The sequence below is a fragment of the Rutidosis leptorrhynchoides genome, chromosome 5 (assembly GCF_046630445.1).
Source record: "Rutidosis leptorrhynchoides isolate AG116_Rl617_1_P2 chromosome 5, CSIRO_AGI_Rlap_v1, whole genome shotgun sequence".
Taxonomy (NCBI): Eukaryota; Viridiplantae; Streptophyta; class Magnoliopsida; order Asterales; family Asteraceae; genus Rutidosis; species Rutidosis leptorrhynchoides.
Window position 1 is genome coordinate 224,389,692 of NC_092337.1, and position 72,089 is coordinate 224,461,780.

Genomic DNA, 72,089 nt, shown 5'->3' on the forward strand with positions numbered 1-72,089 from the left:
ACCAAGTGGGGCCCACCCCACTAAAGAATTCGGCCGAATTAGGGAGGGGGAGCACTCCCTTGCTTTTCCATTTTTCTTATTTTATTTTTATTTCACAAATTAGAAGCCTAAACCTAAAATCCAATTTTTGCTCTCACCCTCTCCTCTCCTCCCTCTTTGTGCCGTCACCATCACCACCATAAACCACCATCTTCATCAAAAAGCTAACTTGGATCAAGAGATCATCTACATAAACGTGTTCCTCTCTTCGTTCTCTACGCGATTACATACTTTGATTCTCGATTAGGGTATAAACCCTAACCCTAGAAGTTTCCATATTTATTTATATTTCTGTATTTTGATGTTATATGATTAGTATGATGTGTATAAGTTAGTGTATTGTTGTTTGAATGCGTAGAATTACTCGTTTGTTCATGTTTTCGGTTTGTAAATTTTGGACAGCAGTTTGATTCGTATATTCTGACAATATAACTGATATGAATGTTAAAATAAAGTACATAAATGAGTTCCTCTCATCAAGACATTAATTTTAGACTCCGGATTCATGTCGTTTCGATTCCCGGAGCCCTAGATATACTTAATTTGGTTTTTGTTAAAGATTGAAAGGTGTTCTTGGCATGAACAAGGTTGGGTCCGACTTTGTGACCATCCTTGGTGTCTTTAGGGTGCCTCATTTGGTTAGGACTGATGGTGAGACGAATATTCATGCTCGGGTCACCTAAATCCGAGCCACGGTTCACCCGTTTTGCCCGAATTACTGTTTTGAGTAAAATGTTTTTCCCAATTGATGTCATGGCTGATATCCACGACCTAGGGACTGTTCTTGGAGTGTTCTTGAGTTCATAAATGTGTCGGGTGGTTTGAGTAGGTGAAGTTACATATGTGGCTTGCCCGAAACCGACACCCGGGGCTCAAGATACGACCCGGCGAACTTGTAAACTTAAAACTTATGGTTAATAATTAAACTTATGATAAAATTTATGGAATTCATTATTAATTAATTACTTATGATAAAAGAGGTAATTATTATTATTTAAAACATATGATATAAATATTTATTATATCATTTAATTATTAATTATAATTTAATTAACATTTTAATTAAACTTATGATTAGTAATACTTTTATTATTAAAGGGAAAATACTTATGATAAGTATTAAATTTGTTTTTGAGAAATTATTAAAAGACTTATAATAAATATTAAATAATTATTTAATTATTATAAGACTTAATTATTATTTAATTATGACTTAATTATTAAATACTTATGATTTAATAATTTTAATTAGAAACTTATGATATGATTCATAATTCATTATTAATTAATAATACTTATGATATGATTTAAAAATTATTAATTAATAATATTTATATTATGATTAATATTTAATTAATTAATTAAATACTTATGTTATACTAATTATAACATTTCAACTTATATTAACTTTAATAATTCATTTTATTTAATTAAACTTATGTTAAGACATTATTATACACTTTTGACTTTAAATAACATTATAACCTATGTTATTATTATAACTTACACTTTTAAAATTAATGTTGACTATGTTTGACCAAGGTTGACTTTTGAGTTGACTTTCGGTTGACTTTGACTTTCAGTTGACTTCTGTTGACTTTCTAAATAAGGAAACTTTCCTAACTTCAAAACTTTCTAAAAATAGAACTTTCTAAATTTGGAAACTTTCCAAAAATAGAAACTTTCCAAAAATAGAAACTTTCCAAAAATAGAAACTTTCCAAAAATAGAAACTTTCCTAAAATAGAAAACTTTCCAAAAATGGAAACCTGCTAAAAATAGAAACTTTCTAAAAATAGAAAGTGTGTGTCCTTATGCTGTTCCAATCAAACCGATGCTTGCTGAGTAATGTTCTATGCCTACTTGCAACATGTACAATAGCTATCATACTAAGACTTGGCCTGAGTTAGTTATTTATTTCGACCTGCTTTATTTATAGGTCGGCGTTGTGATCTTTCTTGATCACTTTACTTTACTTGCTGTTCGCGTGTTTGTGAGATTTCTTCAGTTGCTATTTAAGGTGAGTTATAGTCCCATTTTCTATTTTAAATCTTTTGGGATGAGAATACATGCAATTTATTTTATATTTTGGACACATGTGGAAGTTGGTTTAAATTATTCATTGTGAGTTGAACAAAAATATTCCCTAGTCTGGTAACTGTAATCACTGGTTTCTACTGGTGAACGCGAATCCTATGGATAGATCTATCGGGTTTGACAACCCCATTTCGAGCTAGTCGCGCTAGCAATTTATAATCGGAATGTTTAGTACTTCGTATTTAGTTGAAGATACACTTGTTCGGTGTATATTATTTATTGTGTTTGGCAAGGGTAAATAAAGGGTTAAGTGGTTACCAGGTGGCTCACGGAAAATGGAATGATGTTTTATTATATGTTTTCTAGCATATAATTTGGTGGTTTAAAAGGAGTTTTATGTTTTCAAACATAAATTTTTATTGTTTAAATTAAATATTGTTTGCAATATTAAACCTATAATTCACTCAACATTTTTGTTGACAGTTACTCGCATGTTTTATTCTCAGGTTTATGATTGACTGCTTCCGCTGTGCTTAGAGAGTCTGCATTTTTATGATGGCAGCTTTTGTTAAACATTAACTTGCATTCTATTTTGTTACATTAAATAGTGGTTGTTTGTTGACTTTGTTTTGGTCAACTTTTGGTTAAAGTATTATTGTATAGTTTTTCTAAACTTATACATTTTAGTAGATTTCCTTTATAGGAAATCATTTTTAAATAAAGAATGCAAGGTTGTTTTATTAAATTCATATAGAGTTTCGATCAAGCTGTGGGACCAAGTGACGGAGCCGTTAAGTGCTTTGACGGAGTCGTCACAGATATAAATTTCGAAGTACTAAAGCATCCGGTACTTTGGATGGGGTTTGTTAGGCCCAATAGATCTATCTTTAGGATTCGCGTCAATTAGGGTGTTTGTTCCCTAATTCTTAGATTACCAGACTTAATAAAAAGGGGCATATTCGATTTCGATAATTCAACCATAGAATGTAGTTTCACGTACTTGTGCCTATTTTATAAATCATTTATAAAACCTGCATGTATTCTCATCCCAAAAATATTAGATTTTAAAAGTGGGACTATAACTCACTTTCACAGATTTTTTTACTTCGTCGAAAAGTAAGACTTGGCCACTGGTCGATTCACGAACCTATAACAATATATACATATATATAAAAGTATGTTCAAAATATATTTACAACACTTTTAATATATTTTGATGTTTTAAGTTTATTAAGTCAGCTGTACTCGTTAGTAACCTACAACTAGTTGTCCACAGTTAGATGTACAGAAATAAATCGATAAATATTATCTTGAATCAATCCACGACCCAGTGTATACGTATCTCAGTATTGATCATAACTCAAACTATATATATTTTGGAATCAACCTCAACCCTGTATAGCTAACTCCAACATTCACATATAGAGTGTCTATGGTTGTTCCGAAATATATATAGATGTGTCGACATGATAGGTCAAAACATTGTATATGTGTCTATGGTATCTCAAGATTACATAATATACAATACAAGTTGATTAAGTTATGGTTGGAATAGATTTGTTACCAATTTGCACGTAGCTAAAATGAGAAAAATTATCCAATCTTGTTTTACCCATAACTTCTTCATTTTAAATCCATTTTGAGTGAATCAAATTGCTATGGTTTCATATTGAACTCTATTTTATGAATATAAACAGAAAAAGTATAGGTTTATAGTCAAAAAATAAGTTACAAGTCATTTTTGTAAAGGTAGTCATTTCAGTCGAAAGAACGACGTCTAGATGACCATTTTAGAAAACATACTTCCACTTTGAGTTTAACCATAATTTTTGGATATAGTTTCATGTTCATAATAAAAATATTTTTCTCAGAATAACAACTTTTAAATCAAACTTTATCATAGTTTTTAATTAACTAACCCAAAACAGCCCGCGGTGTTACTACGACGGCGTAAATCCGGTTTTACGGTCTTTTTCGTGTTTCCAGGTTTTAAATCATTAAGTTAGCATATCATATAGATATAGAACACGTGTTTAGTTGATTTTAAACACCAAGTTAGAAGGATTAACTTTTATTTGCGAACAAGTTTAGAATTAACTAAACTATGTTCTAGTGATTACAAGTTTAAACCTTCTAATAAGATAGCTTTATATGTATGAATCGAATGATGTTATGAACATCATTACTACCTCAAGTTCCTTGGATAAACCTACTGGAAATGAGAAAAATGGATCTAGCTTCAAAGGATCCTTGGATGGCTTGAAAGTTCTTGAAGCAGAATCATGACACGAAAACAATTTCAAGTAAGATTTCCACTCGAAATAAGATTGTTATAGTTATAGAAATTGAATTAAAGTTTGAATATGATTATTACCTTGTATTAGAAATATAACCTACTGTAAGTAACAAAGGTTTCTTGATCTTGGATGATTACTTGGAATGGATTTAGAAGACTTGGAAGTAAACTTACAATCTTGGAAGTATTCTTGATTTTATGAAACTAGAACTTTTGGAATTTATGAAGAACACTTAGAACTTGAAGATAGAACTTGAGAGAGATCAATTAGATGAAGAAAATTAAAGAATGAAAGTGTTTTTAGGTGTTTTTGGTCGTTGGTGTATGGATTAGATATAAAGGATATGTAATTTTGTTTTCATGTAAATAAGTCATGAATGATTACTCATATTTTTGTAATTTTATGAGATATTTCATGCTAGTTGCCAAATGATGGTTCTCATATGTGTTAGGTGACTCACATGGGCTGCTAAGAGCTTATCATTGGAGTGTATATACCAATAGTACATACATCTAAAAGCTGTGTATTGTACGAGTACGAATACGGGTGCATACGAGTAGAATTGTTGATGAAACTGAACGAGGATGTAATTGTAAGCATTTTTGTTAAGTAGAAGTATTTTTATAAGTGTCTTGAAGTCTTTCAAAAGTGTATGAATACATATTAAAACACTACATGTATATACATTTTAACTGAGTCGTTAAGTCATCGTTAGTCGTTACATGTAAATGTTGTTTTGAAACCTTTAGGTTAACGATCTTGTTGAATGTTGTTAACCCATTGTTTATTATAACAAATGAGATGTTAAATTGTTATATTATCATGATATTATGATATATAATATATCTTAGTATGATATATATACAGTTAAATGTCGTTATAACGATAATCGTTACATATATGTCTCGTTTCGAAATCATTAAGTTAGTAGTCTTATTTTTACATATGTATTTCATTGTTAATACACTTAATAATATATTTACTTATCATTTAACATAATTAACCAAGTGTATCAATATCTTTATATGATTCATATGTACCTAGTAAGACATTGTTATAACGATAATCGTTATATATATCGTTTTCGAGTTTCTTAAATTAATAGTCTCATTTTTATGTATATAACTCATTGTTAAAATACCTAATGAGATACATACTTATAATAAAATCATGTTAACTATATATATAACCATATACATGTCATCGTATAGTTTTTACAAGTTTTAACGTTCGTGAATCACCGGTCAACTTGGGTGGTCAATTGTCTATATGAAACCTATTTCAATTAATCAAGTCTTAACAAGTTTGATTGCTTAACATGTTGGAAACACTCAATCATGTAAATAACAATTTCATTTAATATATATATAAACATGGAAAAGTTCGGGTCACTACAGTACCTACCCGTTAAATAAATTTCGTCCCGAAATTTTAAGCAGTTGGAGGTGTTGACGTATCTTCTGGAAATAAAAGCGGGTATTTCGTCTTCATTTGATCTTCACACTCTCAGGTGAACTCGGGTCCTCTACGAGCATTCCATCGAATCTTAACAATCGGTATCTTGTTTTGTTTAAGTCTCTTAACCTCACGATCCATTATTTCGACGGGTTCTTCGATGAATTGGAGTTTTTCGTTGATTTGGATTTCATCTAACGGAATAGTGAGATCTTCTTTAGCAAAACATTTCTTCAAATTCGAGACGTGGAAAGTGTTATGCACAGCCGCGAGTTGTTGAGGTAACTCAAGTCGGTAAGCTACTGGTCTGACTCGATCAATAATCTTGAATGGTCCAATATACCTTGGATTTAATTTCCCTCGTTTACCAAATCGAACAACGCCTTTCCAAGGTGCAACTTTAAGCATGACCATCTCTCCAATTTCAAATTCTATATCTTTTCTTTTAATGTCAGCGTAGCTCTTTTGTCGACTTTGGGCGATTTTCAACCGTTGTTGAATTTGGATGATCTTCTCGGTAGTTTCTTGTATAATCTCCGGACCCGTAATCTGTCTATCCCCCACTTCACTCCAACAAATCGGAGACCTACACTTTCTACCATAAAGTGCTTCAAATGGCGCCATCTCAATGCTTGAATGGTAGCTGTTGTTGTAGGAAAATTCTGCTAACGGTAGATGTCGATCCCAACTGTTTCCGAAATCAATAACACATGCTCGTAGCATGTCTTCAAGTGTTTGTATCTTCCTTTCGCTCTGCCCATCAGTTTGTGGATGATAGGCAGTACTCATGTCTAGACGAGTTCCTAATGCTTGCTGTAATGTCTGCCAGAATCTTGAAATAAATCTGCCATCCCTATCAGAGATAATAGAGACTGGTATTCCATGTCTGGAGACGACTTCCTTCAAATACAGTCGTGCTAACTTCTCCATCTTGTCATCTTCTCTTATTGGCAGGAAGTGTGCTGATTTGGTGAGACGATCAACTATTACCTAAATAGTATCAAAATCACTTGCAGTCTTTGGCAATTTAGTGATGAAATCCATGGTAATGTTTTCCAATTTCCATTCTGGGATTAAGGGTTGTTGAAGTAGACCTGATGGTTTCTGATGCTCAGCTTTGACCTTAGAACACGTCAAACATTCTCCTACGTATTTAGCAACATCGGCTTTCATACCCGGCCACCAAAAATGTTTCTTGAGATCCTTGTACATCTTCCCCGTTCCAGGATGTATTGAGTATCTGGTTTTATGAGCTTCTCTAAGTACCATTTCTCTCATATCTCCAAATTTTGGTACCCAAATCCTTTCAGTCCTATACCGGGTTCCGTCTTCCCGAATATTAAGATGCTGCTCCGATCCTTTGGGTATTTTATCCTTTAAATTTCCTTCTTTTAAAACTCCTTGTTGCGCCTCCTTTATTTGAGTAGTAAGGTTATTATGAATCATTATATTCATAGATTTTACTCGAATGGGTTCTCTGTCCTTCCTGCTCAAGGCATCGGCTACCACATTTGCCTTCCCCGGGTGGTAACAAATCTCAAAGTCGTAATCATTAAACAATTCAATCCACCTACGATGCCTCATATTCAGTTGTTTCTGATTAAATATGTGTTGAAGACTTTTGTGGTCGGTATATATAATACTTTTGACCCCATATAAGTAGTGCCTCCAAGTCTTTAAGGCAAAAACAACCGCGCCTAATTCCAAATCATGCATCGTATAATTTTGCTCGTGAATCTTCAATTGTCTAGACGCATAAGCAATCACCTTCGTCCGTTGCATTAATACACAACCGAGACGTTTCTTTGATGCGTCACAATAAATCACAAAATCATCATTCCCTTCAGGCAATGATAATATAGGTGCCGTAATTAGCTTTTTCTTCAATAATTGAAACGCCTTCTCTTGTTCATCCTTCCATTCAAATTTCTTCCCTTTATGCGTTAATGCAGTCAAGGGTTTTGCTATTTTGGAGAAATCTTGGATGAATCTTCTGTAGTAACCAGCCAATCCTAAAAATTGACGTATATGCTTCGGAGTTTTTGGGGTTTCCCACTTTTCAACGGTTTCAATCTTTGCCGGGTCCACCTGGATACCTTCTTTGTTCACTATGTGACCGAGGAATTGAACTTCTTCCAACCAAAATGCACACTTTGAAAACTTAGCGTACAGTTTTTCTTTCCTCAATACTTCTAGCACTTTTCTCAAATGTTCTCCGTGCTCTTGATCATTCTTTGAGTAAATAAGTATGTCATCGATGAAAACAATGACAAACTTGTCAAGATATGGCCCACACACTCGGTTCATAAGGTCCATGAACACAGCTGGTGCGTTAGTCAATCCAAACGGCATAACCATAAACTCGTAATGACCATAACGCGTCCTAAAAGCAGTTTTTGGAATATCATCCTCCTTTACTCGCATTTGATGATATCCAGAACGTAAATCGATCTTCGAATAAACTGACGAGCCTTGTAGTTGATCAAATAAGTCGTCAATTCTCGGCAGTGGATTACGATTTTTGATGGTAAGTTTATTCAACTCTCTGTACTCAATACACAACCTAAATGTACCATCCTTCTTCTTGACAAACAAAACAGGAGCTCCCCATGGTGATGTGCTTGGTCGAATTAAACCACGTTCTAATAGTTCTTGCAGTTGGCTTTGCAGTTCTTTCTTCTCGCTGGGTGCGAGTCTATAAGGATCACGAGCTATTGGTGCAGCTCCTGGTACAAGGTCTATTTGAAATTCAACAGATCGATGTGGAGGTAGTCCCGGTAATTCTTTCAGAAATACATCGGGAAATTCTTTTGCGACGGGAACATCATTGATGCTCTTTTCTTCAGTTTGTACTTTCTCGACGTGTGCTAGAACAGCATAGCAACCTTTTCTTATTAGTTTTTGTGCCTTCAAATTACTAATAAGATGTAGCTTCATGTTGCCCTTTTCTCTGTACACCATTAAGGGTTCTCTTTCTTCTCGTACAATGCGAATTGCATTTTTATAACATACGATCTCTGCTTTCACCTTCTTCAGCCAGTCCATGCCAACTATTACATCAAAACTCCCTAACTCTACTGGTATCAAATCAATCTTAAATATTTTGCTACCCAGTTTAATTTCTCGATTCCGACATATATTATCTGCTGAAATTAATTTACCATTTGCTAATTCGAGTAAAAATCTACTATCCAAAGGCGTCAATGGACAACTTAATTTAGCACAAAAATCTCTACTCATATATCTTCTATCCGTACCCGAATCAAATAAAACGTAAGCAGATTTATTGTCAATAAGAAACGTACCCGTAATAAGCTCCGGGTCTTCCTGTGCCTCTGCCGCATTAATATTGAAAACTCTTCCACGGCCTTGTCCATTTGTGTTCTCCTGGTTCGGGCAACTTCTAATAATGTGGCCCGATTTTCCACATTTATAACAAACTACATTGGCATAACTTGCTCCGACACTACTTGCTCCGCCATTACTCGTTCCGACACCATTTGTTCCTTTCGTTCTGTTAACCCCTGGTCCGTAGACCTCACACTTTGCCGCGCTATGACCATTTCTTTTACACTTGTTGCAAAATTTGATGCAGAACCCCGAGTGATACTTTTCACACCTTTGGCATAGCTGCTTCTGATTGTTGTTGTTGTTGCGGTTGTTATTGTTGTTGGGATGATTGTTGTAGTAGTTGTTGTTGTTGTTGTTGTTGTTGTTGTTGTTGTTGTTGTTGTTGTTGTTGTTGTTGTTGTTGTTGTTGTTGTTGTTGTTGTTGTTGTTGTTGGGCCGTTTGTTGTAGTTGCGATTGATGTTGCGATTGTTGGGATAATTGTTGCGATTATTATTGTAATTGCTGTTGTTGTTGTATTGGTGATTCTTATCACCATTTTCCTCCCACTTTCTTTTGACTTGCTTCACATTGGCCTCTTCAGCCGTCTGTTCTTTAATTCTTTCCTCAATCTGGTTCACTAGTTTGTGAGCCATTCTACATGCCTGTTGTATGGAGGCGGGCTCGTGTGAACTTATATCTTCTTGGATTCTTTCCGGTAATCCTTTCACAAACGCGTCGATCTTCTCTTCCTCATCTTCGAACGCTCCCGGACACAATAGGCACAATTCTGTGACTCGTCTTTCATACGTGGTAATATCAAATCCTTGGGTTTGTAACCCTCTAAGTTCTGTCTTGAGCTTATTGACCTCGGTTCTGGGACGGTACTTCTCATTCATCAAGTGCTTGAATGCTGACCACGGTAGTGCTACGCATCATCTTGTCCCACTTGCTCTAGATAGGTATTCCACCATGTTAACGCAGGACCTGTGAAGGTATGCGTAGCGTACTTCACTTTGTCCTCTTCAGTACACTTCTTATGGCAAACACCGATTCGACCTTCTCGGTCCACCGTTTCAATCCGATCGGTCCTTCGGTTCCATCAAATTCCAAAGGTTTGCAGGCAGTGAATTCTTTGTAGGTGCATCCTACACGATTTCCTGTACTGCTAGATCCAAGGTTATTGTTGGTATGTAGCGCAGCCTGTACTGCGGCTATGTTTGAAGCTAGAAAAGTACGGAATTCCTCTTCATTAATATCCACGGTGTGTCGAGTAGTCGGTGCCATTTCCTTCAAAATACTCAAATGGAATAAGTTAATCATACAGAATATTAAGAGTAGTTAATAGTATTTCGTAGCATAATATGAACTCATTTATAAAAGCTTTTTCTTCATATTAGCGTTTTATAAGTTTAAATTCGGGTAGTACCTACCCGTTAAGTTCATACTTAGTAGCTAATATACAATTCAACTACTACAATTTTATATGAAAAACTGATTATAATAATATTTCACGTTCAAACTTTTATACAATATTTTACAAACTTACAATACCGCTTATTTTACATAAAGCATGAAATATAGCACACAATAACTTTGATACAAGATAGTTGTGAAGATAATTCTAGCTAGTGCACAAGTCATTCAGCAAAGGCAATAAAGACACATAATTCATACGTCCAGAAACAAGTCATGCATTCTGGTTTTACTAGGACTACTTCCCATCCTTGGTCTTGTGGAACATAACCGTTATGGCCGTTGATAAGACAGCGTGTTGTAACGTCGTCAAAGGGACGAGGGTTACGTAATGTCCAACAGTCCCGTAACAATCTAAAAACCTCATTTCTTACCCCAATTACCGACTCCGTCACTTGTGGGAACGTTTTGTTTAATAGTTGTAGGCCGATGTTCTTGTTCTCACTTTGGTGAGAAGCGAACATTACTAATCCGTAAGCATAACATGCTTCTTTATGTTGCATGTTAGCCGCTTTTTCTAAATCACGAAGTCCAATATTCGGATATATTGAGTCAAAATAATTTCTTAACCCATTTCGTAAAATAGCATTTGGGTTCCCCGCAATATATGCGTCAAAGTAAACACATCGTAACTTATGGATTTCCCAATGTGATATCCCCCATCTTTTGAACGAAAGCCTTTTATAAACCAAGGCATTATTGGAACGTTCTTCGAATGTCTTACAAACTGATCTCGCCTTAAATAGTTGTGCCGAGGAATTTGGACCAACTCTAGACAAGATTTCATCAATCATGTCTCCGGGTAGGTCTCTTAAAATATTGGGTTGTCTATCCATTTTGTGTTTTTATACTGTAAAATAGACAAGAGTTAGATTTATAAAAAAAATACTTATTAATACAAGCAATTTTTACATATATCATAAAGCATAAGCACACTATATTACATATATTATACCACATGAATGCAACTATCTTATTCCGACTCGCTCGTTTCTTCTTCTTCTTCGGTTTTGGTTCGTTTTGCCAAGTTTCTAGGGATATACGATGTTCCCCTAATACTAGCTTAAGAAATACGGGTGTTGACGATACATATAAAGTTCATCGGGTTTGGAATCAAATTTCTCTATTTTTATGCCCTTTCTCTTATTGTTCTCTTTTGCCTTATTAAATTGTGTTGGGGTAATTTCTATAACATCATCGGAATCCTTGTCGGGATCCGATTCATTGGAGAATTGGTAATCCTTGGCGGAAACATCATTGACCATAATTAACTTTGGTCGGTTGGTTGAGGATTTTCTTCTACTTAACCATTTTATTATTTCCCCCACTGGTTCTATTTCTTCTTCCAGTTCCGATTCTTCTTCCGGTTCCGACTCTCCTTCCGGTTCCTCTTCGGGAACTTGTGAATCAGTCCACGAATCATTCCAATTTACATTTGACTCTTCATTATTATTAGGTGAGTCAATGGGACTTGTTCTAGAGGTAGACATCTATCACATAATATCAAACACGTTAAGAGATTAATATATCACATAATATTCACGTGTTAAAAAATATAGTTTCCAACCAAATTTGTTAAGCAATCATTTTTCAAGTAAACATGGTCGAAGTCCAGACTCACTAATGCATCCTAACAAACTCGATAAGACACACTAATGCAAAATTCTTGTTCTCTAAGACCAACGCTCGGATACCAACTGAAATGTCCCGTTCTTATTGATTAAAAACGTTCCATATTAATTGATTTCGTTGCGAGGTTTTGACCTCTATATGAGACGTTTTTCATATGGTGAACATCTGGTAATCCACATTAACAAGATGCATATATAAGAATATCCCCATCATTCCGGGACACCCTTCGGATATGATATAAATTTCGAAGTACTAAAGCATCCGGTACTTTGGATGAGGATTGTTAGGCCCAATAGATCTATCTTTAGGATTCGCGTCAATTAGGGTGTCTGTTCCCTAATTCTTAGATTACCAGACTTAATAAAAAGGGGCATATTCGATTTCGATAATTCAACCATAGAATGTAGTTTCACGTACTTGTGTCTATTTTGTAAATCATTTATAAAACCTGCATGTATTTTCATCCCAAAAATATTAGATTTTAAAAGTGGGACTATAACTCACTTTCACAGATTTTTTACTTCGTCGAGAAGTAAGACTTGGCCACTAGTCGATTCACGAACCTATAACAATATGTACATATATATCAAAGTATGTTCAAAATATATTTACAACACTTTTAATATATTTTGATGTTTTAAGTTTATTAAGTCAGCTGTCCTCGTTAGTAACCTACAACTAGTTGTCCACAGTTAGATGTACAGAAATAAATCGATAAATATTATCTTGAATCAATCCACGACCCAGTGTATACGTATCTCAGTATTGATCACAACTCAAACTATATATATTTTGGAATCAACCTCAACCCTGTATAGCTAACTCCAACATTCACATATATAGTGTCTATGGTTATTCCGAAATATATATAGATGTGTCGACATGATAGGTCGAAACATTGTATACGTGTCTATGGTATCTCAAGATTACATAATATACAATACAAGTTGATTAAGTTATGGTTGGAATAGATTTGTTACCAATTTTCACGTAGCTAAAATGAGAAAAATTATCCAATCTTGTTTTACCCATAACTTCTTCATTTTAAATCCGTTTTGAGTGAATAAAATTGCTATGGTTTCATATTGAACTCTATTTTATGAATCTAAACAGAAAAAGTATAGGTTTATAGACAAAAAAATAAGTTACAAGTCGTTTTTGTAAAGGTAGTCATTTCAGTCGAAAGAACGACGTCTAGATGACCATTTTAGAAAACATACTTCCACTTTGAGTTTAACCATAATTTTTGTATATAGTTTCATGTTCATAATAAAAATCATTTTCTCAGAATAACAACTTTTAAATCAAAGTTTTTAATTAACTAACCCAAAACAGCCCGCTGTGTTACTACGACGGCGTAAATCCGGTTTTACGGTGTTTTTCGTGTTTCCAGGTTTTAAATCATTAAGTTAGCATATCATATAGATATAGAACATGTGTTTAGTTTATTTTAAACGTCAAGTTAGAAGGATTAACTTTTATTTGCGAACAAGTTTAGAATTAACTAAACTATGTTCTAGTGATTACAAGTTTAAACCTTCTAATAAGATTGCTTTATATGTATGAATCGAATGATGTTATGAACATCATTACTACCTCAAGTTCCTTGGATAAACCTACTGGAAATGAGAAAAATGGATCTAGCTTCAAAGGATCCTTGGATGGCTTGAAAGTTCTTGAAGCAGAATCATGACACGAAAACAATTTCAAGTAAGATTTCCACTCGAAATAAGATTGTTATAGTTATAGAAATTGAATTAAAGTTTGAATATGATTATTACCTTGTATTAGAAAGATAACCTACTGTAAGTAACAAAGGTTTCTTGATCTTGGATGATTACTTGGAATGGATTTAGAAAACTTGGAAGTAAACTTGCAATCTTGGAAGTATTCTTGATTTTATGAAACTAGAACTTTTGGAATTTATGAAGAACACTTAGAACTTGAAGATAGAACTTGAGAGAGATCAATTAGATGAAGAAAATTGAAGAATGAAAGTGTTTTTAGGTGTTTTTGGTCGTTGGTGTATGGATTAGATATAAAGGATATGTAATTTTGTTTTCATGTAAATAAGTCATGAATGATTACTCATATTTTTGTAATTTTATGAGATATTTCATGCTAGTTGCCAAATGATGGTTCTCACATGTGTTAGGTGACTCACATGGGCTGCTAAGAGCTGATCATTAGAGTGTATATACCAATAATACATACATCTAAAAGCTGTGTATTGTACGAGTACGAATACGGGTGCATACGAGTAGAATTATTGATGAAACTGAACGAGGATGTAATTGTAAGAATTTTTGTTAAGTAGAAGTATTTTTATAAGTGTCTTGAAGTCTTTCAAAAGTGTATGAATACATATTAAAACACTACATGTATATACATTTTAACTGAGTCGTTAAGTTAACGTTAGTCGTTACATGTAAATGTTGTTTTGAAACCTTTAGGTTAACGATCTTGTTGAATGTTGTTAACCCATTGTTTATTATAACAAATGAGATGTTAAATTGTTATATTATCATGATATTATGATATATAATATATCTTAGTATGATATATATACAGTTAAATGTCGTTACAACGATAATCGTTACATATATGTCTCGTTTCGAAATCATTAAGTTAGTAGTCTTATTTTTACATATGTATTTCATTGTTAATACACTTAATAATATATTTACTTATCATTTAACATAATTAACAAAGTGAATCAATATCTTAATATGATTCATATGTACCTAGTAAGACGTTGTTATAACGATAATCGTTATATATATCGTTTTCGAGTTTCTTAAATTAATAGTCTCATTTTTATGTATATAACTCATTGTTAAAATACCTAATGAGATACATACTTATAATAAAATCATGTTAACTATATATATAACCATATACATGTCATCGTATAGTTTTTACAAGTTTTTACAAGTTTTAACGTTCGTGAATCACCGGTCAACTTGGGTGGTCAATTGTCTATATGAAACCTATTTCAATTGATCAAGTCTTAACAAGTTTGATTGCTTAACATGTTGGAAACACTTAATCATGTAAATAACAATTTCATTTAATATATATATAAACATGGAAAAGTTCGGGTCACTACACCTAGTTGCCTTCTTCAATGGTGGAATTGTGGTGATTAGAGTGACGGTTGGCTTGAGGTTGAAGATGGTGTTCATGGTGGTCTGTAGTGACGGTTTTACAGAAACAACAAGGAATAGTTGTGGAAGTTTCATAATGATCAAGGTGGTGATTTTATGGAGGTTCATGGTTCACGATGAAAGGTGGTGAGGGTTCTCGATCATAAACATAAACGAAATAGTAAGTGGGTTTAGGGTGGTGTTGCGTTTGAGAGGAAAAATAAGAAGTTTGTTGATTTGAAGAGATGCATGTATCTCCATATATAGACATATAATATAGGATGGTGGTGATAATGAAAAGCAAAACAATAAAATTTAAATTATAATTTTGAAAGGAACGTGTGGAAAGAAATCAATTTAAAATAGTGTTAGTTTCTTTATTTTATGTAATACGTACATATATAGATAAAGATAGATAACCAGATAGATGGATTGATGAAAGAAATATGCATATTACATATATATGCATACAAACACAGTACACAATATTAATAATTAACAACTATGTTAAATAGTAATTCGAATAATGAAGCAGCCATCATATTAGAATTATGTGCCGACACTTTTCACGGACTATTATATCGTGTCCCGTTGTTCACTCAGTGGCGAATAAAAAGTCTTCAGAAAAATCCCAAACTTTCACAGTAATTATCTTTATTTATATCGGTCATTATGGTATAAAATTTGATCATTAATTATTAAATAAAAATTACATCAACTGTCCCTCTTAATTCTGGGTAAAATATAAAAAGTGTTGAAATTAAATAACTAGATCCTAACTACATTTTTAGTAAGCCTAGAATTTATAGAACTCATTTTCGGATCACCGTTTATTTTAAAATCATATAAGTTCGTTTTTAACTTGATTAGTATCCATCAAGATGATAAACGAGTGCTACAAGCGTTTATTAAATAAATTCTAAATTATATATACTTTTGTTTATATTTAAATATATATAGATATATATACTTATACTAAATATTTATTATTTACGCATTTTGTATATATTACAATATACATATAATAATAATTATGTACATAATTCATATATGTTTATATAGATTAATTTTTAATAGCAATCTTATTTTCTTGCATAACATTTTACATATTTGATTTTAAAGTTTCAATTATATTTAATTATTATATATACATACATTTATATTTATTAATTCTTATATATACATATTTAGTTACAAACAATTGTTCGTGAATCGTCGAGCACAGTCAAAGGATAACTGGTTTCATGAACATAGTTCCAAAATTTTCGAGACTCACTATTACAGACTTTGCTTATCGTGTCGGAATTATATAAAGATTAGGTCTAAATTTGATCGGAAATTTCCGAGTCGTCACAGTACCTACCCGTTAAAGAAATTTCGTCCCGAAATTTGAGTAAGGTGGTCATGGCTAACAATAAAAATGTTTTCATGACGAATATGAGTTGATAAATAGAGTTTTATTACTATTGAGTAATAAGGATAAAATAATTCGATTATTCGAAGAGTACGAATGAAGCTATCACCAAAGAGTGAAATTAGTAATCAAAGATTCGTGTTAACTTTTGACGTGGTAACAGTTGAATTTCGGAATTTAAGGGATTTAAAGAAAATCTTCGAAATCTAATAGATTTGATTCTTCGGCGAGTAAGGAAATTAAGATCTCTATAATTAAGTACGGTGATCTGCATCGATTACTCTGTCTGATATTTCTACTATAAATTAAGCTCTTCCGTTCCATTATTCTCACCATTCCTATACTTTCTTTCTTAGTTCATACATCCAAAAGATTGTGGAAATGCTTAATCCAGTTCTAATCCTTGATATTTTTCTAATTATCATTTCTGTCATTCTTCGTTTCAATCTTCCATCAGAACAATCTGTTTACTTCTACTATTACCTTGGGATGATGCTATTCTTTATTATACCGTGTCTTTATATTGCTATTCGTATTAATATCCATGGTTTGTAACCTCCGTGTTGTTATTGGGCTTTATATTTTCTCTTATATTTTGAAGCTCTTTGCCTTTTTATTCTCCTCTCGACCTCTAGTAAAGCGAGTAATGGTCCAGAATTCGTAAGTATGGAGTTTCGAATGATCTTAATGTTCTAAACAGGAAAGAACGTATTAGCACGATTTGATTTGTCAAATTACCAAAATCACTAAGAATAGAACTATCAAGAATATACTTTCTTGATATGTTCAGAAGTTAAGCAGAATGAAAGAGTTATCTAACATGGCACAGGATGACGTTATGATCTGTGAATCATCATGTTCCATTAGAAACTCAGCATGATGTACTTTAATATAATCACGTTAATCAAGTGTCACTATATTATACTAACTCATGCATCAATTTCCAACATCACTTCAAAATTCATTCATAATTTATACTTAGATGTTACAGAATATTGAAAACTAAAACAGTTTTCAATATGATGTAATACAGATAGCACGAAGAGATAAATAATTTCGGACGAAAATATTTATGATAACATCCTCAGAAATATCGAAGTTATTATGATGATATTTTAGAATTTCTAAGTTTGATGGTTGATGAAGAAAGATTTTTCCGCTAGATTTTAACATGGGTACGGAGCAAGATATTCTCTAAAAATTTCGACGGATCCAGAATTACCTGGATTCTTTGAATATAGAGTTTGGTCCTGGTAATTGTCCTTGGTCTCCTTCGTGGTTAGCTCAATCCATTTTCTAGTTCCAACTTTTCTGAGCTTTTCCAACATACTAAGCTTTATCATCAAACTTCCGATGATTAAGGTCGTTTACGGTTGTCTATGGTTTCTGCTGCTTCATTAAGCTTTTTCAACATTCAGAGTATTGATTTGTGACTGAGTGCTTTTCAGAATTTCAGAATGGAAGATCATAGTTCTAAGAGATAAATGTTATATGGATACATGTAACTGTTGATGTAGAAATGCTACGAGATTCGAAATGCTGATTGCTGATTCTCGGTAATTGGTATGGAAATTATTGTTACAGGGTATAGATGAATACAAAATGGGGTTTCAATGAATATAATGATTTTTCGGAAAGTCCAAATTCATTGAAGTTGCTGGTAATTTTACTGCTAATGTGGTGAAATATAAACGGTTCTCCGGTAACGATGACGACAGGCAAACTTATATATCGAGGTTATAATAAGACTAATTCGAATGGAAAGTCGAAGTTGATTTGCTGGAGCTGTGATAAAATTTTCTAATTTGAAAAGGAATTGCAAAATTATTTTCGTTAATAACAACACCAAAGGAGCTAGCACAGATATGTGTTAAACGTTTACTCAGGTTCCGAGTGTTTTCAGGTGCATAACTATATGCATCAATCTTTTCTTCCGTAGATGAAGTGCGTTTGGTTCATCCTCTAGATTGAGGTGTTTTCAAGAATCATAAAAAGTTTGAATGCAGATTGTAACCGTCAAGTTACAAATTAGGTTTAAGATGAGATCAAGTGGCAAACTTAAAGAAATGTTTAGTTTCATATGTTATAATCAATATTTTAATTCATTTTAATTGTCCAATGTCGGTAGTCCACAGTTGATAGTCCACAATTAACAGTCTAATAATTCATATATAGCTTAATATATAATATCCGAATTAATTAATACGTATCGTGACCCGTATACGCCTCAGACTCGATCACAACTCAAACTATATATATTATTATAGAATCAACCTCAACCCTGTATAGCTAACTCCCGCATTACTGCATATAGAGTGTCTATGGTTATTCCAAATAATATATATAGATGGGTCGATATGATATGTCAAAACCTTGTATACATGTCCCGATATTTAAAGTGCGTAAAATAAATAATAAAAATTAAATGACGATAAATAAAGTGCGTAAAGTAAATAACATAATTTAAATGACGATAAATAAAATTGCAAGAATGTAAATTGCGATAAATAAATTGGAATAAAATAAAATGTAATACGGAATTAACAGTTAGCTAGGAACAGTTAGCTAGGATTTTGTTAGCGTGAATTGTTAACAAAATTTCTCATAGTTAATTTGTCTGTTTCTAACAAATTTTATTTTGTCAAATGTTTTCTTCATTATGCCACTTGTTGGATTCTGATAGGTCAAAATCCAAATATGAAATTGAATGAGAATGGTTATTCTGCGGTGAACGGATACATATATCTGTGGGTGTAAGTAGGATAGTAAATGACTGTTGAATCAGATTCGAAGAATGTACACTGTAACTTATTAATGTGAAATCTAAGTATTCCTCGGGTATTACCTACCCGTTAAAATATTTTCACCATTAACAGTTTGTACGAAAGACTTTTTAATTACACTCTTTATGAAAATATATATATATATATATATATATATATATATATATATATATATATATATATATATATATATATATATATATATATATTTTCCTCAGATATAATCATGGATTTAATGAGTTAATGTGATATTAAACTCATTTGATTTACCGTTAGAATTTACCGTTAGAACAAGAATATATAATCTCTAAAACATTAGAGATTACATAATCACCATGTCGAACGAAGATAAATGATGTAGAATGATTCGTAGAACGATAATTTATACTCGAGATACAGAATGAGATGTGGAGGCATGAATTGTTAATGGTACTGGTGCTGTTACTAATGGTACTGTTGGTGTCGGTGATGTTGCTGAAGCTGGTACATTTTGTACCATATTCTCCAAATTGATTACTCGTGCGTGAAGTTCGTTGACTTCTTGTATTACTCCGGGATGATTGTCGGTCGGAACGAGCAGATGAATAAGGTTTCGAATTTTGAGGTATTATATAATCATGGCGAGATATTCGGGAAATGATGGTGAAAATGGTGTTTCGGACAGGTTCGCCGGTAAGTGCGTCAGGTTCTTCGCCAATAGGTGAATTCGGTTAGTGGAAGGGATCGCCTTCTTCGCGTCTCCATTGATTAAGTCGACTATGAACCCATTAGATGAATTGGTTGATTCATTCTGGTGACGCTGCTTTTGGAGCTTAGGTGAACATCCATGTCGGAATAGCTATCGGAATAACTATCGAAATAGCTATCGAAATCTGAAGGATTCGAACTGGTTGAGGGATTCATCTCGTATGATCAGACGAAGGATTTTCAATAAGAAATAGATTATAGGATGTAGATTAGTACCCTGCAATACATAATTTACATATGCATATATAATACTAAAATCCCATAAGTTACGGAGGAATCTACGGAAGTTGTCAGGAAAAGTCTACAGTAACAGATATGCTAAGATATGAATTTATCTATACACTGTCTATGCAATAGAGACAATAAGAAGTGTCTAGACTTAAGGATGATAAGCGAATAATTTTCGACACTAACGATAAGCAAAACTTTTGACATGCAACTACGGTTGAAGTCCAGACTCACTAATGCCTCCTAACGACTATCAGTTAGACACACTAATGCAAGACCTGGTTCTCTAAGACCACCGCTCTGATACCAACTAAAAGGACCCGTCCTAATCCATCCGGATGAATACATTACATTTGGTTACATCGCGAGGTACTTGACCACTATATGATATATTTTACAAACATTGCATTCGTTTTAAAAAGACAAACTTTCATTACATCAAAAGTTGACTGCATGCATACCATGTCCTAATATATCAAACTATAAATGACTTGATAATAATCTTGATGAACTCAATGAATCGAATGCAACGTCTTTTGAAAATATGTCATGAATGACTCCAAGTAATATCTCTAAAATGAGCAAATGCATAGCGGAAGATTTCTTTCATACCTGAGAATAAACATGCTTTCAAGTGTCAACCAAAAAGGTTGGTGAATTCATAGGTTTATCATAAAACAATAAAATTCATCATTTTGATAGACCACAAGATTTAAATCCTGCATGGTACAAATGGGCCCGAATCCTATACCCACCTGTAATGTACATGCGATATCTTTTAAATACAGTACACCTTTCTCGTGTCCGAAATCATTTTAACAAATCTTTGTAACCGTACACATATCTCGTGTATAAAATATCATACACATAATCTGTGTATAAAATCATTCTCTCGATATATAACATTCACTTCAATTGGTGGCAAGTATCATGTCCACATAATTCAATGGTGGCAATTATCATGTCCACATAATTCAATAATATTCCGCAGAACTTCTGTCTGCGTAATAATTCATTCGAGGAATGTTTTGTTTGTGTCTATCTCGTCAAACATTTATAAAAGCATTTCATGTATTCGCAGTTCAAAATATATTTCAAAAGCATTTAATAAAGCAGATATAAAAATAGCGCATGTATTCTCAGTCCCAAAAATGTAAAGAGTAAAAGGGAATCAAATGAACTCACCATACTATATTTTGTAGTAAAAATACATATGACGACATTGAACAAGTATAGGGTTGGTCTCGGATTCACGAACCTATATCAATTATATGTATTAACACGTATGATCATAAGCGAACAAATTTGTTTACTATTAGTGATATAATGGTTACATTAATAGTTTATATGTTTTATTAATAACCTAGTTAATTTCATTTATTAATATTTATTATAAAAGTGTTAATATAGTTATGTTATATGTAGTAAATATATTTTTCTTATATATATGTAATATTTATGTAGTACATTAATAATAATAATCTTAGTAGTGATAATGAAAATAATAATTTTGATAATAATAGCCATTTTTCTTGTAGCAATAACAATACTGTAATACTAATAATATTAATGATAATAATAATGATAATAACGTAATTTAAAATTATATAAAAATCATGTTAATGAAACTAATAATGATGATAATAATACTAATAATAATAATAACTATGATAATAATAACTAATATACAATAACAATAATAATAATAATAAAAAGTATAATAAGAATGGCTACGTCATGAAATAAGCCTTAAAAATAATAATGACCATGCCCGAGCTCGAACCCGCAACCTCTCGCTTAAACATAATACCCTTGACCATGCTTCTGTCTTTACATTTTTGGTTTATTACTACCCCAGATCCTTATAAACTACATCCCCTGTTTACTTCTTCCTTTCCAAAAAAAAAATATATATATATATATACGCTCCAGCCTGGTCTCGAACTCAAGACCCCTTGCTTAAACCCAACACCCTTAACCGATGGACTGCCTGATACTTTTCTATTTTAAATCGGATATTATTTATATATATAACTCGTCTAATCTCCATACTTCTACCTCATCAGCTTCTAATTAGCAAACCCAATTATATAAGATCCAATAAAAATGGCCCAATAGTAAAAGGATAGCCCGATAAGGAAAAACTTCTTAAGCCCACTAATTTGATTGTTTGAACTTTGTAGGATTCGATTGTGTAAATGAAACCATAACCGATGGTTTGTCCTTCGATTAGCGATAAGAAACAGAAAAATGCGAGTAGCAGCAAGAAACGAACAACAAACAAAGGGTCTTCTTGCAGGTCATCACTAATTTGTTTTCATAAATCCAAAAAGAGGTTTTCGGTTCTTAACGCAACAGTATCATCAACATTAATATTGATTTTAAATCAGCACAGGAATCCGAAATAAATGATATGCGAGTATGGATTTGCTCAAGATAAGAAATATAAAGAATAAGCGTAGCAAGCCTTGGTTCTATTAGTTAGTTAGCAAAAAAAATATAGATAATGAATATTGGGTTTCCGATGGCCCCATGACAGCTCAAAAAAAATGGAAAGGTTCGGTTATATGATACGTTCGATAATTAAATAATATGGACACAAATAAGTGGGTATATTAGGTGGTTTGAAAAGGGTAGTAGGTGTCGGCCAAAAAGTGAAAGGAGTAGTTCAATTCATTAACTTTAACATTTATCAAATTCGCCATTTTATATGACATCACTATCATTATCGTTGAACAATGACAGGATAAAACACGCAGCCGTGGTAGTATTTAAATGAGTTTTTTTAAAGATAATAATCATGCAGTAGTAGACAACAGCGACGGTTTGATTTGTACAGGAACAGAAACAGCATTACAATAGCAATTAGTTTCAATAATCATCACCTTTTTCGTTGATTAACAAAAATAGAATAATGGGTTTTAATGGTGGTTGTGGTTTTTCGGATGCACTCAAGAAATGGAAACAAGAACATTATGTGGTTGTTGTTTGGCTCGATTGGAAATAGAAACAGTGAGCCTAGTTTCCTTCTTCAATGGTGGAATTGTGGTGATTAGAGTGACGGTTGGCTTGAGGTTGAAGATGGTGTTCATAGTGGTCTGTAGTGACGGTTTTACAGCAACAACAAGGAATAGTTGTGGAAGTTTCATAATGATCAAGGTGGTGATTTTATGGAGGGTCATGGTTCACGATGAAAGGTGGTGAGGGTTCTCGATCATAAACATAAATGAAATAGTAAGTGGGTTTAGGGTGGTGTTGCGTTTGAGAGGAAAAATAAGAAGTTTGAGTTCTCTGTATGTGATATGTATGATTTGTATATGCAGTGGGTTTGTTGATTTGAAGAGATGCATGTATCTCCATATATAGACATATAATATAGGATGGTGGTGATAATGAAAAGCAAAACAATAAAATTTAAATTATAATTTTGAAAGGAACGTGTGGAAAGAAATCAATTTAAAATAGTGTTAGTTTCTTTATTTTATGTAGTACGTACATATATAGATAAAGATAGATAACCAGATAGATGGATTGATGAAAGAAATATGCATATTACATATATATGCATACAAACACAGTACACAATATTAATAATTAACAACTATGTTAAATAGTAATTCGAATAGTGAAGCAGCCATCTTATTAGAATTATGTGGCGACACTTTTTGAAATGTCCCGTTCTTATTGATTAAAAACGTTCCATATTAATTGATTTCGTTGCGAGGTTTTGACCTCTATATGAGACGTTTTTCAAAGACTGCATTCATTTTAAAACAAACCATAACCATTATTTCATCGATAAAGGTTTAAAAAGCTTTACGTAGATTATCAAATAATGATAATCTAAAATATCCTGTTTACACACGACCATTACATAATGGTTTACAATACAAATATGTTACAACAAAATAAGTTTCTTGAATGCAGTTTTTACACAATATCATACAAGCATGGACTCCAAATCTCGTCCTTATTTAAGTATGCGACAGCGGAAGCTCTTAATAATCACCTGAGAATAAACATGCTTAAAACGTCAACAAAAATGTTGGTGAGTTATAGGTTTAACCTATATATATTAAATCATAATAATAGACCACAAGATTTCATATTTCAATACACATCCCATACATAGAGATAAAAATCATTCATATGGCGAACACCTGGTAACCGATATTAACAAGATGCATATATAAAAATATCCCCATCATTCTGGGACACCCTTCGGATATGATATAAATTTCGAAGTACTAAAGCATCCGGTACTTTGGATGGGGTTTGTTAGGCCCAATAGATCTATCTTTAGGATTCGCGTCAATTAGGGTGTCTGTTCCCTAATTCTTAGATTACCAGACTTAATAAAACGGGGCATATTCGATTTCGATAATTTAACCATAGAATGTAGTTTCACGTACTTGTGTCTATTTTGTAAATCATTTAAAAAACCTGCATGTATTCTCATCCCAAAAATATTAGATTTTAAAAGTGGGACTATAACTCACTTTCACAGATTTTTACTTCGTCGGGAAGTAAGACTTGGCCACTGGTTGATTCACGAACCTATAACAATATATACATATATATCAAAGTATGTTCAAAATATATTTACAACACTTTTAATATATTTTGATGTTTTAAGTTTATTAAGTCAGCTGTCCTCGTTAGTAACCTACAACTAGTTGTCCACAGTTAGATGTACAGAAATAAATCGATAAATATTGTCTTGAATCAATCCACGACCCAGTGTATACGTATCTCAGTATTGATCACAACTCAAACTATATATATTTTGGAATCAACCTCAACCCAGTATAGCTAACTCCAACATTCACATATAGAGTGTCTATGGTTGTTCCGAAATATATATAGATGTGTCGACATGATAGGTCGAAACATTGTATACGTGTCTATGGTATCTCAAGATTACATAATATACAATACAAGTTGATTAAGTTATGGTTGGAATAGATTTGTTACCAATTTTCACGTAGCTAAAATGAGAAAAATTATCCAATCTTGTTTTACCCATAACTTCTTCATTTTAAATCCGTTTTGAGTGAATCAAATTGCTATGGTTTCATATTGAACTCTATTTTATGAATCTAAACAGGAAAAGTATAGGTTTATAGTCGGAAAAATAAGTTACAAGTCATTTTTGTAAAGGTAGTCATTTCAGTCGAAAGAATGACGTCTAAATGACCATTTTAGAAAACATGCTTCCACTTTGAGTTTAACCATAATTTTTGGATATAGTTTCATGTTCATTATTAAAAATCATTTTCTCAGAATAACAACTTTTAAATCAAAGTTTATCATAGTTTTTAATTAACTAACCCAAAACAGCCCGCGGTGTTACTACGACGGCGTAAATCCGGTTTTACGGTGTTTTTCGTGTTTCCAGGTTTTAAATCATCACCTTTTCAAGCCGCAATTCAGTCTTTTGCGCCCTTCTCTCTTGGGCATTGGTAGCCTTAGTTGCTTTCTCATACTCATCTGACATCTCAGTAAAACGCTCCATGTTATCGACTGTTAGATAAATTGCATTATAGCAATTATGCAGTCGTTGCCTGGCCGCTGCGGGATAAGAAAGTTTGCGGTATTGCTCCCTTGTTTCTGCAGGAACAAATTTATAAAGCTTTTGGTACAGCTTAAACGCCCGATCTGCTGCGGCAGTTTCTTCCGTAGTGGCTTCTCTTTCTTCTTCCTCGTTGGACGCTTCTGCTTCAGATGGAAGAGATAAATCTTCATTCCCGGGTTCATTAAGAACATCTGTAGGGATTCTCCCTCTGATGTTATAAAGCGGTGTAGCTTCAGCGGATGACCCTGGAAGAATAGTTATAAACAGATCAGCAAATATAGCAAGTTCATGCCAATATAAACAATGCGTAATCAAATAAATACTGCGAAATAGCAATTGCTTACTTTCTTCTTGTTCAGAGTGAGTGCGCAGGCGTTTCCTGCGTGGAGTGGGAGTCGTATCCGCAACCTTGCGCTTACCGCGGTCCTCACCTCCAATAATAAAGCATGTATTGATGATCGGTTCATCAATAAGAATAATGTTGCCGTCGCCATTTTTTAGGCGACGGGCAGGGCTAATCCTGCTTATATCAGCGGACCTCATGACAAGGTCAATGAAATGTCCCGTTCTTATTGATTAAAAACGTTCCATATTAATTGATTTCGTTGCGAGGTTTTGACCTCTATATGAGACGTTTTTCAAAGACTGCATTCATTTTTAAAACAAACCATAACCTTTATTTCATAAATAAAGGTTTAAAAAGCTTTACGTAGATTATCAAATAATGATAATCTAAAATATCCTGTTTACACACGACCATTACATAATGGTTTACAATACAAATATGTTACATCGAAATAAGTTTCTTGAATGCAGTTTTTACACAATATCATACAAACATGGACTCCAAATCTTGTCCTTATTTTAGTATGCAACAGCGGAAGCTCTTAATGTTCACCTGAGAATAAACATGCTTTAAACATCTACAAAAATGTTGGTGAGTTATAGGTTTAACCTATATATATCAAATCGTAACAATAGACCACAAGATTTCATATTTCAATACACATCCCATACATAGAGATAAAAATCATTCATATGGTGAACACCTGGTAACCGACATTAACAAGATGCATATATAAGAATATCCCCATCATTCCGGGACACCCTTCGGATATGATATAAATTTCGAAGTACTAAAGCATCTGGTACTTTGGATGGGGTTTGTTAGGCCCAATAGATCTATCTTTAGGATTCGCGTCAATTAGGGTGTCTGTTCCCTAATTCTAAGATTACCAGACTTAATAAAAAGGGGCATATTGGATTTCGATAATTTAACCATAGAATGTAGTTTCACGTACTTGTGTCTATTTTGTAAATCATTTATAAAACCTACATGTATTCTCATCCCAAAAATATTAGATTTTAAAAGTGGGACTATAACTCACTTTCACAGATTTTTACTTCGTCGAGAAGTAAGACTTGGCCACTGTTGATTCACGAACCTATAACAATATATACATATATATTAAAGTATGTTCAAAATATATTTACAACACTTTTAATATATTTTGATGTTTTAAGTTTATTAAGTCAGCTGTCCTCGTTAGTAACCTACAACTAGTTGTCCACAGTTAGATGTACAGAAATAAATCGATAAATATTATCTTGAATCAATCCACGACCCAGTGTATACGTATCTCAGTATTGATCACAACTCAAACTATATATATTTTGGAATCAACCTCAACCCTGTATAGCTAACTCCAACATTCACATATAGAGTGTCTATGGTTGTTCCGAAATATATATAGATGTGTCGACATGATAGGTCAAAACATTGTATACGTGTCTATGGTATCTCAAGATTACATAATATACAATACAAGTTGATTAAGTTATGGTTGGAATAGATTTGTTACCAATTTTCACGTAGCTAAAATGAGAAAAATTATCCAATCTTGTTTTACCCATAACTTCTTCATTTTAAATCCGTTTTGAGTGAATCAAATTGCTATGGTTTCATATTGAACTCTATTTTATGAATCTAAACAGAAAAAGTATAGGTTTATAGTCGGAAAAATAAGTTACAAGTCGTTTTTGTAAAGGTAGTCATTTTAGTCGAAAGAACGACGTCTAGATGACCATTTTAGAAAACATACTTCCAATTTGAGTTTAACCATAATTTTTGGATGTAGTTTCATGTTCATAATAAAAATCATTTTCTCAGAATAACAACTTTTAAATCAAAGTTTATCATAGTTTTTAATTAACTAACCCAAAACAGCCCGCGTTGTTACTACGACGGCGTAAATCCGATTTTACGGTGTTTATCGTGTTTTCAAGTTTTAAATCATTAAGTTAGCATATCATATAGATATAGAACATGTGTTTAGTTAATTTTAAAAGTCAAGTTAGAAGGATTAACTTTTGTTTGCGAACAAGTTTTGAATTAACTAAACTATGTTCTAGTGATTACGAGTTTAAACCTTCGAATAAGATAGTTTTATATATATGAATCGAATGATGTTATGAACATCATTACTACCTCAAGTTTAGTAGGTAAACCTACTGGAAGTAACAAGAAATGATCTAGCAATTTGATTCACTCAAAACGGATTTAAAATGAAGAAGTTATGGGTAAAACAAGATTGGATAATTTTTCTCATTTTAGCTACTTGAAAATTGGTAACAAATCTATTCCAACCATAACTTAATCAACTTGTATTGTATATTATGTAATCTTGAGATACCATAGACATGTATACAATGTTTCGACCTATCATGTCGACACATCTATATATATTTCGGAACAACCATAGACACTCTATATGTGAATGTTGGAGTTAGCTATACAGGGTTGAGGTTGATTTCAAAATATATATAGTTTGAGTTGTGATCAATACTGAGATACGTATACACTGGGTCGTGGATTGATTCAAGATAATATTTATCAATTTATTTCTGTACATCTAACAGTGGACAACTAGTTGTAGGTTACTAACGAGGACAACTGACTTAATAAACTTAAAACATCAAAATATATTAAAAGTGTTGTAACTATATTTTGAACATACTTTGATATATATGTATATATTGTTATAGGTTCGTGAATCAACCAGTGGACAAGTCTTACTTCCCGACGAAGTAAAAATCTGTGAAAGAGAGTTATAGTCCCACTTTTAAAATCTAATATTTTTGGGATGAGAATACATGCAGGTTTTATAAATGATTTACAAAATAGACACAAGTACGTGAAACTACATTCTATGGTTGAATTATCGAAATTGAATATGCCCCTTTTTATTAAGTCTGGTAACCTAAGAATTAGGGAACAGACACCCTAATTGACGCGAATCCTAAAGATAGATCTATTGGGCCTAACAAACCCCATCCAAAGTACCGGATGCTTTAGTACTTCGAAATTTATATCATATCCGAAGGGTGTCCCGGAATGATGGGGATATTCTTATATATGCATCTTGTTAATGTCGGTTACCAGGTGTTCACCATATGAATGATTTTTATCTCTATGTATGGGATGTGTATTGAAATATGAAATCTTGTGGTCTATTGTTACGATTTGATATATATAGGTTAAACCTATAACTCACCAACATTTTTGTTGACGTTTAAAGCATGTTTATTCTCAGGTGAATATTAAGAGCTTCCGTTGTTGCATACTAAAATAAGGACAAGATTTGGAGTCCATGTTTGTATGATATTGTGTAAAAACTGCATTCAAGAAACTGATTTCGATGTAACATATTTGTATTGTAAACCATTATGTAATGGTCGTGTGTAAACAGGATATTTTAGATTATCATTATTTGATAATCTACGTAAAGCTTTTTAAACCTTTATTTATGAAATAAAGGTTATGGTTTGTTTTAAAAATGAATGCAGTCTTTGAAAAATGTCTCATATAGAGGTCAAAACCTCGCAACGAAATCAATTAATATGGAACGTTTTTAATCAATAAGAACGGGACATTTCAGTTGGTATCTGAGTGTTGGTCTTAGAGAACCAGAATTTTGCATTAGTGTGTCTTATCGAGTTTGTTAGGATGCATTAGTGAATCTGGACTTCGACCGTGTTTACTTGAAAAATGATTGCTTCACAAATTTTGTTGGAAACTATATATTTTTAACATGTGAATATTATGTGATATATTAATCTCTTAACGCGTTTGATATTATGTGATAGATGTCTACCTCTAGAACAAGTCCCATTGACTCACCTAATAATAATGAAGAGTCAAATGTAAATTGGAATGATTCGTGGACTGATTCACAAGTTCCCGAAGAGGAACCGGAAGAAGAGTCGGAACCAGAAGAAGAATCGGAACCGGAAGAAGAATCGGAACTGGATGAAGAAATAGAACCGGTGGGGGAAATAATAAAACTGTTAAGTAAAAGAAAATCCTTAACCAACCGACCAAGGCTAATTATGGTCAATGGTGTTTCCACCAAGGAAGCAAAATATTGGGAGGATTATCAATTCTCCGATGAATCGGATTCCGACGAGAATTCCGATGATGTTATAGAAATTACCCCAACTGAATTTAAAAAGGCAAAAGAAAATAATAAGGGAAAGGGCATAAAAATAGAGAAATCTAATTCCAACCCCGATGAACTTTATATGTATCGTCAACCCCCGAAGTCCTTAAGTTGTAACAATGACCCGAGAACTTCTAAACCACCAGGTTTTTCTAAACCAATGTGGAAAATAACGGCTCGTATTAGGGGAACATCATATATCCATAGAAACTTGGCAAAACGAACCAAAACCGAAGAAGAAGAAACAAGCGAGTCGGAATAAGATAGTTGTATTCGTGTAGTGTAATATATGTAATATAGTGTGCTTATGCTTTATGATATATGTAAAAATTGCTTGTATTAATAAGTATCTTTTTTATGAATCTAACTCTTGTCTATTTTACAGTATAAAAACATGGATAGACAACCCAATATTTTAAGAGACCTACCCGGAGACATGATTGATGAAATCTTGTCTAGAGTTGGTCAGAATTCTTTGGCACAACTATTTAAGGCGAGATCAGTTTGTAAGACATTCGAAGAACGTTCCAAGAATGCCTTGGTTTATAAAAGGCTTTCGTTCGAAAGATGGGGGATATCACATTGGGAAATCCATAAGTTACGATGTGTTTACTTTGACGCATATATTGCGGGGAACCCAAATGCTATTTTACGCAATGGGTTAAGAAATTATTTTGACTCAATATATCCGAATATTGGACTTCGTGATTTAGAAAAAGCGGCTAACATGCAACATAAAGAAGCATGTTATGCTTACGGATTAGTAATGTTCGCTTCTCACCAAAGTGAGAACAAGAACATCGGGCTACAACTATTAAACAAAACGTTCCCACAAGTGACGGAGTCGGGAATTGGGGTAAGAAATGAGGTTTTTAGATTGTTACGGGACTGTTGGACATTACGTAACTCTCATCCCTTTGACGACGTTACAACACGCTATCTTATCAAAGGCCATAACGGTTATGTTCCACAAGACCAAGGATGGGAAGTAGTCCTAGTAAAACCAGAATGCATGACTTGTTTCTGGACGTATGAATTACGTGTCTTTATTGCCTTTGCTGAACGACTTGTGTACTAGCTAGAATTATCTTCACAACTATCTTGTATCAAAGTTATTGTGTGCTATATTTCATGCTTTATGTAAAATAAACGGTATTGTAAGTTTGTAAAATACTGTAGAAAAGTTTGAACGCGAAATATTATTATAATCAGTTTTTCATATAGAATTGTAGTAGTTGAATTGTATATTAGCTACTAAGTATGAACTTAACGGGTAGGTACTACCCGAATTTAAACTTATAAAACGCTAATATGAAGAAAACGCTTTTATAAATGAGTTCATATTCTGCTACGAAATACTATTAACTACTCTTAATATTCTGTATGATTAACTTGTTCCATTTGACTATTTTGAAGGAAATGGCACCGACTACTCGACACACCGTGAATATGAATGAAGAGGAATTCCGTACTTTTCTAGCTTCAAACATAGCTGCAGTACAGGCTGCGCTACATACCAACAATAACCTTGGATCTAGCAGTACAGGAAATCGTGTAGGATGCACCTACAAAGAATTCACTGCCTGCAAACCTTTGGAATTTGATGGAACCGAAGGACCGATCGGATTGAAATGGTGGACCGAGAAGGTCGAATCGGTGTTTGCCATAAGTAAGTGTACTGAAGAGGACAAAGTGAAGTACGCTACGCATACCTTCACAGGTTCTGCGTTAACATGGTGGAATACCTATCTAGAGCAAGTGGGACAAGACGATGCGTACGCACTACCGTGGTCAGCATTCAAGCACTTGATGAACGAGAAGTACCGTCCCAGAACCGAGGTCAATAAGCTCAAGACAGAACTTAGAGGGTTACGAACCCAAGGATTTGATATTACCACGTACGAAAGACGATTCACAGAATTGTGCCTATTGTGTCCGGGAGCATTCGAAGATGAGGAAGAGAAGATCGACGCGTTTGTGAAAGGATTACCGGAAAGAATCCAAGAAGATATAAGTTCACACGAGCCCGCCTCCATACAACAGGCATGTAGAATGGCTCACAAACTAGTGAACCAGATTGAAGAAAGAATTAAAGAACAGACTGCTGAAGAGGCCAATGTGAAGCAAGTCAAAAGAAAGTGGGAGGAAAACGGTGATAAGAATCACCAATACAACAACAACAACAATTACAACAATAATCGCAACAATTATCCCAACAATCGCAACATCAATCGCAACTACAAAAAACGGTCCAACAACAACAACAACAACAACAACAGCAACTACAACAATCATCCCAACAACAATAATAACCGCAACAACAACAACAACAATCAGAAGCAGCTATGCCAAAGGTGTGAAAAGTATCACTCGGGGTTCTGCACCAAATTTTGCAACAAGTGTAAAAGAAATGGTCATAGCGCGGTGAAGTGTGAGGTCTACGGACCAGGGGTTAATAGAACAAAAGGAACAAATGGTGTCGGAATGAGTAATGGCGGAGCAAGTAGTGTCGGAGCAAGTTATGCCAATGTAGTTTGTTATAAATGTGGAAAACGGGGCCACATTATTAGAAATTGCCCGAACCAGGAGAACACGAATGGACAAGGCCGCGGAAGAGTTTTCAATATTAATGCGGCAGAGGCACAGGAAGACCCGGAGCTTGTTACGGGTACGTTTCTTATTGACAATAAATCTGCTTACGTTTTATTTGATTCGGGTGCGGATAGAAGCTATATGAGTAGAGATTTTTGTGCTAAATTAAGTTGTCCATTGACGCCTTTGGATAGTAAATTTTTACTCGAATTAGCAAATGGTAAATTAATTTCAGCAGATAATATATGTCAGAATCGAGAAATTAAACTGGTTAGCGAAACATTTAAGATTGACTTGATACCAGTAGAGTTAGGGAGTTTTGATGTGATAATCGGTATGGACTGGTTGAAAGAAGTGAAAGCAGAGATCGTTTGTTACAAAAATGCAATTCGCATTATACGAGAAAAAGGAAAACCCTTAATGGTGTACGGAGAAAAGGGCAACACGAAGCTACATCTTATTAGTAATTTGAAGGCACAAAAACTAATAAGAAATGGTTGCTATGCCGTTCTAGCACACGTCGAGAAAGTACAAACTGAAGAAAAGAGCATCAATGATGTTCCCGTCGCAAAAGAATTTCCCGATGTATTTCCGAAAGAATTACCGGGATTACCCCCACATCGATCCGTTGAATTTCAAATAGATCTTGTACCAGGAGCTGCACCAATAGCTCGTGCTCCTTACAGACTCGCACCCAGCGTGACAAAAGAACTGCAAACCCATTTACAAGAACTTTTAGAGCGTGGTTTCATTCGACCAAGCACATCACCTTGGGGAGCTCCTGTTTTGTTTGTCAAGAAGAAAGATGGTGCATTCAGGTTGTGTATCGACTACCGAGAGTTGAACAAACTTACCATCAAGAACCGCTACCCACTACCGAGAATCGACGACTTATTTGATCAACTACAAGGCTCGTCTGTTTATTCAAAGATTGACTTACGTTCCGGGTATCATCAAATGCGGGTGAAAGAAGATGATATTCCAAAGACTGCTTTCAGAACACGTTACGGTCATTACGAGTTTATGGTCATGCCATTTGGTTTAACTAATGCACCAGCTGTGTTCATGGACCTTATGAACCGAGTGTGTGGACCATACCTTGACAAGTTTGTCATTGTTTTCATTGATGACATACTTATTTACTCAAAGAATGACCAAGAACACGGTGAAAATTTGAGAAAGGCGTTAGAAGTATTCAGGAAGGAAGAATTGTACGCTAAGTTTTCAAAGTGTGCATTTTGGTTGGAAGAAGTTCAATTCCTCGGTCACATAGTGAACAAAGAAGGTATTAAGGTGGATCCGGCAAAGATAGAAACTGTTGAAAAGTGGGAAACCCCAAAAACTCCGAAACACATACGCCAGTTTTTAGGACTAGCTGGTTACTACAGAAGGTTCATCCAAGACTTTTCCAGAATAGCAAAACCCTTGACTTCATTAACGCATAAAGGGAATAAATTTGAATGGAATGATGAACAAGAGAAAGCGTTTCAGTTATTGAAGAAAAAGCTAACTACGGCACCTATATTGTCATTGCCTGAAGGGAATGATGATTTTGTGATTTATTGTGATGCATCAAAGCAAGGTCTCGGTTGTGTATTAATACAACGAACGAAGGTGATTGCTTATGCGTCTAGACAATTGAAGATTTACGAACAAAATTATACGACGCATGATTTGGAATTAGGCACGGTTGTTTTTGCATTAAAGACTTGGAGGCACTACTTATATGGGGTCAAAAGTATTATATATACCGACCACAAAAGTCTTCAACACATATTTAATCAGAAACAACTGAATATGAGGCAGCGTAGGTGGATTGAATTATTAAATGATTACGACTTTGAGATTCGTTACCACCCGGGGAAGGCAAATGTGGTAGCCGATGCCTTGAGCAGGAAGGACAGAGAACCCATTCGAGTAAAATCTATGAATATAATGATTCATAATAACCTTACTACTCAAATAAAGGAGGCACAACAAGGAGTTTTAAAAAAGGGAAATTTAAAGGATGAAATACCCAAAGGATCAGAGCAGCATCTTAATATTCGGGAAGACGGAACCCGGTATAGGGCTGAAAGGATTTGGGTACCAAAATTTGGAGATATGAGAGAAATGGTACTTAGAGAAGCTCATAAAACCAGATACTCAATACATCCTGGAACGGGGAAGATGTACAAGGATCTCAAGAAACATTTTTGGTGGCCGGGTATGAAAGCCGATGTTGCTAAATACGTAGGAGAATATTTGACGTGTTCTAAGGTCAAAGCAGAGCATCAGAAACCATCAGGTCTACTTCAACAACCCGAAATCCCAGAATGGAAATGGGAAAACATTACCATGGATTTCATCACTAAATTGCCAAGGACTGCAAGTGGTTTTGATACTATTTGGATAATAGTTGATCGTCTCACCAAATCAGCACACTTCCTGCCAATAAGAGAAGATGACAAGATGGAGAAGTTAGCACGACTGTATTTGAAGGAAGTCGTCTCCATACATGGAATACCAATCTCTATTATCTCTGATAGGGATGGCAGATTTATTTCAAGATTCTGGCAGACATTACAGCAAGCATTAGGAACTCGTCTAGACATGAGTACTGCCTATCATCCACAAACTGATGGGTAGAGCGAAAGGACGATACAAACGCTTGAAGACATGCTACGAGCATGTGTTATTGATTTTGGAAACAGTTGGGATCGACATCTACCGTTAGCAGAATTTTCCTACAACAACAGCTACCATTCAAGCATTGAGATGGCACCGTTTGAAGCACTTTATGGTAGAAAGTGCAGGTCTCCGATTTGTTGGAGTGAAGTGGGGGATAGACAGATTACGGGTCCGGAGATTATACAAGAAACTACCGAGAAGATCATCCAAATTCAACAACGGTTGAAAACCGCCCAAAGTCGACAAAAGAGCTACGCTGACATTAAAAGAAAAGATATAGAATTTGAAATTGGAGAGATGGTCATGCTTAAAGTTGCACCTAGGAAAGGCGTTGTTCGATTTGGTAAACGAGGGAAATTAAATCCAAGGTATATTGGACCATTCAAGATTATTGATCGTGTCGGACCAGTAGCTTACCGACTTGAGTTACCTCAACAACTCGCGGTTGTACATAACACTTTCCACGTCTCGAATTTGAAGAAATGTTTTACTAAAGAAGATCTCACTATTCCGTTAGATGAAATCCAAATCAACGAAAAACTCCAATTCATCGAAGAACCCGTCGAAATAATGGATCGTGAGGTTAAAAGACTTAAGCAAAACAAGATACCAATTGTTAAGGTTCGATGGAATGCTCGTAGAGGGCCCGAGTTCACCTGGGAGCTTGAAGATCAGATGAAGAAGAAATACCCGCATCTATTTCCAGAAGATTCGTCAACACCTTCAACAGCTTAGAATTTCGGGATGAAATTTATTTAACGGGTAGGTACTGTAGTGACCCGAACTTTTCCATGTTTATATATATTAATTGAGATTGATATTTACATGATTAAATGTTTCCAACATGATAAGCAATCAAACTTGTTAAGACTTGATTAATTGAAATATGTTTCATATAGACAATTGACCACCCAAGTTGACCGGCGATTCACGAACGTTAAAACTTGTAAAAATGACATGATGATATATATATGGATATACATATGGTTAACATGAGATTATGATAAGTAAGTATCTCCATAAGTATATTAACAATGAGTTATATACATATAAACAAGACTACTAACTTAAGGATTTCGAAACGAGACATATATGTAACGATTATCGTTGTAACGACATTTAAATGTATATATATCATATTAAGATATATTAATATATCATAATATCATGATAATATAATAATTTAACATCTCATTAGATATAATAAACAATGGGTTAACAACATTAATTGAGATCGCTAACTTAAAGGTTTCAAAACAACACTTACATGTAACGACTAACGATGACTTAACGACTCAGTTAAAATGTATATACATGTAGTGTATTTAGATGTATTAAAATACTTTTGGAAAACTTCAAGACATATATCAAAACACTCATACTTAACGAAAATGGTTACAGTTACTTTCCCATTCTTTTCTTTCATCAAGAATTCTAGTCGTATTCTTACCCGTATTATACACAGCTTCAAAACGTACTTACTATAGGTATATACCAATAGGAACTAGCATGGGATTCCACTCTTGATTATGTCATGTATGAGTAATCAATTTTAACTTTTACCATGAGCTAGTCAACTAACTAGAACTCTTTTTAACCCCACTCACCACTCACCAATTACCACTCATCATTCACTCCATTTCACTTCCAATTCTCTTTCTAATTCTCTCTCAACACACACACACTATTATGAACGTTTTTTTCCAGTAGTTAATCATCATCTTCATCAAAAATCACTTCAAGAATCAAGCTATAATCATCATAGGAAGAACACTTCATGAACACTTCAAAAATCCCTTCAAGTTTACTAATTTACTTCCAAGCTTTCTAATCCATTCCAAGTAATCATCTAAGATCAAGAAACCTTTGTTATATATAGTAGGTTATCTTTCTTATTCAAGGTAATATTCATATTCAAACTTTGATTCAATTTCTATAACTATAAACTATCTTAATTCGAGTAAAAATCTTACTTGAACTTGTTTTTGTGTCACGATCCTACTTCAAGAACTTTCAAGCCATCCAAGATCCTTTGAAGCTAGATAATTTCTTGTCACTTCCAGTAGGTTTACCTACTAAACTTGAGGTAGTAATGATGTTCATAACATCATTCGATTCATATATATAAAACTATCTTATTCGAAGGTTTAAACTCGTAATCACTAGAACATAGTTTAGTTAATTCTAAACTTGTTCGCAAAAAAAAGTTAATCCTTCTAACTTGACTTTTAAAATTAACTACACACATGTTCTATATCTATATGATATGCTAACTTAATGATTTAAAACCTGGAAACACGAAAAACACCTGTAAAACCGGATTTACGCCGTCGTAGTAACACCGCGGGCTGTTTTGGGTTAGTTAATTAAAAACTATGATAAACTTTGATTTAAAAGTTGTTATTCTGAGAAAATAATTTTTATTATGAACATGAAACTATATCCAAAAATTATGGTTAAACTCAAAGTGGAAGTATGTTTTCTAAAATGGTCATCTAGACGTCGTTCTTTCGACTGAAATGACTACCTTTACAAAAACGACTTGTAACTTATTTTTCCGACTATAAACCTATACTTTTTCTGTTTATATTCATAAAATAGAGTTCAATATGAAACCATAGCAATTTGATTCACTCAAAACGGATTTAAAATGAAGAAGTTATGGGTAAAACAAGATTGGATAATTTTTCTCATTTTAGCTACGTGAAAATTGGTAAAAAATCTATTCCAACCATAACTTAATCAACTTGTATTGTATATTATGTAATCTTGAGATACCATAGACACGTATACAATGTTTCGACCTATCTTGTCGACACATCTATATATATTTCGGAACAACCATAGACACTCTATATGTGAATGTTGGAGTTAGCTATACAGGGTTGAGGTTGATTCCAAAATATATATAGTTTGAGTTGTGATCAATACTGAGATACGTATACACTGGGTCGTGGATTGATTCAAGATAATATTTATCGATTTATTTCTGTACATCTAACTGTGGACAACTAGTTGTAGGTTACTAACGAGGACAGCTGACTTAATAAACTTAAAACATCAAAATATATTAAAAGTGTTGTAACTATATTTTGAACATACTTTGATATATATGTATATATTGTTATTGGTTCGTGTATCAACCAGTGGCCAAGTCTTACTTCCCGACGAAGTAAAAATCTGTGAAAGTGAGTTATAGTCCCACTTTTAAAATCTAATATTTTTTGTGATGAGAATACATGTAGGTTTTATAAATGATTTACAAAATAGACACAAGTACGTGAAACTACATTCTATGGTTGAATTATCGAAATCGAATATGCCCCTTTTTATTAAGTCTGGTAACCTAAGAATTAGGGAACAGACACCCTAATTGACGTGAATCCTAAAGATAGATCTATTGGGCCTAACAAACCCCATCCAAAGTACCGGATGCTTTAGTACTTCGAAATTTATATCATATCCGAAGGGTGTCCCGGAATGATGGGGATATTCTTATATATGCATCTTGTTAATGTCGGTTACCAGGTGTTCACCATATGAATGATTTTTATCTCTATGTATGGGATGTGTATTGAAATATGAAATCTTGTGGTCTATTGTTACGATTTGATATATATAGGTTAAACCTATAACTCACCAATATTTTTGTTGACGTTTAAAGCATGTTTATTCTCAGGTGAATATTAAGAGCTTCCGCTGTTGCATACTAAAATAAGGACAATATTTGGAGTCCATGTTTGTATGATATTGTGTAAAAACTGCATTCAAGAAACTGATTTCGATGTAACATATTTGTATTGTAAACCATTATGTAATGGTCGTGTGTAAACAGGATATTTTAGATTATCATTATTTGATAATCTACGTAAAGCTTTTTAAACCTTTATTTATGAAATAAAGGTTATGGTTTGTTTTAAAAATGAATGCAGTCTTTGAAAAACGTCTCATATAGAGGTCAAAACCTCGCAACGAAATCAATTAATATGGAACGTTTTTAATCAATAAGAACGGGACATTTCAAATATGCCCCTTTTTATTAAAGTCTGATAATCTAAGAATTAAGGAACATACACCCTAATTGACGCGAATCCTAAAGATAGATCTATTGGGACTAACAAACCCCATCCAAAGTACCGGATGCTTTAGTACTTCGAAATTTATATCATGTTCGAAGGAGGATTCCGGAATGATAGGGGATATTCTTATATGTATCTAGTTAATGTCGGTTACCAGGTGTTCACCATATGAATGATTATTTTTGTCTCTATGCATGGGACGTATATTTATGAGAACTGGAAATGAAATTCTTGTGGTCTATTAAAATGATGGAAATAGATGATTATGATAAACTAATGAACTCACCAACCTTTTGGTTGACATTTTAAAGCATGTTTATTCTCAGGTGTTAAAGAAATTTTCCGCTATGCATTTGCTCATTTTAAAGATATTACTTGGAGTCTTTCATAGCATATTTCGAAGAACGTTGCATTCGAGTCATTGAGTTCATCAAAGATTATTTTTAAATCAATTTATAGTTGGATAGTGGATATTATGAAATGGTATGCATGCCTGTCAATTTTCGATGTAAAGAAAGTTTGTCTTTTAAAAACGAATGCAATGTTTGTAAAATGTATCATATAGAGGTCAAATACCTCGCAATGTAATCAACTATTGTGAATCGTTTATAATGTATATGAACGGGTCCTTTCAAGGAGCACCATATATCCCTAGAAAATTAGGAAAACGAACCAAGTTCGAAGAAGAAGAAACTATTGATTCAGATTAGAGGGTTGTAATCATGTTGTGTATTATATGTATTGTAGTGTGCTTGTACTTTTATGTTCTATGTAAAAATTGCTTGTATTGTTTGTTAATTATCTTTTACGAATTTAATCCTTGTCTATTTTACAGTATAAAAACACAAAATGGACGATAAGGATAGACAACCAAAATTTTTAGAAGACCTACCAGGAGATATGATTGATGAAATCTTGTCTAGAGTCGGGCAGAATTCATCAGCACAATTAGTTACGGCAAAATTAGTTTGTCAAACTTTTGAAAGATATTCCAGGCATGCCTTAGTATATAAAAGGCTTTCCTTTGAAAGATGGGGTATATCACATTGGGGAGACTTTAAGTTACGCCAAGTTTTCTTTAAGGCATTTAGTGCGGGAAACCCAGATGCAATTTTACGCTACGGGTTACGAACCTATTTTGACTCAACATATCCCAACATAGGACTCCGTTCTTTAGAAAGAGCTTCTAACATGCAACATAAAGAAGCATGTTATGCTTACGGGTTAATAATGTTCGCTTCTCATCAAATTGAGAAAAAGAACATTGAGTTACAATTTTTAAATAAAACATTCTCACAAGTGACGGACTCAGTAGTTGGGGTAAAAACAAGGTTTTTAGATTGCTACGAGGATGTTGGGCATTACGAAACCCTCGTCCTTTTGACGACATTACAACATGCTGCCTAGCCAATGGTCATAATGATTACTTTCCACAAGACCAAGGATGGGAAGTTGTTTTAGTAAAACCAGAATGCATGACTTGTTTCTGGACTTATGAATTACGTGTCTTTATTGCCTTTGCTGAACAACTTGCGTATTAACTAGAATTGCCTTTATAGCTGCCGAGTAGCAAAGTTATTATGTGTTATATTTCATCCTATATGTATAATAGCGGTATTGTAAGTTTGTAAAATACTGTATAAAAATTTGAACGTGAAATATTATTATAAATAGTTTTTTCATATAGAATTGTAGAAGTTGAATTGTATATTATCTACTAAGTATGAACTTAACGGGTAGGTACTACCCGAATTAAAACTATTAAACGCTAATATGAAGAAAAAGCTTTTATAAATGAGTTCATACTATGCTACGAAATACTATTGACTGCTCTTAAAATTCTATATGATGAACTTAATTCTTTTGGGCTATTTTTGAAGGAAATGGCACCGATGACTCGTCAAAATTTGAACATGAGCGAGGAAGATTTCCGTGTTTTCCTTGCAGTAAACATAGCCGCAGTACAGGCTGCGATGCAAAATAACAGTAACTCTGGATCTAGCAGTGGAACTAATTCCACAAGAAATCGTGTAGGATGCTCCTACAAAGAATTCACTGCCAGCAAACCTTTGGAATTTGATGGAACCGAAGGACCAGTTGTATTGAAACGGTGGACCGAGAAAGTCGAATCGGTGTTTGCCATAAGTAAGTGTGCTGAAGAGGACAAATTTAAGTATGCTACGCATACCTTCACAGGTACTGCGTTAACGTGGTGGAATACCTATCTTGAACAGGTAGGACAAAATCCTGCTTACGCACTACCGTGGTCGGCATTCAAGCAATTGATGAACGAGCAGTACCGTCCTAGAAACGAAGTCAATAAGGTCAAGGTAGAACTTAGAGAGTTACGGACACAAGGGTCCGACATTACCACATATGAACGACGATTCACAGTGTTGTGCCTATTATGTCCGGGAGTGTTCGAAGATGAAGAAGAGAAGATCGGCGCGTTTGTAAAAGGGTTACCAGTAAGTATTCAAGAAGATGTGAGTTCACACGAGCCCGCTTCCATACAAAAGGCAAGTCGAATGGCTCATAAACTCATAAATCAGATTGAAGGAAGAATTAAAGAGCAGGCAGCCGAAGAAGCCAACACGAAACAACTCAAGAGAAAGTGAGAAGAAACCAGTGACAAGGGTCACCAATACAACAACAACAACAACAATCACAACCATAATCACAATAAAAATCATAACAACCGCAACAACAATCGCAACAATAACCGCAATCCTAACAATAACTACAACAAACGTCCCAACAACAGCAACAACTACAACAAAAGTTTCAACAACAATAACAATCCCAACAACAACCTCAATAACAACAAACAGCAGAAACAACCATGCTTCAGGTGTGCAGAGTACCATCCGAATGCATTTTGCACAACATTTTGCACCAAGTGTAAGAGAGCTGGTCATGGCGCGGCAAAATGTGAGGTTTACGGACCAAAGAACAACAAAAATAAAGAAACAAATAATGTCAGAACAAATAATGCCAACGTAGTTTGTTATAAATGTGGAAAATCGGGCCACATTATTAGAAATTGCCCAAACCAAGGGAATACTAATGGGCAAGGCCGCGGAAGAGTTTTCAATATTAATGCGGCAGAAGCACAGGAAGACCCGGAGCTTGTTACGAGTACGTTTCTTATTGACAATACATCTGCTTATGTTTTATTTGATTCGGGTGCGGATAGAAGCTATATGAGTTGAGATTTTTGTGCTAAATTAAGTTGTCCACTGAAGCTTTTGGATAATAAATTTTTACTCGAATTAGCAAATGGTAAATTAATTACAGCAAATAATATATGTCCGAATCGAGAAATTAAGCTGGTTAGTGAAACATTTGAGATTGATTTGATACCAGTAGAGTTAGGAAGTTTTGATGTGATAAGTGGCATGGACTGGTTGAAAAAGGTGAGAGCAGAGATCGTATGTTACAAAAATGCAATTCGCATTGTACGGGAAAAAGGAAAACCCTTAATGGTGTACGGAGAAAAGAGCAATGCGAAGTTAAATCTTATTAGTAATTTGAAGGCGCACAAGCTAATAAGAAAAGGTTGCTATGCTGTTTTAGCACATGTCGAGAAAGTACAAACCGAAGAAAAGAACATCAATGATGTTCCCATCGCAAAAGAATTTCTCGATGTATTTCTGTAAGAATTACCGGGACTACCTCCAAACCGATCCGTTGAATTTCAAATAGATCTTGTATCAAGAGCTGCACCAATAGCTCGTGCTCCATACAGACTCACACCCAGCGAAATCAAGGAACTCCAAAGCCAACTACAAGAACTTTTAGAGCGTGGTTTCATTCGACCAAGCACATCACCGTGGGGAGCTCCTGTTTTGTTTGTCAAGAAGAAGGATGGTACATTTAGATTGTGTATCGATTACCAAGAGTTGAACAAACTTACCATCAAGAACTGCTACCCACTATCAAAAATCGACGACTTATTTGATCAACTACAAGGCTCGTCGGTTTATTCGAAGATTGACTTACGTTCTGGATATCATCAAATGCGGGTGAAGGAGGATGATATTCCAAAGACTGCTTTTAGGACGCGTTACGGTCATTACGAGTTTATGGTTATGCCGTTTGGGTTGACTAACGCACCAGCTGTGTTCATGGACCTCATGAACAGAGTGTGTGGACCATACCTTGACAAGTTTGTCATTGGTTTCATCGATGACATACTTATTTACTCAAAGAATGACCAAGAGCACGAAGAACATTTGAGAAAAGTGCTAGAGTTATTAAGGAGAGAAAAACTGTACGCTAAGTTTTCAAAGTGTGCATTTTGGTTGGAAGAAGTTCAATTACTTGGTCATATAGTGAACAAAGAAGGTATTCAGGTGGATCCAGCAAAGATTGAAACCGTTGAAAAGTGGGAAACCTCAAAAACTTCGAAGCATATACGTCAATTTCTAGGACTAGCTGGTTACTACAGAAGGTTCATCCAAGATTTTTCCAGAATAGCAAAACCCTTGACTGCATTAACGCATAAAGGGAGGAAATTTGAATGAAAGGATGAACAAGAGAAAGGGTTTCAATTGTTAAAGAAAAAGTTAACTACGGCACCTATATTATCATTACCTGAAGGGAATGATGATTTTGTGATATATTGTGACGCCTCAAAGCAATTTCTCGGTTGTGTATTAATGCAACGAACGAAGGTAATTGCTTATGCATCTAGTCAATTGAAGATTCACGAGCAGAATTATACGACGCATGATTTGGAATTAGGCGCGGTTGTTTTTGCATTAAAGACTTGGAGGCACTACTTATATGGGGTCAAAAGTATTATATATACCGACCACAAAAGTCTTCAACAAATATTTAATCAGAAACAACTGAACATGAGGCAGCACAGGTGGATTGAATTGTTGAATGATTACGACTTTGAGATTCGTTACCACCCGGGGAAGGCAAATGTTGTAGCTGACGCCTTGAGCAGAAAGGACAGAGAAACCATTCAAGTAAAAGCTATGAATATAATGATTCACAATAACCTTACTACTCAAATAAAGGAGGCACAACAAGGAGTTTTAAAAGAAGGAAATTTAAAGGATGAAATACCCAAAGGATCGGAGAAGTATCTTAATATTCGGGAAAACAAAACCCGGTTTAGGGCTGAAAGAATTTGGGTACCAAAATTCGGAGATATGAGAGAAATGGTACTTAGAGAAGCTCATAAAACCATATGCTCAATACATCCTAGAACGCGAAAGATGTACAAGGATCTCAAGAAACATTTTTGGTGACCGGGTATGAAAGCCGATGTTGCTAAATATGTAGGAGAATGTTTGACGTGTTCTAAGGTCAAAGCTGAGCATCAGAAACCATCAGGTCTACTTCAACAACCCGAAATCCCATAATGGAAATGGCAAAACATTACCATGGATTTCATCACTAAATTGCCAAGGACTGCAAGTGGTTTTGATACTATTTGGGTAATAGTTGATCGTCTCACCAAATCAGCACACTTCCTGCCAATAAGAGAAGATGACAAGATGGAGAAGTTAGTACGACTGTATTTAAAGGAAGTAATCTCCAGACGTGGAATACCAATCTCTATTATCTCTGATAGGGATGGCAGATTTATTTCAAGATTCTGGCAGGCATTACAGCAAGCATTAGGAACTCGTCTAGACATGAGTACTGCCTATCATCCACAAATTGATTTGCAGAGCAAAAGGACGATAAAAACGCTTGAAGACATGCTACGAGCATGTGTTATTGATTTCGGAAACAGTTGGGATCGACATCTACCGTTAGCAGAATTTTCCTACAACAACAGCTACCATTCAAGCATTGAGATGACACCGTTTGAAGCACTTTATGGTAGAAAGTGCAGGTATCCGATTTGTTGGAGTGAAGTGGGGGATAGACAGATTACGGGATCGGAGATAATACAAGAAACTACCGAGAAGATCATCCAAATACAACAACTGTTTAAAACCGCCCAAAGTCGACAAAAGAGCTACGCTGACATTAAAAGAAAAGATATAGAATTTGAAATTGGAGAGATGGTCATGCTTAAAGTTGCACCTTGGAAAGGCGTTGTTCGATTTGGTAAACGAGGGAAATTAAATCCAAGGTATATTGGACCATTCAAGATTATTGATCGTGTCGGACCAGTAGCTTACCGACTTGAGTTACCTCAACAACTCGCGACTGTACATAACATTTTCCACATCTCGAATTTGAAGAAATTTTTTGCTAAAGAAGATCTCACTATTCTGTTAGACGAAATCCAAATCAACGAAAAACTTCAATTCATCGAAGAACCCGTCGAAATAATGGATCGTGAGGTTAAAAGACTTAAGCAAAATAAGATACCAATTGTTAAGGTTCGATGGAATGATCGTAGAGGACCTGAGTTCACCTGGGAACGAGAAGATCAGATGAAGAAGAAATACCCGCACTTATTTCCAGAAAAAACGTCAACACCTCCAACTGCTTAAAATTTCGGGACGAAATTTATTTAACGGGTAGGTATTGTAGTGACCCGAACTTTTCCATGTTTATAAATATTAAATGAATTTGATATTTACATTATTAAGTGTTTCCAACATGTTAAGCAATCAAACTTGTTAAGACTTGATTAATTGAAATAGGTTTTATATAGACAATTGACCACCCAAGTTGACCGGTGATTCACGAACGTTAAAACTTGTAAAAAATATATGATGACATATATATGGTTACATATATAGTTAACATGATATTATGATAAGTATTTATCTCATTAGGTATTTTAACAATGAGTTATATACATAAAAATGAGTCTATTGAATTAAGAAACTCGAAAATGATATTTATAACGATTATCGTAATAACAACGTCTTACTAAATACATTTGAATCATATTAAGATATTTTTACACTATGTTTAATCATGATAAATGATAAGTAAACATGTCATTAAGTGTATTAACAATGAACTACATATGTAAAAACAAGACTACTAACTTAATGATTTCGAAACGAGACATATATGTAACGACTATAGTTGTAAAAATATTTAACTGTATATATATATTACTTAGATATACTAATATATCATAATATCATGATAATTTAATAATTTAACATCTCTTTAGATATAATAAACATTGGGTTAACAACATTTAACAAGATCGTTAACCTAAAGGTTTCAAAACAACACTTACATGTAACGACTAACGATGACTTAACGACTCAGTTAAAATGTATATACATGTAGTGTTTTAATATGTATTCTTACACTTTTGAAAGACTTCAAAACACTTATCAAAGTACTTCTACTTAACAAAAATGCTTACAATTACATCCTCGTTCATTTTCATCAACAATTCTACTCGTATGCACCCGTATTCGTACTCGTACAATACCCAGCTTCTAAGTGTATTTACTATTGGTATATACACTCCAATGATCAGCTCTTAGAAGCCCTTGTGAGTCACCTAACACATGTAGGAACCATCATTTAACATCTAGCAAGAAATATCTAACAAAACAACAAACTAATGGAGCATATATTAACTCCTACATTCACGTGAATGAGGAACCACAAATGAAATGTCCCGTTCTTATTGATTAAAAATGTTCCATATTAATTGATTTCGTTGCGAGGTTTTGACCTCTATATGAGACGTTTTTCAAAGACTGCATTCATTTTTAAAACAAACCATAACCTTTATTTCATAAATAAAGGTTTAAAAAGCTTTACGTAGATTATCAAATAATGATAATCTAAAATATCCTGTTTACACACTACCATTACATAATGGTTTACAATACAAATATGTTACATCGAAATCAGTTTCTTGAATGCAGTTTTTACACAATATCATAAAAACATGGACTCCAAATCTTATCCTTATTTTAGTATGCAACAGCGGAAGCTCTTAGTATTCACCTGAGAATAAACATGCTTTAAACGTCAATAAAAATGTTGGTGAGTTATAGGTTTAACCTATATATATCAAATCGTAACAATAGACCACAAGATTTCATATTTCAATACAAATCCCATACATAGAGATAAAAATCATTCATATGGTGAACACCTGGTAACCGACATTAACAAGATGCATATATAAGAATATCCCCATCATTCCGGGACACCCTTCGGATATGATATAAATTTCGAAGTACTAAAGCATCCGGTACTTTGGATGGGGTTTGTTAGGCCCAATAGATCTATCTTTAGGATTCGCGTCAATTAGGGTGTCTGTTCCCTAATTCTTAGATTACCAGACTTAATAAAAAGGGGCATATTCGATTTCGATAATTCAACCATAGAATGTAGTTTCACGTACTTGTGTCTATTTTGTAAATCATTTATAAAACCTGCATGTATCCTCATCCCAAAAATATTAGATTTTAAAAGTGGGACTATAACTCACTTTCACAGATTTTTACTTCGTCGGGAAGTAAGACTTGGCCACTGGTTGATTCACGAACCTATAACAATATATACATATATATCAAAGTATGTTCAAAATATATTTACAACACTTTTAATATATTTTGATGTTTTAAGTTTATTAAGTCAGCTGTCCTCGTTAGTAACCTACAACTAGTTGTCCACAGTTAGATGTACAGAAATAAATCGATAAATATTATCTTGAATCAATCCACGACCCAGTGTATACGTATCTCAGTATTGATCACAACTCAAACTATATATATTTTGGAATCAACCTCAACCCTGTATAGCTAACTCCAACATTCACATATAGAGTGTCTATGGTTGTTCCGAAATATATATAGACGTGTCAACATGATAGGTCGAAACATTGTATACGTGTCTATGGTATCTCAAGATTACATAATATACAATACAAGTTGATTAAGTTATGGTTGGAATAGATTTGTTACCAATTTTCACGTAGCTAAAATGAGAAAAATTATCCAATCTTGTTTTACCCATAACTTCTTCATTTTAAATCCGTTTTGAGTGAATCAAATTGCTATGGTTTCATATTAAACTCAATTTTATGAATCTAAACAGAAAAAGTATAGGTTTATAGTCGGAAAAATAAGTTACAAGTTGTTTTTGTAAAGGTAGTCATTTCAGTCGAAAGAACGACGTCTAGATGACCATTTTAGAAAACATACTTCCACTTTGAGTTTAACCATAATTTTTGGATATAGTTTCATGTTCATAATAAAAATCATTTTCCCAGAATAACAACTTTTAAATCAAAGTTTATCATAGTTTTTAATTAACTAACCCAAAACAGCCCGCGGTGTTACTACGACGGCGTAAATCCGGTTTTACGGTGTTTTTCGTGTTTCCAGGTTTTAAATCATTAAGTTAGCATATCATATAGATATAAAAAATGTGTTTAGTTGATTTTGAAAGTCAAGTTAGAAGGATTAACTTTTATTTGCGAACAAGTTTAGAATTAACTAAACTATGTTCTAGTGATTACAAGTTTAAACCTTCGAATAAGATAGCTTTATATGTATGAATAGAATGATGTTATGAACATCATTACTACCTCAAGTTCCTTGGATAAACCTACTGGAAATGAGAAAAATAGATCTAGCTTCAAAGGATCCTTGGATGGCTTGAATGTTCTTGAAGCAGAATCATGACACGAAAACAATTTCAAGTAAGATTTCCACTCGAAATAAGATTGTTATAGTTATAAAAATTGAATTAAAATTTGAATATGATTATTACCTTGTATTAGAAAGATAACTTACTGTAAGTAATAAAGGTTTCTTGATCTTGGATGATTACTTGGAATGGATTTAGAAAACTTGGAAGTAAACTTGCAATCTTGGAAGTATTCTCGATTTTATGAAACTAGAACTTTTGGAATTTATGAAGAACACTTAGAACTTGAAGATAGAACTTGAGAGAGATCAATTAGATGAAGAAAATTGAAGAATGAAAGTGTTTGTAGGTGTTTTTGGTCGTTGGTGTATGGATTAGATATAAAGGATATGTAATTTTGTTTTCATGTAAATAAGTCATGAATGATTACTCATATTTTTGTAATTTTATGAGATATTTCATGCTAGTTGCCAAATGATGGTTCCCACATGTGTTAGGTGACTCACATGGGCTGCTAAGAGCTGATCATTGGAGTGTATATACCAATAGTACATACATCTAAAAGTTGTGTATTGTACGAGTATGAATACGGGTGCATACAAGTAGAATTGTTGATGAAACTGAACGAGGATGTAATTGTAAACATTTTTGTTAAGTAGAAGTATTTTGATAAGTGTCTTGAAGTCTTTCAAAAGTGTATGAATACATATTAAAACACTACATGTATATACATTTTAACTGAGTCGTTAAGTCATCGTTAGTCGTTACATGTAAATGTTGTTTTGAAACCTTTAGGTTAACGATCTTGTTGAATGTTGTTAACCCATTATTTATTATAACAAATGAGATGTTAAATTGTTATATTATCATGATATTATGATATATAATATATCTTAGTATGATATATATACAGTTAAATGTCGTTACAACGATAATCGTTACATATATGTCTCGTTTCGAAATCATTAAGTTAGTAGTCTTATTTTTACATATGTATTTTATTGTTAATACACTTAATAATATATTTACTTATCATTTAACATAATTTACCAAGTGTATCAATATCTTAATATGATTCATATGTACCTAGTAAGACGTTGTTATAACGATAATCGTTATATATATCGTTTTCGAGTTTCTTAAATTAATAGTCTCATTTTTATGTATATAACTCATTGTTAAAATACCTAATGAGATACATACTTATAATAAAATCATGTTAACTATATATATAACCACATATATGTCATCGTATAGTTTTACAAGTTTTAACGTTCGTGAATCACCGGTCAACTTGGGTGGTCAATTGTCTATATGAAACCTATTTCAATTAATCAAGTCTTAAAAAGTTTGATTGCTTAACATGTTGGAAACACTTAATCATGTAAATAACAATTTCATTTAATATATATATAAACATGGAAAAGTTCGGGTCACTACAACAAACACACATTCATTTTCAATTTTCATGCATCAAACTACTCTCTCTTAAGTGTTCTTCCATTGTTCTAAGTGTTATTCATCATCTTCAACAAAATCTAGCACAATCTAGTTCATAGATCCATACATAAACCAAGTTATAAAACAACTACTCAAAAACACACTAACAACACTTCCAAGTTTGCTAGCTTACTTCCAATCTTGTAAATTCACTTTGAGTGATCATCCAACCTCAAGAAATCTTTCTTATTTACAGTAATATATTTTTCTAATACAAGGTAATACTCATAATCAAACTTTGATTCAATTTCTATAACTTTAACAATCTTATTTCGAGTGGAAATCTTACTTGAACTTGTTTTCGTGTCATGATTTTACTTCAAGAACATTCAAGCCATCCAAGGATCCTTTGAAGCTAGATCTATTTCTCTCATTTCTAGTAGGTTTATACACAAAACCTGAGGTAGTAATGATGTTCATAACATCATTCAATTCATATATATAAAACTACCTTATTCGAAGGTTTAAACTTGTAATCACTAGATCATAGTTTAGTTAATTCTAAACATGTTCGCAAACAAAAATTAATCCTTCTAACTTGACTTTTAAAATCAACTAAACACATGTTCTATATCTATATGATATGCTAACTTAATGATTTAAAACCTGAAAACACGAAAAACACCGTAAAACCGGATATACGCCGTCGTAGTAACACCGCGAACTGTTTGGGTTAGTTAATTAAAAACTATGATAAACTTTGATTTAAAATTTTTTCTTCTGGGAAATTGATTTTTCTTATGAACATGAAACTATATCCAAAAATAATGGTTAAACTCAAAGTGGATGTATGTTTTCCAAAATGGTCATCTAGACGTCGTTCTTTCGCCTGAAATGACTACCTTTACAAAAATGACTTGTAATCTGTATTTATGACTACAAACTTATACTTTTTCTGTTTAGATTAATAAACTTAAGTTTAATATGAAACCATAGCAACTTGAATCACTCAAAACGGATTTAAAACGAAAAAGTTATGGGTAAAACAAGATTTGATATTTTTGCTTGTTGTAGCTACGTAAAAATTGGTAACAAATCTATATTAATCATATCCTAGCTAACTTATATTGTATTATATATGTATTCTAATATACTATGTAATCTTGGGATACCATAGACACGTATGCAAATATTTTGACATATCATATTGACCCATGTATTTATATTATTTGGAACAACCATAGACACTCTATATGCAGTAATGTTTGAGTTAGCTATACAGGGTTGAGGTTGATTCCAAAAATATATATACTTTATGTTGTGATCTAGCCTGAGACGTGTATACAATGGGTCGTGGATTGATTCAAGATATATATATATATATATATATATATATATATATATATATATATATATATATATATATATATATATATATATATACACATCGATTTATTTCTGTACATCTAACTGTGGACAACTAGTTGTAGGTTACTAACGAGGACAGCTGACTTAATAAACTTTAAACATTAAAACGTATTAAAAATGTTGTAATTATATTTTGAACATACATTGATATATATGTACATATTTGTTATAGGTTCGTGAATCGACCAGTGGCCAAGTCTTACTTCCCGACGAATTAAAAATCTGTGAATGTGAGTTATAGTCCCACTTTTAAAATCTAATATTTTGGGATGAGAATACATGCAGTTTTATAAATGTTTTACAAAATAGACACAAGTAATTGAAACTACATTCTATGGCTGGATTATCAAATCGAATATGACCCTTTTTAGTCTGGTAATCTAAGAATTAGGGAACAGACACCCTAATTGACGTGAATCCTAAAGATAGATCTATTGGGCCCAACGAGCCCCATCCAAAGTACCGGATGCTTTAGTACTTCGAATTTATCATGTCCGAAGGGAGTCCCGGAATGATGGGGATATTCTATATGCATCTTGTTAAGGTCGGTTACCAGGTGTTCACCATATGAATGATTTTTATCTCTATGTATGGGATGTATATTGAAATATGAAATCTTGTGGTCTATTATTATGATTTGATAAATATATAGGTTAAACCTATAACTCACCAACATTTTTGTTGACGTTTAAAGCATGTTTATTCTCCGGTGATTATTAAGAGCTTCCGCTGTTGCATGTTAATATATGGACAAGATTTGGTGTCAGCATGCTTGTATAATATTGTTTAAAACTGCATTTGAGATTTATTTTGTTGTAACATATTAATATTGTAAACCAATATGTATTGGTAGTGTGTAAGAGTGATATTTTTAGATTATCATTTCTGGATAATCTAGGTGGTGTCCTTTTAACCTTGTCGATAAAATAAAGGTTATGGTTTGTTTTTAAAAACGAATGCAGTCTTTGAAAAATGTCTCATATAGAGGTCAAAACCTCGCAATGAAATCAATAAATATGGAACGTTTATAATCAATATGAACGGGACATTTCAAAAACCAGATGCCTAAGGTGTGAGAAATATCATCCGGATAATTATTGTAGGGAGTTATGCACAAAATGTAGCAGAACAGGTCACAGTGCTGCAAAGTGTGGAGTCTACGGACCAAAGGCCAACAGAGTGAAAGGAACAAATAACTCCGGAACATTTAATGCTGCCATTACTTGTTTTGGGTGCGGAAAGAAGGGCCATTACAAAACTGCATGCCCAGATGAATTGAATAAGAATGGGCAAAACCGCGGAAGTGTCTTCAATATCAATGCGGCAGAAGCGCAGGAAGACGCGGAGCTTGTTACGGGTACGTTTCTTATAGACGATAAACCTGCTTATGTTTTATTTGATTCGGGTGCGGATAAAAGCTATATGAGTAAAGATTTTTGTGGCAAATTAAGTTGTCCTTTAACGCCTTTGGATAAAAAAAATTTACTCGAATTAGCAAACGGTAAATTAATTACAGCAGATAAAATATGTCGAAATCGAGAAATTAAACTGGTTGGCAAAACGTTTAAGATTAATTTGATACCAGTAGAGTTAGGGAGTTTTGACGTGATAATTGGTATGGACTGGTTGAAAAAGGAGAGAGCAGAGGTCGTATGTTACAAAAAGCAATTTGTATCGTACGTAAAAAAGGAAAACCCTTAATGGTGTACGGAGAAAAGAGCAACGTGAAGTTAAATCTTATTAGTAGCCTGAAGGTGCAAAAACTGATAAGAAAAAGTTGCTATGTCATTATAGCGCACATCAAGGAAGTCAAAACTGAAGAGAAGAACATCAATGATGTTCCCGTCGCAAAAGAATTTCCCGATGTATTTCCGAAAGAATTACCGGGACTACCAACACCGATCTGTTAAATTTCAAATAGATATTGTACTAGGAGCTGCATTGATATCTCGTGCGCCTTACAGACTCGCACCTAGCGAAATGAAGGAATTACAAAGTCAATTACAAGAACTTTTAGAGCGTGTTTTCATTCGACCAACTACATCACCGTGGGGAGCTCCGGTGCTGTTTGTCAAAAAGAAGGATGGTACATTTAGGTTATGTATCGACTACCGAGAGTTGAACAAACTTACCATCAAGAACCGTTATCCACTACCAAGAATCGACGAATTATTTGATCAACTGCAAGGTTCGTCAGTTTATTCGAAGATTTATTTACGTTCCTGTTGGGATTTAAGTATGATAGAGATGGAGGTTTTCCAAATCACATCTCATGAGGAGTTCGTTCCACTTTCTTGGTTGGGGCCATATTTAAAATACGAGTCGCGGAGCATAGACAATAACTCCAAAATGATAGAGGCAACGAGCTTCTAGCCATCATAGAGCGAACCATATCCATTAGGGTTCGGTTCCTCCTTTCGGAAACTCCATTAAGTTGGGGTGTTCCAGGAGGAGTGAGTTGCGAGATAATCCCACAACTTTTAAGATGATCTTGGAAAGCATCGCTTAGGTATTCACCTCCTCTATCGGTACGAAGTATCTTGATTGTCTTACTGAGTTGATTTTGTACTTCGTTTTGATATTCCTTGAATGCTTCAAAAGTTTCGTCCTTGTGTCTTAATAAGTAGACATATCCAAAACGACTAAAGTCATCAATGAAAGTAACGAAGTATCTTTCACCATTCCTAATTATAGGCTTAAAGGGTCCACATACATCAGAGTGTATTAGTCCCAATAAGTCCTTAGCCCTTTCATAGGTCCCTTTGAAAGGTGCTTTAGTCATCTTGCCTTGTAAACAAGATTCACACACATCAAATGAGTCTAGTTCATTTGATTTCAAAAGGCCATTCTTTTGAAGTGTATGCATTCGATTCTTGTTTATGTGACCAAGGCGACAATGCCATAAGTAGGAATCACTCAAATCCCTTTTGAGTTTCTTGGTGTTTGCATGGTATATTGAGCTATTGTATGATGTGTCATCATGAACCAATTCATAAATACCATTCGAAGGCGAAGCCTTAAAATAGAACACATTATCTAAAGAAACATGGATATCATCATTAATAAAATTAAGATTAAAACCATATTGTTTCAAACGGGATACAGAAATAATGTTTCGAGATAAATCGGGTGCATACAAAACATTTTTCAAAATAAGCTCCAAACCACTTGGAAGCTTTAAAACAAAGTCTCCATGAGCTTGTTACGGGTACGTTTCTTAAAACAAAGTTCCTAACCACTTGGAAGCTTTAATACAAAGTCTCCTTGAGCCTTCACTTGCACTTTGGCTCCATTACCCATAAAGAGACTTGATGTTCCCGTTTGCTTGCTACTTCTTTTGAACCCCTGCAAAGAATTGCAAATGTGAGTTCCACATCCAGTGTATAATACCCATGTATTAGAAGAAGTAATACTAAGCTCTATACATACCATATATATATTACCTGAGGTTTGCCCCGCATCCCTCTTTTCCTTCAACTCCTTAAGGTAGACCGGGCAGTTGCGTTTCCAGTGACCCATTTCACCGCAACCGAAGCACGGGTCTTCTTTGGGGTTTTCTTGTCCGGCAACCTTTTGCTTCTTGTTCTTGTTTTTGGTTGGGGTAACCATCCTCCCCTTTCCGTTGCCTTGATGGGTAGGTCCTTTCCTCTTAGCCGCCTTTGGCTTAGAGGTGTTGTTACCTTTGGATCCACCATCATTGTGAAGGTTTTTCGTATTCCCGAGAGACATATTAAATTTATGTGGCTAATATGTTATGATCCAAGTCGGGTCATACCCAATAACAAACTTACCTACACCTTATACGTATTTGATCTTAACGATTGGATCATTAAAAAAATACGCGACACTTGGATTTTAGAAAAATCGGGTTTCTAAAATATCCTCACTTAAGATAAATTATTTGGATAATTTATATATGATATGGATTTAGTTATTTATAGGTTTAAATAACTATATTGTGTTATGTTTTTTATAAGTGTTTATATAAATATGAAAGTAGCAAATATTTTTATGGTTTCTTTTACAAGTTTTATAAGAATTGCTACATTTTATATAAACACAACAAGAGTGCAGATTTGGGTCTCTAAGAGAGCCCTCCCATGCTCACTTTTGATGGTTCCAACATAGCACAATTACTTAGATGCATGCTCTTGACAAAAGACAAAAAGACACATGCATACACATTCTCTCAAGGGTGAAAAACAAACAACAAAAATAAGTTCCTGCTGTCCCATTTCAGTCGTGATTTTGGAGCAGCAAAGAGGGGTCCATTTCTTATTTTGCAAGCTTGTTTTCAAGTGTCAAAAATTCCTAACCAAAGTACTAGGTGTTGGTTATATGTTTGGGGTATACACACTTGAGGTTTCATAGTTTTGAGGCTCCATTTATCATCTTCCTTTAATTAGCTGCTGTCCAGAATTTTGGGTCCAAAGAAAGTGGGTTTCTAGCTTGGTTTTAAGTCAATTGAGTATCTAAAACATAATCAAGTTCAAGGGTGGTGTTGGTGCATCAAAAGCTTGGGGTTTTGGCACACTTATTCATCATCTTGTAACCTCCTAACTTGGAGTAGGTACTTTTCTTTACTAGCACTCTTATATTTGTAAGTATATTTCTAGACTTGATCTATTTTGGAATTCATGTTTAAAAGGTTAAACTCATATTGATTTGTTTATGTAAAATTGCTTCCGCTTCACTTTTAAAATCGGGTTTTGACATGCATGTTAATATAACTTGTTAATATGATGAATTACAACAATGGTATCTAGAGCCGAGGTCATAGAAATATGCTTCTTGTATTTGGCTTTAAAACCCATTTAGATTACATTCTAGTAACATGCATGAAATTAGAATGTAAAAAAAAAATAAATTTGGGTTTTGGGTGGGGTGTTAATTTGGCCGAAATTTTGGGGCTTTCAAAAGGGTTTGGAGCTTCAAATTTGGTCATGTTTTGTTGTTTGTTGTTGTTCACAATCAAGCGTAGACCTTATGTTTGGATGTGTGAATGTTTGGTTGCATTTCAATTGGTTGTAATATTCATTCATTTGGTTTGTAATATTGTAATAATTTTTTTTTTTTTTAATTTGGTGATGTAATTTATTTTATCTTGGTATGTAAAATAGATTAGGATGTAATTTCTTTTTCCTAGAAAAATGTATTAGGTTGTATATTTTTTGTAAAAGAAATGAAGATTCAAGATGATGAAGAAAATCACAAGATGGAGCATATGGATGCAAGAGTTAGTGGGAGATTTTAAAAATCTCTTACTTTGTGATTTAACCCTTTACCGGTGACACTTGTTTTCGGCTAAACAAGTGTCCACCACTTTGGCTTGATTGTGAACATTGTTGTTATGCATGCTTGTATGATTATTGTGTTTGTATGTTTGGTTGATACAAGAAAATCACATGTTAACAACTTGCAAAACGACATTATAATTGGTTATATTTAAAAACAACAAAAGGACACTAATAAATGGTTATTAAGAACAAGATGACAATGTATATAAAATGATTTATATCAAGTAATTGGTTTTATTACTAAGACATGAAAATAGGTTTTTCATAATGTACTATACACCAAATGCATGTTGGTGTATGGCAATATGTTTTCTTAAACTAGAATAAAGAAAGCGGAAAATCCCTTTAAAACTAAAACAAGGTAAACAAGTTTAACGCCATCCTTTTGTGGGACACTTAAACATAGTAGGGAACTCATAATGGGATAAAGGTCACCTAACCGTTATGAGCTAACTAATATGGTTAAGGTAAAATTCGCATGCTTGTGGGATAAAGGTCACCTAACCACTTGTATGTTAATTTTACATGTTTACACAAGTAGGACGACTTGATTTGGGAATCATGAACTTAGGGTCACCGAAGCATGAGGAACAAATAGGCGTTGATGGGATAAATATGCCATGCAAAAGGATTGCATGATCCCATAATTTAGAAGTTGCAAAAGGATTGCAATTGTCATATAAATGACTACCTAGCTAAATCAAATAACGGGATAAAGGTCACCTAACCGAAATTTGATTTACCGTTGGATTCTAATATTTAATAAGTCAATTAAAATTTAAAAGAGTATTGTTTATTAAATTTAAAATCGATACTTAAATGAACTTTGTTAAATTTTGTAGATGGCCGCCAATAACAACAACATGCAAAACGCACCTATTAACTAGAACAACCTATCGTTAAGGTCTCTCCTCGAGAAAGACAAACTCAACCATACGAACTTTATGGATTGGTTCCGCAATCTTAGGATTGTCCTCAAACTTGAGGATAAGGCGTATGTGTTGGAAGACCCCATTCCCGATCAACCCGACGAGGATGATACGGAAGGCATGGCTTATTGGGATAAGTATTGCGTCGATTCGGTGCAAGTCGCTTGCCTAATGCTTGGGACTATGATACCCGAACTCTAAAAGGATTTCGAGCATCATAGTACATATGACATGATCACGCAATTGAAGGAGATGTTCCTTCAACAAGCACGTGTCGAGCGCTTCGAGACTGTTCGAGCGCTTCATGCATCTCGTATGGACGACTCCCAATCCGTTTCATCTTATGTCCTTAAGATGAAAAGCCTCATTGATCGCGTAAACCGTCTTAATCTCAACATATCTAATGAGCTAGCCACGGATCTTATCCTAAACTCCTTGTCAAAGAGATTTGACTAATTTGTAATTAATTACAATATGAATGGGATGGATAAGACCATTGGCGAACTTCATGGCATGCTTAGGATGGCAGAAACTAGCATGGGTAAGAGGGCTTCACCCGTGCTAATGATCAATGATGGTGGGTCCAAAGGTAATAACACCTCTAAGCCAAAGGTGGCTAAGAGGAAAGGACCCGCCCATCAAGGCAAGGGAAAGGGGAGGATGGTTACCCCAACCAAAAACAAGAACAAGAAGCAAAAGGTTGCCGGACAAGCAAACCCCAAGTAAGACCCGTGCTTCGGTTGCGGTGAAATGGGTTACTGGAAATGCAACTGCCCGGTCTACCTTAAGGAGTTGAAGGAAAAGAGGGATGTGGGGCAAACCTCAGGTAATACATATATGGTATATATAGAGCTTAGTATTACTTCTTCTAATACTTGGGTATTAGACACTAGATGTGGAACTCACATTTGCAATTCTTTGCAGGGGTTCAAAAGAAGTGATCAAGAAGCGGGAACAACAAGTCTCTTCATGGGAAATGGAGCAAGGGTGCAAGTTAAAGCTCAAGGAGACTTTGTTTTGAAGCTACCAAGTGGTTTGGAGCTTATTTTGAAAAATGTTTTGTATGCACCCGATTTATCACGAAACATTATTTCTGTATCCCGTTTGAAACAATATGGTTTTAATCTTAATTTAATTAAGGATGATATCCATGTTTCTTTAGATAATGTGTTCTATTTTAAGGCTTCGCCTTCTAATGGTATTTATGAATTGGTTCATGATGTCACATCATACAATAGCTCAATATACCATGCGAACACCAAGAAACTCAAAAGGGATTTGAGTGATTCCTACTTATTGCATTGTCGCCTTGGTCACATAAATAAGAATCAAATGCATATACTTCAAAAGAATGGACTTTTGAAATCAAATGAACTAGACTCATTTGATGTATGTGAATCTTGTTTACAAAGCAAAATGACTAAAGCACCTTTCAAAGGGACCTATGAAAGGGCTAAAGACTTATTGAGACTAATACATTCGGATGTATGTGGACCATTTAAGCCCATAACTAGGAATGGTGAAAGGTACTTTGTTACTTTCATTGATGACTTCAGTCGTTTCGGATATGTCTACTTATTAAGACACAAGGACGAAACTTTTGAAGCATTCAAGGAATATCAAAACAAGGTACAAAATCAACTCAACAAAACGATAAAGGTACTTCATACCGATAGGGGAGGTGAATACCTAAGCGATGCTTTTCAGGATCATCTTAGGAGTTGTGGGATTATCTCACAACTTACTCCACCCGGAACACCCCAGCTTAATGGAGTATCCTAGAGGAGGAACCGAACCCTAATGGATATGGTTCGATCCATGATGTCTAGAAGCTCGTTACCTCTATCATTTTGGGGTTATTGCTTAAGATCCGCGGCTCGTATTTTAAATATGGCCCCAACCAAGAAAGTGGAACGAACACCTCATGAGATGTGGTTTGGAAAACCTCCGTCTCTATCATAGTTAAAGGTATGGGGATGTGAAGCTTATCCTAAGCGTTACGTCCCTAATAAGTTAAATGATCGATCCACAAAGTGTATCTTCATAGGATATCCCAAGGATAATATGGGATATTATTTCTATGATCCTTCCGAACAGAATGTATTTGTTGCTCAGAAGGCTGAATTCCTTGAAACTAAGTTCCTAATGGAAGGTGATAGTGAAAGGAAGATAGATCTTGAGGAGGTTCAAGATCAAGTAGATGATACACGATTGGTTGACACTAGCACTCAACATGAAAATGTTGAAAGTGATCAAATGGATGATCAAAATACACAAGACGTTTGCAAATCTGGTAGGATTAGTAATCCTCCTGATAGATATGGGTTTCTCATGGATGGATGTTATGTGGTTGATTTGGATGAACCAACAAACTACCAAGATGCTTTATCAAGGATTGATAAAGATAAATGGCAGGAAGCCATGAACGCTGAGATGCAATCCATGTATGACAACCAAGTTTGGGAACTTGTTGAACAACCTACTGGCTCAAGGCTAGTTGATTGTAAATGGCTTTTCAAGATGAAAACCGACATACATGGAAACTTGGATACATATAAAGCTAGACTTGTAGCAAAAGGTTTCACTCAAACTCAAGGGGTTGACTATGATGAAACTTTTTCGCCTGTGGCAATGCTAAAGTCTATTAGGATATTACTTGCCATTGCTGCTCATTATGATTATAAAATATGGCAAATGGATGTCAAGACCGCTTTCCTAAATGGACATCTTGAGGAAGATGTCTATATGGTTCAGCCTGAAGGTTTTGTTGATCCGAAATATCCTAAAAAGGTATGCAAGTTAAAGAAGTCAATCTACGGATTGAAACAAGCATCTAGAATGTGGAATCATCGTTTTAATGAGGAGGACAAGAAACTTGGCATCATTAAAAATGGTGATGAAGCTTGTGTATATAAGAAATCTAGTGGGAGCACTATCATGTTCCTTGTACTATATGTGGATGATATATTGTTATTTGGAAATGATATTCCGGAAATGGAAGGTGTTAAAACTTGGCTAAGTAAATGCTTCTCTATTAAGGATCTTGGAGAAGCAAAATACGTTTTGGGGATTGGGATCTACAGGGATAGATCCAAGAAACTGATAGGTTTGAATCAAAGTGCATACATTGAAAAGATCTTGAAAAGGTTCAAGATGGAGAACTCTAAGAAAGGTTTGGTACCTATTCAAAAGGGAACACTTCTCAGTTCATCTCAGTGCCCCACCACGAAAGATGAACAGGAGAGAATGAAGAAAGTCCCATATGCGTTTGCTATTGGGTCAATCATGTATGCAATGATATGCACTAGACCGGATGTGTCATGCACTCTTAGCCTGACAAGTAGATACCAGAATAACCCAGGAAACAGTCATTGGATTGCTGTCAAAAGTATATTGAAATACCTTAGGAAGACTAAGGATATGTTTCTAATATATAGGTCTGGCGAGGAGGAACTCGCAGTAAAGGGTTACGTGGATGCGAGTTTCCAAACTGATCGAGATGATTCTCGTTCACAATCCGGTTATGTCTTCACGTTAAATGGAGGTGCGGTCTCTTGGAAGAGTTCAAAACAGGATGTTGTTGCATTATCCACTACAGAGTCGGAGTACATTGCCGCCTCATTGGCAGCTCAGGAAGCTACATGGATGAAGAAATTCATCGATGACTTAGGAGTAGTCCCTTCCATTCAGGACCCTCTTGAGATCTTTTGTGACAATGAGGGTGCGATTGCTCAGATCAAGGAACCTCGTGCTCACCAAAAGACCCGTCACATTGAGCGGAGATTCAACTACACAAGGGATGAAGTTGAAAAGGGAAAGATATGTATTCGCAAAGTTCACACAGATCTTAACATAGCGGATCCACTCACGAAGCTCTTACATGGATCAAAACATGCAGGACATGTTTGTGCTTTAGGGCTTCGATATTCTAGTGATTGGTCATGATCTGTTTTAAGTATTGTAACGGAACAAAATTGCTCAAACTCATTAATATAATTATGGTGTTAATTTATTTAGAGTTATGTTCCTATTTTGCATATTTTATCCATGAATAAGTAGTTATTCTAAATTCCGTAGTCGATCACATTTGTGGGAACAAATGTGAGGTTTAGACTAGTATAAACTTGGATTGGTATACATTCAAGGGATGAATGTGGGGCAAGGATGCAACCAAGGTTCATAGATATTTGTGGGATACAAATATTGGAAGACCCGCCCTCAAGAGTTACTAAATGGAGCCTTTGTGGTTGATCACATGTAATCTTGAGTAAAGGCGAATATCATTGTATCCTCTGACCTGAGATACATATTGGGTTCGGATATTTACCGAGTATCGTGCCTTGATTCTTTCCTTCGCTATTCTGAAATATGGTAGTTCATAAGGAAGAGCTCAGGTGTAATACAAAGTATATATATCTTGGACGTATGTAATCAAGATGGAATTTGTCCCTCTTATTCGTTGAGAGTCAGATGTCTAAGGCCTGATAAAGTTAAATCTAAAAGAGAGTGATCACTCTGTGTCTCTTGGATTTAACATGACATCTAGTGATCAATCCTTAATTAATGATGTTGCTTAATTACGGATTGAGTGCAATAAGATTATAATGGAGGATGGGATGTTCGATGATTATTTTGGGCCCCGATGATCGTTTTTCACTTTAACTATCAAGTGATCAACCACCCCGACCCGGTCTTCGTTATCTATTAGCATGATTCACCTTAACTCAATGTAAGAAGTCCTTGGGCAAAGTCACAAGTGAAATCTACAAAGGCTTAGGCAAATGGCAGAGAATCAACAACCCATAAATGAGAGGTCAAGCTGCCTATTTATAGTATCCGTGATATCCGCAGTCTGCAACATGCTCGGCTCTCCGCGGAAAGTCAGCGGATCAAACCGCAGTTTGGTATTTCAGCGAATACATAACTGCAGTATTTATTTTCAGCGAATATTGCATAACTGTGCCTTATAATCCACGTAGTTCTGTCCTTAGCTTTTAGAAAATAAAATATACATATACAATGCTATGTATATGATCAAGTTCCCCTAGTTTATTATGATGAATTTTCGCGAAGCAAATGCATCATGATAAAATCTAAAATTCGCAATGTTCGCAGTTATTTTCCGCTTTAATTAATGTCGCGTTAGCATAGTTACCGTTGTAAAAGTTACCGTTGTTTCCTGCTAACTCAAATATTACCGTTTGAGTTTTTTTACAACGGATAATTAAAACACTTGATTACCCCTTGCATTCGCCTATATATATTGTGGTTCACAATCACCAACGTCACACTTACCCTCGCTATTCTCACTTTCTTTCGCTTATTCTCAATTCATTTTTTCTCTTTGAAACATTATCAAGTCGGCAATCACAACCTTCAATCATTAATCATGAAGATGGATGAAGTTGATCGAAAGGTGGACCCAAAAATGCTAATTAACAAGCTACTTGTAAGCCCGGAGGCGAAGTCAGTATTATCCGGCCGTCAAATTAAACAAGAGAAGCCTGACATTCCTCTTGTGGATTTGACGGCAAAGTCACCACCGTCCCAGTCAAGTACTGTTAAACGACCGCTCGAAAACCCGCGTTCTACGCAAAGTAAGAGGGCCAAACAAAGTTCTCCCCTTTTCGATAATCCGATATCAGCGGATTATGAAGGAGAACAACAAACAGGTATAAATCTAATAACCATGATCTCATACCTTTATCTGAAATATTTATTGTTATGATTATAATCCGCGTTTCTTTTTTTGTTTGCAGAAGGCGCATCCTTCAATCCTTTGTTTCCCAGCCCGAACACTGTGGCGCAGATCACAGAGCTTCTTCGCATACCTCCTGATTCATATGGAGTGCGAATTGATGGGTTATCGGGATATACTTACGCTTCTCCCGGTGCTGCTGCAGATCAGCGCGAACAAATGAAGCTTGCAATTCCGAGCGAACTTCATCGTGAATTCGCCAAACGCTCTGCCGTTGATGCACATAATAGTTTTGTACAAAACTTTTACATGTGATTTAACTCGGCATATGATATGATTTTGCGCGAAGAAAAATTCTTCGACATCCTCGACACTGAGCAGCAAAAATATAACTCTGAGCGGATCAGAGCTGAAAATAGCGAGAACCGCGCTGTTGACTTAGCTTATCAACTTACTGCGGCGAAGACTTCCGCAGAGGATTTGCAATCTCAAGTTTCAGCCGCTGCTGAAAATGAGAAGAAACTGGAATCTTCTTTTTCCTCACTCAAGTTTCAGCTCACCGTAGAGCGGGATAATGCTCTGGCTAAAGCGGCTGCTGCAAAGCATGAATTTTCTCTACTCCGCCAACACTTACCGAAGTTTTCGAAAAAGGTGCTTAATTCAGCACCCGTGAACGCGCAGTTCACAACTTATGCATCTGCCTTGCAATTGCGCGAAAGGGTAGAGTTTCTGCATGAAATTGCACCGCTTTGCACCATACCAAACCCTCTTCCCTCCGCAATTAGTGACCGCATTTGTGCTCTGGGAGACGCACGGAATGCAGCTGCTGTGGCAGAAGCTAAGTTAGCGGATATCCCTATTGACAAAGTCGTTGCTATTAGTTATGCAGAGGATGCTAATGCTCAAGACATCATAGCACTTGACTTGTCAAAATTAGATTAGGGATATGTAAGCACGCAGCTATCTCTGTGGTTTTGTTAATAAAATTTCAGCGTTTATCTTTATTTGCGAGTACTCAATATTTATATAGCGCTTTTTATTTTAGCAATATTCATAACACAAACTTGTCCTTTGCAATTTCCAACACTTTATTATTGTGCACATAATAAGCGCGTACTTTCGCGAAACAATTTGTATGCGTATATACTTATACGTTATGAATCTTCTAAGTCCGTCGTAACGATCCTTACGTATATTGCGAAGCATCTAAATATTGGCAAGATCAAATATTTAGGAGATAATATTCCTTTCGCAATAATTCGCGTGCAAAAGTGGGCAATTTCATCACTTTGCTATATAAACAATGCGGAATATAAAAACATGAAATTAACTGCAAAACATATCATATTTATTCGCATTAGAACTTTCGCATACTTTTTCAAGTGAGTATTCTTAAAATTTTAACAAGCGTGATCAAGACTTGCAAAAAATTAAAAACAAGGACACTTAATAAGTATTTCAGCCATGTGTATTGAATATAATTTTCGTGATTTTTTACATATACAATTGTTAATTTCCACAAAACTATGCATAACATCGCTTTAAAAGGATAGCATGCCATGCATTAGGCAAAGTTCGCCCTTCCACGTCCACGAGCTTATATGAGCCTGCCGCATTAATTGCCACAATTTGATAAGGGCCTTCCCAATTAGGACCCAATTTGCCTAGCTTTTCTGCTCTGCTTGGCTCATTATTACGCAACACCCATTCACCTATAGCGAATGATAAAGCTCGCACTCTTTTATTATAATACTTAGCAATTTGCTGTTTATTATTCACTTCTCTGATAGCAGCTATTAATCTCCGCTCTTCTATAAAATTAAGATTTTTGCACAACGCAGCATCATTTGCGTCTTCATCAAAGTTAGCGATTCGATGCGTTGGTACTAAAATTTCAGCGGGGATTACTGCCTCAGAGCCATAAACCAGGCTAAATGGTGTTTCACCTGTACTCTTTTTGAAAGTTGTACGATGTGTCCATAAGACATTGGGTAATTCATCTACCCAACCAGTTCGCCTTTCGCACAACCTCTTTTTTATTCCGCTTACAATATCGCGATTTGTTACCTCGCATAAACCATTAGCTTGCGGGTGCGCTACTGACGTGAAATTTTGTATTATGTTTAAGTCAGTGCACCACGTCTTAAATGGATCTTTCGCTATTTGTGCGCCATTATCGCTAACCAATTCTCGCGGAATACCAAATCTGCACACAATGTATTCCCACACAAAATTTCACACCTGCACACCAGTGATTGTGCGAACCGCTTTCGCTTCAACCCATTTAGTAAAATAATCAATTGCAACGATTAGGAATTTAACATTGCCAGGTCCTGCAGGAAATGGCCCCACAATGTCAATGGCCCATTTACTAAACGGCCATGGCGAATTAACAGGGATCATATCATGCCGCGGCATTCGATTCTGCGGAGCATGCCTTTGGCAACTTTTACAGCGTTTAACAATGTTTGCCAAATCGCGGTATAGGGACGGCCAAAAGTATCCCATCCGCATAATTTTCGCAGCAATAGTCTTGTATCCTGAATGTAGCGCACAAGTACCATTATGCACTTCTTCAACAAGCATTTCCGCCTCAATTGATCCAACACACCGCATCATCGGTCCGCAGTACGATTTGCGATATAAGACATCATCTTGTATGAGATTCATCGGCGTTCGCTCTCGCACTAAACGAGCTTCGCGACTATCCTCTGGCAAAATATCATTGCGAATATATTGCAGGATTGGTTCCATCCAATTTGGCTGCGCCTCTGTAACAGATGCTACCATTAAATCACTATCAATTGACTTACTTGGCAATTCCTCAACCCATACTTGTTTTTGAAAATGCGAAAATGTTAGAGCGGCTAATTTGCTCAAAGCATCTGCCTTTTTGTTTTCACTTCTAGGCACTTGCGCGAGTTCAAAGTATTCGAACCGCGCAGTAGTTTCTTTTAGCAGTTGCAAGTACTTCTGCATAGAAGGATCATGCGCTTCAAAAGATCCGCTAAACTGATTCGCTATTAGTTGCAAATCTGTAAATGCACGCAACTTAACAATATTCATTTTTTGCGCGATATTTAAGCCTGCAAGCAATGCTTCATATTCTGCCTCATTGTTTGTCACATCAAAATTAAACCGCAGTGCGTAAGTGTGCTCTTCGCCGTTAGAACTTACCAAAACTAAACCCGCACCTGCACCTTCCGCACAAGAAGCACCATCAGAATATAACTCCCAAGTTTCATTAACTGCTGGTTTTAGCGCGGTTCGCTCATTAATTACTTCCAACTCTCCAGACAGCTCTGCGAGATAATCTGCCATAACTTGACCTTTTTCCGCACTTCGCGGAAAGTAGGATATTTGATAGGCACCCAACTCCACTGCCCATAATGCGAGTGTACCGGAAATCTCCGGTTTTGTTAAGACTTGCCTGATTGGCAGATTGGTTAGCACATGCACTGGATGCCCCTAAAAATATCTACGTAGCCTTCGCATTGTTAAAATGAGCGCATATACAAACTTTTCGATCGACGCATCATTTATTTCGCTTCCCGTAAGAGCTTTGCTAACAAAATACATTGGCTTTTGTATTTTGTTCCTTTCCGCTATCAAGACTGAGCCAAACGCTTCATTTGCTACTGAAATATATAGATAGAGAATTTCGCCATGAATTGGCGCTGTTAGTGTAGGCAAAGTTTTCAACAGGTTTTTCATCTCTTGAAACGCAGAATCTGCTTCAGCGGTCCAAACAAAATTCTTCTGCTTCAAGCAACCTTTTAAAGTTTTGAAAAATGGCAATTGTCGCTCAGCAGCTTTAGACAAAAAACGCGTTAGGGCGGCCAATTTGCCTGTTAAACTTTGCACTTCCTTAACCGTCTTTGGCGCGGTCATATTTTCGATAGCCGCGATTTTTTTGGATTAGCTTGAATACCTTGTTCCGTAACAAGATATCCTAAAAACTTTCCTTCAGTTTCGCCGAAACTGCATTTCAGCGGATTGAGCTTCATGTTTATCTCACGCAGTTTATCAAATGTTTCGCGCATATCTTCAACGATTCGCTCTTGCGTTGTACTTTTGATGACTAAATCATCGACATAGGCCTCAAGATTATGCCCTATTTGCTTATCAAACGCGGTGTCAATCAAGCGCTGATATATCGCACCCGCATTGATTAGTCCAAAAGGCATCATTATATAACAATATATGCCTTTGCCTGTGTGAAACGCGGTTTTATCTGCGTCCTCTTGCGCCATAGGGATTTGATGATAACCTCTTGCCGCATCCAGAAAACATTTATATGGAAATGCATGCAAAGATTCCACCTTTAAATCAATTTTTGGCAGCGGATAATTATCTTTGGTGCACGCTTTATTCAGATCTTTGTAGTCAATACACATTCGCCAGGAATTATCTGGTTTTTTCACCAATACTGGATTCGCGATCCATGACTGATATTGTACTTCGCGCAAAATTCCAGCTCGGACTAATTTTGTGACTTCTTCGCACAACCATTTGAAGCGATCTGGGGCCATACCCCTTCGCTTTTGCACTACTGGTTTTAGAGCTGGATTTACATTTAGCTTGTGTTCTGCAATGTGACGCGGAACACCGGTCATATCGTTTTCGCACCAGGCAAAAACATCCATATATTGATCAAGTAATTGCACAATTTGCTTTCGAGTATCCGCACTAAGATTGCGACCTACTTTGATTTTCTGTTCTGGATATGCAGGATTAACTATTTCCATGCTATCCTCCTTATCCGCAGTATCCCCAGGTTTCTGACCTGCGGTTTTTACATTGACAGCCGTGCAAATAGGCACTATGCTCGGTGAACATATTGCGGCGATTCCTTTATATGTTGGAAATTTAATCATGCCATGAATTGTGGACGGTACAATTCCAAATTTGCTTATAGCGGTCCTTCCTAGCAACATGTTATAGCGAGAAGAAGCTCGCATAACATAGAAATCTAGCAGTGCTTGTCGCGCTAAAGCATTATCATTTACATCGGCTAGCTCGATGTTCAGCGACAAGACACCGATTGGTAGCGAAAATTCTCCTGCAAAACCGGTTAGCGAAACCGCAGTCGTTTGCAGATTTGCTTTAATATCCTCTGGAAACTGAGCGAAACATTGTTTGTAAATAATATCAACGCTACTACCATTATCAACATGAACTTTCATCACTGTGATATTAGCGTCCGTAATTTTACACGATACTATTATCGGCATTTCAGAAAAATCGTCGCTCTGCATTTTTGGAAAGCTAATTGGCGCTGATTGCCAATTATGATACATTTTGGTAGATTTTCGCTTCTTTCCTCTTTTTTGGACATTCATTCGCATAGTGGCCATGTTATCACTATTATCGCCAATGTTATTCATTATTTACTGCCAATTTGAAAACACGCACCTGCAAATCATCGCAACAAAAACACGATTGAAATTAAACCGCCTAATTAATTGTTTAACAGCGTAAAACAAAAATTTTCAGTTTAATTCGTAAAACGCGTCCCACGGATGGTGTGAGGACCCGTCCTAATCCATCCGGACGAAATCCATATCGATTATAAACGATTCACAACAGTTGATTACAGCACGAGGTATTTGACCTCTATATGATACATTTTACAAACATTGCATTCAATTTTAAAAGACAATCTTTCTTTACAACGAAAATTGATGGCAGGCATACCATTTCATAATATATCTAACTATAATTGACTTAATAATAATCTTGATGAACGCAACGACTCGAATGCAACGTCCTTTAAAATATGTCATGAATGACTCCAAGTAATTTCTCTAATATGAGCAAATGCACAGCGGAAGATTTCTTTAATACCTGAGAATAAACATGCTTTCAAGTGTCAACCAAAAGTTTGGTGAGTTCATTAGTTTAACATAAATAATCATTTCATAATTTTAATAGACCACAAGATTTCATACTTCCATTTCTCATAATCATACGTCCTATGCATAGAGACAAAAATATCATTCATATGGATTGAACACCTGGTAACCGACATTCACAATATGTATATAAGAATATCCCCATCATTCCGGGATCCTCCTTCGGACATGATATAAATTTCGAAGTACTAAAGCATCCGGTACTTTGGATGGGGCTTGTTGGGCCCGATAGATCTATCTTTAGAGTTCGAGTCAATTAGGGTGTATGTTCCCTAATTCTTAGATTACCAAACTTAATAAAAAGGGCATATTCGATTAGATAATCCAACCATAGAATGTAGTTTCGATTACTTGTGTCTATTTCGTAAAGCATTTAAAAAAGCAGCGCATGTATTCTCAGTCCCAAAAATATATATTGCAAAAGCATTTAAAAAGGGATTAATGAAACTCACCTAATGTATTTTGTAGTAAAAATACATATGACTATATTGAACAACTGAACAATGCAGGGTTGGCCTCGGATTCACGAACCTATATCATTTATATATATATATATATATATATATATATATATATATATATATATATATATATATATTAAAATATATAATTGAAATCGAGCAAAATTATGTATTATTCTTAGTGATATAATTGTTATATGTAATAATTTATGAGTTTTCTTAATAATATTTATACTTTATTTATCTTAAATAGATAATTATTATTTATTATAAAAAAAATGCTAATATAGTTATTTTGATATCTATATATATATTTAGTATTATATTAAAAATACTTAATTTGTTGTATGTAAGTTTTTATATCTGTAATGTTAATATAATTTATATATAGCATATTAATATATATGTACAAAATATGTTTTATGTACAAAATATTTATTTATTTAAAAATGATAGTTTTGATATTATTGATTTAATAATAACTTTATTAAAATGATAATAATAATAATAATAATAATAATAATAATAATAATAATAATAATAATAATAATAATAATAATAATAATAATAATAATATTGTTAATAACGATACTTTTATTTAATAATAATACTGATTATATTAATAGTTACAAAATGATACTGATACTAAAATAATGATAACTTGAATTATGTTCATATTAGTAATCCTAATCATAATGATAATGAATATAATACAACTATTAGTGATAATATTAATAATAAGAATAATAATCAATTTATTTGTAACACTTATTAATAATAGTAATATTAATTCTTATAAAATTATACTAATACTAATATTAAGGAGAATAAATAATAACTTAGTGTTATCTTTTCATAATAACACTAATAATAAAAATAATAATAATAAAGATAAATATTTAAATAAACTACCTTATGTAAAAATCAGCTTCTTAAAAGAAAAAGGAAAGACTCAGCCCAGATTCGACCTTACGACCATCTGTTGCACGACATCACACTTAACCATTCCATCCAGTGTGTTTTCCTGATTTATAACGCAATCTAAAATTATTTATTCTGGTCTCCATCTGGTTTTATGTTCTTCTTCTTCCAAAAAAATTCAATCGACTAGGACTTAATCCATAATCATAACAACAATTCCATTTGTAGTTTTTAAACGCAAAACTGAATTAGAATCAAATTACTCTGGTCGATTACTTAAATTGAATAATAAAAAAATATAGCAACAGCCCCTTTTTCCCATGATATGAACTCAAAATCGAATTCCGATTTCTAGTTTGTTTTAGATAAAACTCATAACATGAATTAGATAGAAAAACGTTCTTAGAAGCTTTGTCAATCATTAATTTTATTTGAAACCTCGAATCAAA